At 37.5% G+C, this 52,210-nt stretch overlaps 5 protein-coding genes across 9 annotated transcripts; 1 reads left to right on the top strand and 4 right to left on the bottom strand.

Annotated features, from left to right (window-relative positions):
* The first annotated feature begins 9,181 nt into the window (after positions 1–9,181).
* On the top strand, positions 9,182–15,318 carry LOC141604972 (uncharacterized). 5 transcript variants are annotated; one of them, XM_074423569.1, is made up of 6 exons: positions 9,182–12,056; positions 12,455–13,053; positions 13,481–13,690; positions 13,809–14,023; positions 14,159–14,253; positions 14,743–15,311. In XM_074423569.1, the coding sequence occupies exons 1-5, from the start codon at positions 9,266–9,268 to the stop codon at positions 14,199–14,201; spliced, it is 3,858 nt and encodes a 1,285-aa protein (XP_074279670.1). In that variant the 5' UTR covers positions 9,182–9,265; the 3' UTR covers positions 14,202–14,253; positions 14,743–15,311. The 5 variants fall into 5 exon arrangements, with proteins under 5 accessions (XP_074279670.1, XP_074279672.1, XP_074279671.1 ...); XM_074423571.1 differs by having other exon boundaries at positions 9,186–12,056; positions 15,152–15,318; XM_074423570.1 differs by having other exon boundaries at positions 9,186–12,056; positions 14,751–15,318.
* An 89-nt stretch (positions 15,319–15,407) lies between these two features.
* LOC141604974 (UV-stimulated scaffold protein A homolog) lies at positions 15,408–18,456 on the bottom strand. Its single transcript, XM_074423574.1, has 2 exons — positions 18,090–18,456; positions 15,408–17,629 (listed from the first exon to the last, which is right to left on the bottom strand). Exons 1-2 carry the CDS (start codon positions 18,291–18,293, stop codon positions 15,896–15,898), a joined length of 1,938 nt encoding a protein of 645 aa, XP_074279675.1. The 5' UTR covers positions 18,294–18,456; the 3' UTR covers positions 15,408–15,895.
* A 10,513-nt stretch (positions 18,457–28,969) lies between these two features.
* LOC141604971 (aspartyl protease family protein 2) lies at positions 28,970–30,730 on the bottom strand. Its single transcript, XM_074423568.1, has one exon. It carries the CDS (start codon positions 30,624–30,626, stop codon positions 29,178–29,180), a length of 1,449 nt encoding a protein of 482 aa, XP_074279669.1. The 5' UTR covers positions 30,627–30,730; the 3' UTR covers positions 28,970–29,177.
* Positions 30,731–36,794: 6,064 nt separating this feature from the next.
* On the bottom strand, positions 36,795–43,083 carry LOC141607060 (cyclic pyranopterin monophosphate synthase, mitochondrial). The gene is made up of 4 exons (XM_074426427.1): positions 42,970–43,083; positions 42,478–42,591; positions 40,727–41,325; positions 36,795–37,031 (listed from the first exon to the last, which is right to left on the bottom strand). The coding sequence occupies exons 2-3, from the start codon at positions 42,577–42,579 to the stop codon at positions 40,741–40,743; spliced, it is 687 nt and encodes a 228-aa protein (XP_074282528.1). The 5' UTR covers positions 42,580–42,591; positions 42,970–43,083; the 3' UTR covers positions 36,795–37,031; positions 40,727–40,740.
* Positions 43,084–44,782: 1,699 nt separating this feature from the next.
* Positions 44,783–51,716, bottom strand: LOC141607059 (dehydrodolichyl diphosphate synthase 4-like). The gene is made up of 3 exons (XM_074426426.1): positions 51,324–51,716; positions 46,594–46,661; positions 44,783–45,409 (listed from the first exon to the last, which is right to left on the bottom strand). The coding sequence occupies exons 1-3, from the start codon at positions 51,702–51,704 to the stop codon at positions 44,962–44,964; spliced, it is 897 nt and encodes a 298-aa protein (XP_074282527.1). The 5' UTR covers positions 51,705–51,716; the 3' UTR covers positions 44,783–44,961.
* Between the last annotated feature and the right edge of the window lie 494 nt (positions 51,717–52,210).

Here is a 52,210-nt window from a genome sequence, read left to right as displayed (position 1 = left end):
TTCCCCATTTTTATGTATATAAAATTATTCATTTAATGTTAATAAATGATTTGTTTTTTTTATAATAAGACTGTCTCATATTGTTAACAAATGAGTTACATACCGTAAATTATTTAGTTACATGTCATACATTAATTTATGTACTTAAGCTAGATTGATGATCCTAATTATGATATGAAAACGAAGATCTATATTAACCATTCTATACTTTTGTAAGCAACACTAATTTTTGGGTTAAATGTACACTAATTTATTTTTAGTTGGACAAATATTTGGCCAGAAAAGTGAAGATGAAGAATAAAGAGATGAGGAAGAGGGTAATGTATAAATAGTTGATTATTTTATTTTATGTTTCACATTTTTAAAATTTTATCTCTAAAAAGTAAGATAATAATAATAATAATTAAGTTAAGTTCATATCTTATAGGTTTAGTTTATAAACGTTCAGCTCTCGTAAGTTAAGTTCAAGCCTTGAACTAAGTTTAGTTATGATCCTAAGTATAGCTGAAACCTGAAAATGTACCTGGAAACTGAAAAGCTAACTGAAACCTGAAAAGATAGCTAATAAGGTAACTGAAAATTAGGAGTTGATAAGGTGATTGATTATATTAAAAATTGTTTGACAAACTAATTGAAAATGTAGCTTATTTTGGTAAAATGACGTAAACGGATATAATAATTATTTAATATATTATAAATTGAAATGGTAAAAAGGTAATATTACCAAGAATCAGGTACCTGAAATGTGAAATGCTACTCTAGGTAACATTTCATTCGAGGTAGCTTATTTGTCAAACACTTTCAGAAAAATAAGCTACATGAAAGTTTAAGTATCAAAAAAGCTACTTCAGTCAAAATAGGTACCTGAAATATCTTGCCAAACAGAGCCTTAAGCTGTACTGTAAGACTTATAAATGTCATGTATACAACGTAAAATGTGTGATTTTTTAACGTTTAATTATTTGCATATGAAATACAACAAGTCTTACAGTCATAGACTCGCAAGGGTGTGACGACTCACAACTCCTTTTCTTTTAACAATATTTAAATTGGTTGTAAGATATCACAACTCACAAGCAAGTGAAAATTTGTAATTGGTAAATAAGCTCCGCAACTCTGTAGAATGTAAAAAACTTGGTCATGATGACCTTATGCCTGTAAATACGACAAACGTGCATTAAAATCTCCGTCAACATGCCTTTTTAACATTATTTAAATCAATCGTGACTTTTTTTTGTTCAACGAAGCGCGCACTTAGTCGTATTACAATAGAGGGGAGCGAGAATCGAACATGGGACCTATTGTCCACAATACCTCCGCCTTAACCACTAGGCTAAGACATCTTCGGTTCTATAACCACTTGTGAGACATCACAAATAAAAATAAGTAATTAGCGATTAAGCTCCACAATTTCATAGAATGTCAAACAAAACTTGGTTCTGTGACCTTATGGCGGTACGCGATAAACGAGTCTCGGTCGAAAATTAGCTACTCCTTAAAAATAGATGAATACTTCTTATTAAGAGCTCAAAATCGAATACGGTAACTCATGAATCGACCCTTGACACGTGGTCGAAAATTTGGTAGGAAAAGAAACATGCCTTCGTACGACCTTCCAAACGGCTCAGATTTAAGTGTATAATACACGGTTTTCGTGATTTCAGGGTCCCGGAACAAAAACTGTCCTTAAATCTTATACACGTTTCCTCGGGTCAGATACAACAGTCACACAAATTTTGAGAAGAAACAGAGGGCATTTGAGTGAGCCAGTATGCGAAAAATTAGTCTATGACGAAAATCGAGTTTTCCTTAAAAATAGATGATAACTTGTTAGTTATGGCTGAAATCGAATACGATAACTAATAAAGCGACCTCAGACACGCGGCGAAAAAACTGGGAGGAAAGAAACATGACCCGGTACGACCTCCTAAACGGCTCAAATTTAAGTGTATAATACACGGTTTTCGAAATTTCAAGATCCCGGGACAAAATTGTCTGTAAATCATACGGACGGTTCATCTGGTCAGATAAAGTAGCCACACAATTTTTGAGAAGGATAAGAGGACATTTGAGGGTGCCGGTACACGATAAACGAGCCTCGAACGAAAATCACGCTACTCCTTAAAAATAGATGAATACTTGTTAGTTAGGGCTGAAATCGATTACAGTAACTCATGAAACGACCCCCAGACACGTGGTGGAAAAACTGGGAGGAAAAGAAACATGACCCGGTACGACCTCCCACACAACACAAACTTAAGTATATAATACGCGGTTTTCGGTATTTCAGGGTCCCAGAACAAAAAATTATGTAAATCATACGTACGGTTCATCGGGTCAGAAAGTAGCCACACAAATTTTGAGAAGGAACATAGGACATTTGAGGGAGCCGGTACACGATAAACGAGTCTCGGACGAAAATAAGGCACTCCTTAATATAGATGAATACTTCTTAATTAGCGTTGAAAATCGAATACGATGACTCATGGAGCGACCCCTGACACGTGGTTGGAAATTTGGGAGGAAAAGTAACATGACTCGATGCGACCTCCTAAGAGAGCAAATTTAAATGTATATACACGGTTTTTGTGATTTCAGGGTCCCGTAACAACAATGTCCGTAAATCTTATAAACGATTCCTCGGGTCAGATAAAACAGTCACACGAATTTTGGGAAGAAACAAAGACATTTGAGTGACCCGTTATGCAATAAATTAGTTTAGGGGCGGAAAATGAGTACTCTTTAAAAATAGATGATAACTTGTTATTTAAAGCTGAAATCGAATACGGTAACTCATGAAGCGACTCCAGACACCTCGTGGAAAAACTGGGAGGAAAAGAAACATGACACGGTACGACCTCCCAAATGGCTCAAATTTAAATGTATAATACACGGTTTTCGGGATTTCAGGGTCCCAGGATAAAAATGTTTCTAAATCTTACGGACAGTTCATCGGGTCAGCTAAAGCAACCACACAAATTTTGAGAAAAAATAGAGGTCATTTGAGTATGCCGGTATGCGATAAACTAGTCTCGGACGAAAATCTAGTATTCCTTAAAAATAGATGATAACTTGTTATTTAGGGCTGAAATCGAATACGGTAACCCATGAAGCTAACCCAGACACGTGGTGAAAAAACTGGGAGGAAAAGAAATATGACCCGATACAAGCTCTCAAACGGCTCAAATTTACGTTTGTAATACACGATTTTCGGAATTTAGGGTCCCGGAACAACAATGTCTATAAATCATACCGACGGTTTCTCATATCAGATAAGTAGTAGCCACAAGAATTTTGATGAGCAACAGAGAACATTTGAGGGTGATGGTACCCGATAAACGAGTCTTGGACGGAAATCAGGTACGCCTTAAAAATAAGGGTTAATTGATGGGAATAATCCAAACTATAGGTCATCTTCTCGTAATAATCTAAACTTCAGTTTAACTCAAAATACACCAAACTATTGCATCTATTATCTGGTATCAATCTCGGTAACTGACTACCTATCTAGCAAGTCACCTCCCTTGTTTCTTCCAAAACTCACCCAGCCAGTGAGCCAACCCTTATTCTTCACCTTTATCAGAGTTATTACTAACACCACAACTACCGCCAACATCACAACCACGACCACCACTACAACCATCTTCATCCACTATAACGACAGCTCCTCATGAAGTCATGACCCCTCCAACTCCGAATTCATATTTACCTCAAAATTGATTTTGATGACTGACGAGGGTAACAATGACGAATTCAACAACGATGCAGCCGCGGAGCTGATATTGATGACGACTTCAATGGTGGCTAAAATGCACATCTCTCCAATTATTAATCAATCACACTAAAATTTGAGGGTGGTTGCGAGATCACCCATTTTAAACCCGATTTCTCGATCTGGGTTCCTTTGTTTCTCCGCTGCGGACCCTCCCAATCTCAGTACCACCACCAACACCACAACGAACTACATCACCTACCACTACCTCAAAAATACACCATTCACCGTCTCACACAACCGAATCACACTTCCTTGTCCTCTACCGTTAGCTGCAAAATTTGGATGTTATTCAGAAATTGGAACAATTCATGCTAAATATGGTGGTGGTTGCTGTAATTTTGGGAGAAAATCAAGGTTCGTCACGAAATTAAACTAACCCAATTAGGAAATGAGCTGAAATCGAGAATTAGGAGGGGATTATGAAGGTAAATTGAGGGCAAGTGGGGCGAATTAGGGTATAAGATAAGGGTTTTGGAGGGAGAAAATGGGGGTGAAATGAAGGGACATTTGAAGGAAATTATTGAGGAATTTGGAGAAATAAAGAGGAATTAAGGAAGGAGTTGACGATGGAATATAAAGATGTACTTGATGTAGGAGTTAGTGAGTAAGCATTCAAAATTACGGCTAGTGGAATGAGTACATTGAAAACGGAGCTAATTTTTTTTTTTTAGGTAAGAAAACTAGGTTGATCCTCTAGGGTAGGACCAACCTATCTCATCCTTTCGAATGAGGGAGGTAGGTTGAAGCCACCGGCTATCAAACCACCTCGAAAGAGTTGGACATGAATGTCCAATGAAGCCTACGAAGTCAAGAACCTTGTTGGCTTCATTTAAAAGAATGTTTAATTATCACTTCATCGAAAAAATGAAGGTCTAATTTCACATCCTTGATAATACTAGAAATTTCCCACGGAATTTGCCAAGTACCTCGAATCGAGTTAATAACACATAAGTTATCACCCTCCACAATTAACTTTGAGATTCCTAAGTATTTAGCTGCTAAAATACCTTCTTTTAAAGCAAGTATTGATATTCATTCTAAAATGTTTGATTTTGTGCATCTTTGGAAGTGGAAATGTCGTCCGCATCATCTTCGTCCATTGCGGTAGGTGATGAAGGTTGTTAATGGAAGAGGAGGAAGGAGGCTTGAACAAAAAAATTGAAATTTACCCGATGATTAGGTTTTTACGGGTTAATAATGAGCTAAGTGCAATATAGGTAGAATAGGGTAATAGTATAGATTAATTTAAGTTAAACTAAAGTTCGGATTAATACGAGAAGATGACCCATAGTTTGGATTATTCCTATCAATTAACCCTAAAAATAAATGAATACTTATTATTTAGGGTTGAAATAGAATACGGTACTTCATGAAGCGACCCCAAGCACGTGGTAGAAAAACTAGTAGGAAAAGAAACATGATCCCGATACGACCTCCAAAACGGCTCAAATTTAATTGGTATAATACACAGTTTTCGAGATCTTAGGGTCCCATAACAAAAATGTATGTAAATCATATGGACGTTTTCTCAGGTCAGATAAAGTAACCACACAAATTTTGAGAAGCAACTGATGACCGGGTTTTGCCGTCACTTCCGGTACCAAAAACTATTTATAAAGAACCAAATAAAAGTAGTATTTATTCGGGTGTCGAACACAAAGATGGCGGGGGTTAGGTACTTGGTTTGTTTAAGTCTTTAGTTTAGTCAAACAAAATAAGATGTTGATTTATCTAAAACTAAGATGCAATAAGGTATAAATTAAACTAAATGGGATTGTATTCAATTGATGGAAGGCTAGGGTCTTTGGGTTCACAAAGGGCAATTAGGGGGAGAAACAAGGTCTAACAAGAGTAGGGTAATAATAGTGGTCAAGGGTTTAAGACTAATTTCTTAGTCACCTTAAGCTCCTCAATAAGTTGTCACTTGATCGAGATGAACTAAATACAAATTAAGCATAGAGACTACCCAATAGCATGAGCACCAAGACGGATCGAATGCATCAAAGAGATGTTCTAACTTTCATTAAAACTCATCTATAAGCACTTCTAAAACTATCTAATAGCACAATGCACCAAGGTAAGCCAAACATGTTAATGAAATGTCCAATTTTCATTGAGGCATTTCCACAAACACTTCAAATGCATTAAGAGTAGAAACCACATAATCACCCAATTCAAAAGGTTAACAACCCAAATTCATCCCCTTAATTACCCAAATTCCCCCTATGACCTTAGATAAGACTACTCACTCATGTTCATGGGTGAGAAATTACCAACAATTTCCAACAATAAACAAGTAAACATTGTAAACATGATAAAGACTAATACTTTTGATGAATAACAATTAAACAACATAAGAAATGTAAACAAATGAAAATAATGTAAACAAAAGATGAGAATTGTACCAACAAAGAGGAAAGTAACAATCTTGGATAATAATGGAAGAATGAATTTCTTCTATTCTTCAAATACAACCCAAAATACTAATTGTATACTAATGAGGGATGAAGAACTTGCATAAACAAAGGAAGAATTAAACTAATAATTAAAGAAAGATTGCAAATTTTATTGAATGAAAATGAGAGAGTAAATATTAGGGTTCTACAATATTGAGAGAGAAGGATGGACTAATCTAATTTCTATTCTAATTGGTAAGGTGTAAGGTGGTAGTCTTAATAATGTGAGTGAGCTTTTTATACTAGTCTAATAATATTACTAATATAATAATATTAATAATAATACTACTAATAATAATAATAATCTCCAAAAATTGACACCAAGGCACGATACACAGCTCCACCCAAAACACAATCCCCAGCTTCCCTTTTCTTTGTCTTCTTCCACCAAAAGCAAAACGACTTCCTCAGAGATTGTACCCGACCGGGTAACATTACACCCGACCGGGCATCACTTTCACCCGACCGGGCGTAATTACGCCCCTCGGCAGCACGATTCACCCGGTAGAATTAATTGAATCCTCTACTTGATTGCTTATTCCTTCTTCCTTAAAACTTAAAAGCATCGACTGCAATTCAACTCGGGTTCGATTCAAAGGTAATGTCAGATCAATGATTGCTCAATTCCAGCGCAAGATCGAAAGTGGAGGTCTAATTGATGTTGCTCGTTGTTGTTTGAGGTTGAACGGATCAGCTGAGGTCGTGGGGTGGCAGTCGCGGTGGTTGTTGGATGTAGGAGGATTGAACGGAGATGGTGGTTTGATTGGCGGATCTGGGATGGTGGTGGGCCGAGAATCAAGAACGGTGATGACTGATGACGACTTGAATGGTGTCGGGTTTCTGGGTTGTTGCTGCTGAGATGTCGCAGGTGGAGGTGGATGGAATGACGAAGGTGGAGGGAGTTGTTAATGGTGGTAATTGGGTTTGTGGTTATGGAGTCGGGTTGCAGCTATGGTGGTGGTGTATGAAGGAGCAGATGCGTGATGAAGCTTGATTGATGGCGGGTTTGTTGTGGTTAATGGCGGAATGCAGCAATGGTGGTTGATTGGTTATGAAAGGGGACAACAATGGTGATGGTTAATGGCGAACGGAAAGAATGGTGATGTCGGGTTTGAATGGTCGGAATTGAAACGGAGCTGAGGACGATAAACATGGTTGTTTCTCGTGTTTAATTGAAACAAAGTGGTGATGAATTTTGATGAAGTCAATTATTGACTTTGTTACTTCTTACATGTTATATTGGACCCGTCTTAAATTCCGCCTTGCTTCACTTAATCTTTTTATTTACGAACCCGTTTCCTATAAAGATAAAACAAAACGAAGCGGTAATATAAACTCAACAAAAATCATTATTCATATAATATTTATAATTAAGCTATTAATACTAATTAACTAATAAAACTAATAAATGAGCTATTTAATCACTTAACGCACACAAAATCGAGTTGAATAAGAGTAAAAGCGTGGGTAAAAGCTACCAAAATACTACTCATCAGCAACTGAGGACATTTGAGGATGTCGGTACACGGTAAACGAGTCTCGGACGAAAATCAAGTACTCCTTAAAAATAGTTGGGATATTCTCTCGTGTACCCCTGAACTTTTTCGTTTTCTATTGTGTACCCCTCGTTTTTCATAAAAAATCTTTGACCGACAATAATTCTCTGTTACGAGTTCAGGAAATGGTAATTTTTTTTTCAAACCAATTATCTCGTCAAGGCTTTCAATTTGAAAAAAAAAATCACCGCTTTTTGAACTCGTAGCCGGTAGTTATGGTTGGTCAAACATTTTTTAACGAATAAACTTTGACCGACCATAATTCCCGACTATGAGTTGAAACGTCGGTGAATTTTTTTTTCACCCGGAAGACCTCTTAAAGACGGTCAATTTGAAAAAAAAGTTGATCGTATTCTGAACTTGTAACCAAGAGTTATTGACGGTCAAAGTTTTTTTGCATGAAAAGAGGGGTATATCATAGAAAATGAAAAAGTTGAGGGGTACACGAGATAATATCCCAAAATAGTTAGATACTTCTTAATTATGGTTGAAAATCGAATACGGTGACTCATGAAGCAACCCTAGACACGTGGTGGAAAAACAGTGAGGAAAAGAAACATGGCTCCGTACGAGCTCTCAAACGGCTCAAATTTAAGTTTATAATACACGGTTTTCGGGATTTCAGGGTCCCGAAACAAAAATGTATGTAAATCTTACGGATTGTTCTTCGGGTCAGATAAAACAATTACACAAATTTTGAGAAGTAACAGAGGACATTTGAGGGTGCCGGTACGTGCTTATGCCACAATTTGTATATACAACTATACAAATACAAGTATACAACCAGTTGTATAATTTCATTAACTGTACTAGTCACCATCCCTTCTTCTCATCCTCCTCATTCGTTGTTCATAAAGTAGACCGGACTAATAAACTGGACCGAGCGTTCCGGTCTGGTCTAGACCGAAAACAGTTCGGCCCGGTCTCTGGGTCCCAAAAAACATGGTGGCTGATTTCTGGTCCGGGCCACATAAAGAAAAAACCTCAAATTACCTTTAAAAATATAATTGCTCCGGTCCAATCCCGGAAAATCCAGACCTAAAGTGTTCCGGTCCGATTTGGGTCTCACCTAACCAACTTGGTCTCCGATTTTAGGATAAGGAATTGTCCGGTCCGCGAGGCGGTCCGATTCGGTTTGAACCGACAAACACCTCTAATTTTAACTCCGGGGCCTTAAACACAACTTGAATGTATACTTCAAAACTCCTCAAATCTACTATTGGTTCCTCTTCCTCCATTTTTAACTTTTTGGTTACCTTCAATTACCCTTCTTTGTTACCATCAATCACCCAAATTAAAGACCCGAGCATGACTCGTAAATCATAACTCGAAAATAACCCGACCCAAACCCAACTCGATTAACCTTCTTAGCAAATCTAAGCCAGAGGTGAGCGCGCCAGCCTTATTGCCTTCAGAGTTAAGCCTCATTGGCTGACAGAACAAAACCCCTCTTCCTCCTCCCCCTCTATCTTCCTCCCATGGAGGTTTTTACCTCCACATTCTTCTCTTCAACCCCTTCACTCAACACTCTCACTCAAAAAACCCGTCTCAAACTCTACAAAACCCACCTCAAATGCATCCCAACTACCAATTTTCCACTCTTAAACCCCAAAAAACCCCATATAACAGCTCGTTTTGGTGGACCCACAAAGCGTCGCAATTCACTGAGGAAAAAACTTACTGGTAGCAATAATGACACTCAGGTAACTCCTAAAGATCCTAACTTTATTGACCCAGTTCATCATTTTGCTGATAATCAATTTAATCATGTTCCTGTAGTTGATTTAGATAGTTTGAAAGTTGAAAGTTTAGAAAATTTTGAAAATGATGGTAAAATGTTAGGTGAATCTGTGTTATTTGATAAATTGGAGGGTTGGGTTGAGTTGTATAAGAAAGATACGGAGTTTTGGGGAATTGGGTCAAATCCTATATTCATTGTTCTTCAAGATTCTAGTAGTGGTAAGGTTGATAAAGTTTTGGTTGATGAAGATGAGATTTTGAGAAGGAATGGTGTTGATCCTTTGTATTTTAGGAAGGTGGGAGATTTAGATGAGGAGTTTAGTGAGGTGAAAGGTAAGATTTCTCATGCTAGATTGTTGGCTAAGGAGGTAGAGAGTGGGAAGGATGTGATTTCGAGGAATAGCTCGGTTGCGAGGTTTGTGGTTTCTGGTGTGGGTGAGGGTTTAGGGTTGGTTAGTAGGATTAGGAGTATATCGGTTCCGAAGAATGTAGTGAATAAGGTGTTTGGGATTGGGGTTGGTGTGGTTTGTGGTGTTTTGTTTGTTTGGATGTTGAAAAAGGTGTTGGGTTTAGTAGGGAAGGGAGGGGAGATGTCGAGGCGTGAGGAGGAGATGTTGAGGAGAAAGATGAAGGCTAGGGCGGAGAAGGAGAGGATGTTGAAGGGTAGTGTGGAAATTGTTGAAGAGGTGTCGGGGTTGCCGGGTGTTGTCCCTAAAAGGCCTCAATTTGATAAGGAGGCGGTTTTGGATGGAATTAGGAAAGCAAAAGGGTTGAGTAGTGATTTGACTTTAGTAAATGATGGTAGTGCTTCTAACGAAAAGGATTTTCGGATAAAGGAGATACAAATGATGGCAAGACGTGCACGAGAAATTGAGAGTGGTGAGCAGTCTGTAACTGAAGGGGATGATTTGGATAATGAGAACTTGATTAAGCTAAATGACAGGACTCCAGAAACTATTGATTCTGTTAAGGTTGACGACTTGGAGAAGCAATCTTCCATTGAATTGCCTGCCATGGAGATATCTTCTTCTGAAGAAGTTGTGGAAGGGTATTCAAGTGAAAACTTAATCCATGATGGGGCTATTAATGGCATTTCAGAAACTAAATTGTCGGAAAGTCTAGAAACTACAAGTGGTGATTGCAAATCTCCCTGTGAAGAGGATTCTGAGGTGCTGGAGAACGCGGAACCTCTCAAGGATTCAAGTGAAAGAACTACAATCGATAAGAAAAGCCAAAGGAGTGATGTCAATCACTTGCATGATAGTTCCAACCCATCAGAACAAACTAAAAGGGCAATGCCTGACGTTTCAAGCAGGAAAGTGAGGCCACCCATGAAAACACCTGTGAGAAGGATGCCGAAGATCATTCGTTCAGTGAAAGAAGCTAGGGAATATCTCTCCTTGAAAAGTGAGAATGGCGGAGTTGGTGATGTCAGTACCTATGTCAATGAGAGATTAGGGAAGGACGACAAGGCTGTAGAGTCTTCCGAGGTTGACAGAATATTGGATCCTGATCCCGCTGTAAACGTGTGTGAACAAGAGGAAGCTGAAGAAATGGAAAATGACATTATTAGATCACGCGAAGAGCGCCAGGTGGAATTGACACCTCTTAAAAGCCGTGAAACGGATAAAATTTCCACTGTAGATATTGACCTGAGTTTTGGAAGAATACAGGATGCTGATGAGATGCTTAATCCTAGCGATTCTAGTGAAATACCAGAAGCTCTTTCTGGTGGAACTGCTAGTCTTGATGACGCTCCAGATGTAAATGGCGATCTATCATCTTCAGCATGGCTGGACAAGGTGGATGATAGAACACCTAGGCCTACTGATTTAAGTGAAATATCAAATTTTGTTGTTGCAGACCAAGTTTCTTCACATGATGTGGCTAATTCAGGAGGAGTGTCAAACACCGATGGTAAGAGTGCTCCTCGTTACTCCAATCTACATGAAAGGGTGAATGGACTAAATGGAACACCCAATCTTGATACCTCAAGTGGGAAACCTGAAGAGACCGAACTTATCCGAAATGAGACAAATGACCATGAAAATTTCAGTAACAATTATGTCGAAAGTGAGCTTCCATCAGCTGATACCTGCCTAGACTCCGAAAGTAGTAAAGAAGATAGAGTAGGAGGTTCTATTCCTGATAAAGAGAGCTGGCTGGAGAAGAACTTTCATGAGATGGATCCCATAGTGAATAAAATAGGTGCAGGCTTTAGGGGTAGTTACATGGTTGCTAGAGAGAAAGTAAAGCAAGATGTGGGTCCTACATTGGACTTTATGGACCTTAGCTCTGTGAACGATGATACAGAGCTTGAGTGGATGAAGGATGATAAACTTAGAGATATTGTTTTTAAGGTTAGAGATAATGAATTGGCTGGGCGAGATCCTTTCCATTCAATGGATCTAGATGATAAAGCTGCCTTCTTTGAAGGACTTGAACGTAAAGTTGAAAAGCAGAACGAGAAATTAGCAACGCTTCATCAATGGCTTCATTCAAACATTGAAAATATCGATTATGGAGCAGGTACTGTTCCTTACCTTAGTCCTAAGTAAATTTTTGATATTCTTAGTCAATATTTATAGCTGATCAGGTCCAAACATAGATAAGTTTTCTCTCGTTATCCTATGTTGCTAAGATTACATCCTGACGGAAGTATATTTATGATACTCGTGTGAGCTGTGTTTCTCATACTTGTTTAGTACTTTAGTAGTAACCGATACAGATGCGTGTCCAAGTATCATACTCGGCTATTTTTATGAAAAATTCCACATTTTTGGCTTGAAATGAAGTGTCGAATATAGGACACGGGTATGAGAGGTAATATGAAGAGTTGAGTAACATAGTATTAGTGTACCATAGTGATGATTTTTTTTTTTGCTGAGATTAGATTCATAAAAGCTGGCAATCTGCATTTCCTGCAGATGGTATCAGCATATATGATCCACCTGAGAAAGTGGTACCCAAATGGAAAGGTCCGCCTATTGATGAATTTCCTGAATTTCTCACCAACAGTGAAGATCAACAACAAGAAGCATCTTCTCTTCAAAAGAGTACTCAATCTACTGAACATAACTACCCTGGGACATCCCAAGAAGCCTCTCTTACAAAGCCAAGACCCGAGAAAAAGGTCGCTAAATCTCCAAAGACGGTTATAGAGGCAAGTGATGGCTCCATCAAACCCGGCAAAAAATCTGGAAAAGAATACTGGCAACACACAAAAAAATGGTCCCGTGGATTTGTCGAATCCTATAATGCAGAGAGTGATCCAGAAATGAAATCCACCATGAAGGATATAGGGAAGGATTTGGACAGGTGGATTACAGAAAAGGAAATACAGGACTCAGCTGATTTGATGGATAAAATTCCTCAGAGGGGCAAGGAATTCATAGAGAAGAAGATAAACAAGCTTAAGAGAGAAATGGAACTTTTTGGACCGCAAGCTGTTGTAAGTAAGTACCATGAATATGCCGACGATAAGGAAGAAGATTACTTGTGGTGGTTAGATCTTCCTCATGTACTGGTATGCGGCTCTATTCCTCTGTTGTGCTCGTAGTTTTTAGGTTACGTAGATATGTTTTTCTCTTATCTAAGATCAGATGCTGTTTTTTCATACTCAATACTTATAGTTTAGATCTTTTGGGTGGACATGAAGAGCTAAGTTAGTTTGCTTTTTTTGTCACTGCATGCTATGACTTATGTCCTCGAACATCCAAAATTATTGGAAGATAATTTCCGATGCTTTAGAATATCCAGTTAGTCTCCGGAGAGACCTATTGGATTCGATGTATTGATGGGCGGGTCAATGAAGTGGTCTCACTAAGAACATTGTGAAACTTCTCTTTTTGAGAATTTGCGAAGAATGCCGGAGCTTCTAATTTTTGACATTATAATGGATGGGTCCCTTACCCTTGAAAATTTCGAATTTTTGATCATTTCTCTGCCTGCAGTGCATTGAAATGTATACATATGAAGGTGAAGATCATGAAGTTGGATTTTATACATTGGAAATGGCTGAAGATCTCGAGATTGAACCAAAGCCACAACATGTTATCGCGTTTCAGGACCCTGGTGATTGCAAGAACTTCTGCTACATTATACAGGCTCATTTAGAAATGCTTGGCAAGGGAAAAGCGTTTATCGTTCCACAGCATCCCAAAGTATGATTTTTTCTTTCTTCTTACATTTTTCTAGCCATTGAGCTTTGTGTTGCATGTGAAATGTAATGGAGCTGTCAATCTAGGCTTTCTTTCTCACCTCGAGGAATTGTTCTCGTAGGATGTCTTTCGAGAAGCAAAAGCAAATGGTTTTGGTGTAACCGTCATTAGGAAAGGGGAAGTACAGCTCAATGTGGATCAACCACTCGAAGAGGTAGAAGAACTGATCTCTGAGATCGGAAGTAAGATCTACCATGACAAGATCATGAAAGATCGTTCGGTTGACATAAGCTCCTTGATGAAGGGCGTATTCGGTTTCAACAAGCCCATTAAGAGGTAGTACTCTCATGTAACAAAAAAGTTTTTGTCCTCAGTAATTTTTATTCACTAAAAATGTTCAAATATTTGGTAACTATTGTTCATTTCGTATGCCTCCTCTTCTCCACTAATCACGGAATTTTGACGCATCAGGAGAAGAAAGAAGCGATCACGTAAAAGACCCACCAAACCATGAACAAGCATGCCTGGAGATGTATATTCATTCTCATATTTAGTTGCTTTCTCAGGTACCACCATTTCTACCTTCGTGTATGTCCACATTTGTGCAACTTCAGTCAATCACAGAATCGGTTACCATGACATAATCTCACTTGCCTAAATATGTTGTCTTGCAATTTCCCAAAAACCTTTACAAAGCGAACATTATATTTCCATTGTGACATTGTGAGCTTGATTAATACCGTGTCTATCAGTAAGTTAGATTTTGTATTACCGAGAAGCCTAACGACAAGTACCTGATTGCTGTGTCACTTTTCATGCTTTTTTGGTGACGTAATAAAGATTTTATCGTTAGGAGTGCATTCTCTTTTCACTTATTATTGAGTCTTTAAAACCGCCTTACCTACAATATAATTTTAAACAATTCAGACGACATAACAATTAATTTTCAAATCTAAAATTCAAAGAGAGAAAAGTATCCATGCAGTCTTGCATTAATATTAGAGTAAGACGGTTTTAAGTAACTGTTATGTTATATACAGAGTATATGATTGCAGTATTTCAGACAGGGTTGAAGCAGCTGCCCAAATGTCTCCAGAAAGGCTAGGATGCAGATCCTCAAATTTCGTAGTTAGCAAGAAAGCACCTACATTTTTTTGGGCTCAAATGGTGACCTTGTTTAACATCATATGTTCACATTAATCACATATGATATGAGCATAAGATTCCCTGCGTCATCCCCAACGCCACACCACGTTTGTATATAATTATTCATAAGAAGGCAGTGGGCATTGGCCGATGTTGCATAACTGTGTTATTTGAGTTCTCGTCTAAACAAAATTGATATTAGCATACTTAACATCAGCGGGATGAATGCTAACCCCAGACACGGTAGCCTTCTCCCCATGATGGTTAAGTAATTGCCTGATCTTGACAGTTGACACTCCCTGTCCCTTCCAATTCCAGCTTTGTACCAGCTCCACCATTGACCCCGAAGGAAGCTGCCGAGCGGGGTAAGAGAATGCACTGATTGACCAATAAATATAGCACAAATTGTTTCACACCTTAGGAAAAACAGTGAAACTTATGTAAGACGGAATATTATTCGAATTCCAGGAGACTTTTACAGGTGATTGAATTCAGATTGGAGTATGAAGGCGCCTTTACTCCGGCTGAGAATATTGTTGCACACCGAGGCATAAACGAATCAAAAGCAGACTTCTTTTAATGATTGATCATTCTAAACTAAAACTCTGTTTCATACATGGCAGGAAAGGAAAAAAGAGAAACACAGTAAGCTAAATTTTTACAGTTTCACTGTTGTGACTTGTTACATTATACCTGTTCGAAAAACGTATTTACAAACACCAGCGAAATAAAAAACTATCCAAGCCCCTCTACTTCAAATTTCATCAGATAATACAATCACCTGAAATTGCACTGTCAAGCGTCAAGTGTGGAACGATTTCGCTTTCATCAGCACATTCATCCTGTGTAACCCAACAAATAAGTTTGTATGAGACGTTCTCGTATGAGCCACCAACCCAAGCCCTTTTACATTCTTCACAAGGTTTATGATTTGGACTCGCAAGACCTTCTCAGATAAGTTTTTGTGGTAACCCTAATTAGATTTAGGAAAGTGTGCCATAATTACTCGAGGAGATTCTCCGGTCCCATTGATTTGGAAATGACTCCCGGTACTTGGTAACCTTACATTGGATGTTTCATAGTTGTCTTTCTTGCTCGCCCACTCAACAGCTTCTGAGCTAACCTATCTTTCGCCGTCACTTTCTTTTTCAACATAGATGCAAGAGTTACCTTTTTAGTTTTGGTAGAACCCCTCTCTCCGATGATAGCCCCACCTTCATGTTCTCCAAAACCCGCATACATTGACGTTGAGGCCTCTCGAAGAACAGCGTCATTGTGATCCCGAACTACAGCAAGTTTTGCTTTTTTAAGAGCTCGCTTATCAACTTCTCTCTTTTTTGCCTCTTCATTATCCTTCTTTCTAACATTCTTCACAGCCTGCTTGGCCAATTTTTCCATCGAAATATCCTCTTCATCAATATTCATCTCTTCTATATCGTCCGGACTCAACTGGCTCGCGGAAGGTCCTTCATCTCTACTACAAATAGGTGTTCCTTGATCATCACGGGGTATAATGGGTCCATGAAAAGGGCATACCCGCAAGTCTCTCCTGTCACAGAGCCCGCCCTTGCGCAAACGAGCACGACACGGTTGTATTTCAGCTTGCTCTTCTTCGTAAACACTTGCATGAAAATTTAGTTCTGCAATCTTTTCAGCAGGTATAGCAGCGTCATGATCTACCCTACCCCAATGACTATCTAGCTCCAAGCCTCTTTGGTTAGCCAAAGCATCCCTCTTCTCGCCCCAGTTATCCAAAGCCGAAGCCCAATTGACAACCGGGGCTTCAGCTAGAAGCTTTCCCTTCAACGAATTTGAATCAACATTAGCAGCAGCAACTTTAGCTTTGTATTTACCCGTTTCAACTTCTCTAGTCTCTTTCTTAATTACCCTCCTCGTGCTACTTTCAGGAGCATCAATTTTTAACGCTTTGTTTATTTGAGTAGTTTCCACATAGTCGGTCTTTCCCTCCTCCCAAATGTCCTCTTCCTCGTCATCCCCAACATTAAGCATAGTGCAACCCGACTCCTCACATTTCTTCTTCACTGCCAAGATTCGATTGCGAAAATCAATGAACTCCTTTAATGTAGAATCCCTAAACCTCGTATCATCAACCTCAACCCTAATAACAACCGAAATCCATTGTTGAACAGAAGCCAAATGTTTGGTCACCAAAAGCTTGTACGATTCCCTCAAGGCATCAAAAACCACTTTATTTTCCGTGTTCTCGTGAATTTTCTCTGCCTCCTTCAATGCATTAAGCCTGATTTGCCGCAACTCAGGGTTCCTAATCTCAAACTCCTCCTCATCACTATCATTGTCCAACGGTATTCCCATCACATTCTCATCATTTGCCTTGGCAATCTTCAAACACTCCCCAATCTCATCAACCGTCGTCCTAATCCCTTCCCTAATAGAAGGCAAATTCTCCCTCAACGACTCAAACTTGTTCTTCAAAATCTCTTGTGTCCTCAACTCTCTCTCTTTTCTCTCTTGCTCAACCCTAGCCGCATTCGCCTGTAAATTAGGAAACTGATACCTAAGCGTGTTCTTCAAATAATGATACCCTAACCTAATCTGTCTATAATGAATTCCAAACGAATTATTCCATTTCTCTAAGAACTCAATCGCTTTCAACCGCAAAACGGTTGCAACTGAAGGAGGATCAGGAAGCGGCTGATTCCTCCGAAAACCAACAGATAAACTTAACAATTGATCCAAATTCTCAGTAATTAGGGTTCTAAACAACTTCGATCGCATAAACAGCTCGTCAATTATCAACAACGCAAGATACCTGATCTGCATTGCATATCATAAACAAAAACATCACAATTTGAACCACAAATCGCATTCCAGAATCAAAAACATAAGAAATTGATCAAAACCTAAACATTAAAATCTCGTCAATTATCAACAAACTCAAGATACCTAATTAGCATCATATAATTAACAAAAACCTCTAAATTTGAACCACAGATTGCGTTCCGAGTCAAAAACATAATTAATTGATCAAAATCAAAACATAAAAAGCTCGTCAATCATCAACAACGCAAGAAACCTAATCTGCATAGCATATCATCACCAAAAACCTAAATTTGCATAAAAAATCAACATAAAAAGTTCGTCAATTATCAATGCCGCAAGATACCTAATCTTTATCGCAATTCATCAACAAAAACAACAAAATTTCAATCACAATTGAAATAAATTGATCAAAAATTCAAAATCAAACATAAAATTATACAAATTGCAAAGTGACCTGAGAGTGAGGGCGTTTCATGAGTTGAATTAGGGTTTGTGCGGCGAGTTTAAGCTCGAAATCGGAGTATCGTACCACCATTTTAATGGCTTTAAGAAGACGATGATCAACTTCTCGTTCAATTGAATTAGTAGCTTTGTCGATTAAATCAATGACTTTTCCTCTTTCTCTCTGCTCTTCATCTTCGTGATGTTGTTCCGCCATTGTTGTCCGTGCCCTAAATTTCCTCTACGTTCAATTGATTCCTAGGTATACTCTTCGATTGTTCGCTATCGACATTCGGCAACTATATGTTGTTGCTTTTCGACACTTCTTTGTTCATTGACGGGAATTCTCGACATTTTGGGCGCATAGAATAGAAAAGGATAAAATGTTCAATTATTCTTACTATAGACGGATATATCCGTTTAAAGTGAAAGACATGTTAAATATGATTAAATTGGTGATATTTTTAGGCTCCACCATACAACTTGTTGTTTGTCTTATGTTTAAAGTGGGTGGATATTTGACACATCTATAACTATAGACGGATATCTTCCGTCTATAATGAGAATTTGTTTAAAATGTGTTCGGATGGCGCAATTTAAACCGACTTTTGCTTACACCTGGAAACAGATCAATTGGGCCGGGTTTGTGTCAATTTCAGGTCGGGTCGTTTTGGATTTGTAGATTTTGGGTCGGGTCGGGTCGCGTCATTTCGAGTTCAGATCATTTTTGGGTTAGCTATTATGAAGTTATTTGCGAATAATCAGTTTGAAACAATAAATCTCGAAAACCGTGTATTATACACTTCAGTTTGAGCTGTTCGGGAGGTCGTATCGGACCACGTTTCTTATTCTCTCGGTTTTCTACCACATGCCCGAGGTTGTTGCAGGAGTAAGCCTATTCGATTTCAGCCCTAAATAACGAGTATTACTATTTTTTTCACAATTATCCGAGGTTCAACGAATGCTCGTTTATCGCATACCGGTACCCTCAAATGTCATCAGTTGATCCTCAAATTTTGCGTGACTACTTTACCTGATCCGAGGAACCTTCTATGTGATTTCAGGAGAATTTTGTTCCGGGACCCTGGAATATCGAAAACCGTGTATTATACATTTAATTTTGAGCCGTACGGAAGGTCTTACTGGACCACGTTTCTTTTTCTACCGGTTTTTCAACCACGTGTCCAAGGTCATTTAAGGAGTTAACCAATTCCATTTCAGGGCACGAGTATTAATCCATTTTTCACGATTATCCAAGGTTCGATGAATGTTGGTTTATTGCATGCCGGCACCTCCCAAATGTCCTCAGCTGTTCGTCAAATTTTATGTGGCCGCTTTACCTGATCCAAGTGACCTTCTGCGTGGTTTCCGGAAAAATTTGTTTCGGAGGCCTGTACTCTCGAAAACCATGTATTATACACTTCAATTTGAACCGTTTGGGAGATCATACCAGACCACGTTTCTTTTTCTCTTGGTTTTCTGCCGCATGTTCGAGGTCATTGCAGGATCAAACATATTCAATTTCAGCCCGAAATAACGATTATTATTTTATTTTTCACGATTATACGAGGTTCAACGAATGCTCATTTATGGCATACCGACATTCCCCAAATATCCTCCGTTGCTCCTCAAATTTTATATGGCCGCTTTCCTTGATCCGAGGAATCTTCTGTGTGATTTGCGGAGAATTTTGTTCTGGGACTCTGTATTCTCGAAAACCGTGTATTATACATTTCAATTTGAGCCGTTTGAGAGGTCGTACCGGACCACATCTTTTTTTCTCTTGGTTTTCAACCACGTGTCCTAGGTTATTTCAAGATTTAACCAATTCGATTTCAAGCCAAAATAATGAGTATTAATCCATTTTTCTCGATTATCCGAGGTTCGACGAATGTTGGTTTATCGCGTACCGGCACCTCGAAATGTCCTCCGTTGCTCATCAAATTTTGTGTGGCCGCTTTTCCTTATCTGAGGAACCTTCTGTGTGATTTGCGAACAATTTTGTTCCGGGATCCTGTAATCCCGAGAACCGTGTATTTATACACTTCAATTTGAGCCGTTCTGGAGGTCGTACCGAACCACGTTTCTTTTTCTCCCAGTTTTTCTACCACGTGTCCGAGGTCATTGTATGAGTAAACCTATTCGATTTCAGCCCAAATAACGAGTGTTAATCCATTTTTCACGATTATCCAAGGTTCGACGAATGCTGGTTTATCGCATAACGACACCCACAAATGTCCTTGTTGTTCCTCAAATTTTGTGTGGCCATTTTACCTTATCTGAGGAACCTTTTATGTGATTTTCGGAAAATTTTGTTTCCGGACCTTGGAATCTCGAAGCCATGTATTATACATTTAATTTTGAGTACTTCAGGAGGTCGTACCGGACCACGTTTCTTTTTCTCCTGGTTTTTCAACCACGGGTCTGAGGTCATTTCAGGAGTTAACCAATTCGATTTGAGGGCCAAATAACGAGTATTAATATATTTTTCACGATTATTCGAGGTTCGACGAATGCTGGTTTATCGCATGCCGACACCTCTCATATGTCCGTTGTTGCTCTTCAAATTTTGTGTGACCGCTTTGATCCGAGAAATGTTCTGTGTTATTTACAGAGAATTTTGTTTCGGGACCCTGAAATCTCGAAAACTGTGTATTACACTTTGGTTTGAGCCGTTCGGGAGATCGTGTCGGACCACCATTCTTTTTCTCCCGGTTTTTCAATCACGTGTCTGAGGTCATTGAAGGAGTAAACTTATTCGGTTTCCGCCCAAATAACGAGCATAACGGCACCCCTAAATGTCCTCCGTTGCTCCTCCATTTTTGTGTGGCTGCTTTACCTAATCTGAGGAACCTTTTGTGTGATTTCCGGAGAACTTTGTTCCGGGACCCTGTAATCTCGAAAACTGTGTATTGTACATTTCAATTTGAGCCGTTCGGGAGGACGTACTGGACCACGTTTCTTTTTTTGCCGCTTTTTCTACCACGTGTCCCAGGACATTTCAGGGGTTAACCAATTCGATTCTAGGCCCAAATAACAGTATTATTCCATTTTTCACGATTATCCGAGATTCGACGAATGCTGGTTTTTCGCTTACCGGCACCCCCCAAATGTCCTCCGTTTCTCCTCAAACTTTATGTGCTCGATTTACCTGATCCGAAAAACCTTGTGTGTGATTTCCGGAGAATTTTTTTCCGGGACCCTGTAATCTCCAAAACCGTGTATTATCACTTCAATTTGAGCCGTTCGGGAGGTCGTAGCGAACCACGTTTCTTTTTCTCCCGGTTTTTCTACCACATGTCCGAGGTCATTAAGGGAGTAAACCTATTCGATTTCAGCCCCAAATAAAGATTATTAATTTATTTTTCACGATTACTTAGGGGTCAAAGAATGCTGGTTTATCGCATATCGGCACCCCCAAATCTCCTCCGTTGCTCCTCAAATTTTGTGTGGCCGCTTTACTTGATCTGAGCAACCTTCTGTGTGATTTCCGGAGAATTTTGTTCCGGGACCCTGGAATCTCGAAAACCGTGTATTATTCATTTCAATTTGCCGTTCGGGAGGTCGTACCGGACCACGTTCCGTTTCCTGCCGCTTTTTCTACCACGCGGCTTAGATCATTTCGGGAGTTGACCAATTCGATTTCAGGCCCAAATAACGATTATTATTCAATTTTTCACGATTATCCGATATTCGACGAATGCTGATTTATGGCATTCCGGCACCTCAAATGTCCTATGTTGCTCCTCAATTTTTGTGTGGCCGCTTTACCTGATCCGTGGAACATTCTATGTGATTTCCGGAGAATTTTGTTCCGAGTCCCTGTAATCTCAAAAACTGTGTATTTAAACACTTCAATTTGAGTCGTTCAGGAGATCGTACTCGATCACGTTTTATTTACTCCTGGTTTTTCTACCACGTGTCCGAGGTCATTTGAAAAGTTAACCTGTTCGATTTCAGCCCCAAATAATGAGTATTATTCCTTTTTTTCACGATTATCCGAGATTCGACGAATGCTGGTTTATCGCATACCGGCAACCCCCCCCCCCCTCCTCAAATGTCTTTGGTTGCTTCTATAACTTTATGTGGCCGATTTACCTGACCCGAATAACCTTGTGTGTGATTTCCGGAGAATTTTGTTGCGGGACCTTGTAATCTCAAAAACCGTGTATTATAATCCACTTCAATTTTAGCCGTTCGGGAGGTCGTACCAGACCACGTTTCTGGTTCTCCCAGTTTTTTATACCACGTGTCCGAAGATATTGCAGGAGTTAATCTAATCGATTTCAGCTTCAAATAACGAGTATTAATCCATTTTCACGAGTATCACAAGTTCAACGAATGCTGGTTTATCGCATACCGTCACCCACAAATGTCTTCCGTTGCTCCTCTAATCTTGTGTGGCCGCTTTACCTGATCCGAGGAGCCTTCTGTGTGATTTCCGGTGAATTTTCTTGAGGGACCCAGTAATCTTGAAAACCGTGTATTATACACTTCAATTTGAGCCATTCGGGACGTCGTAGCGAACCACGCTTATTTTTCTCCCGGTTTTCTACCATGTGTCTAAGGTCATTAGTCATTACAGGAGTAAACCTATTCGATAACCGTGTATAATACACTTCAAATTAAGCCGTTCGTGAGGTCGCAACGAACCACGTTTCTTTTCCTTCCGATTTTTCTGCCACGTGTCCGAGATCAATGCAGGAGTAAACCTATTCGATTTCAGCCCAAATAACGATTATTAATTTATTTTTCACGATTATCCGAGTTTCGACGAATGCTGATTTATCGGCTTATCGCATACCAGCACCCTTAAATGTCCTCCGTTGCTCCTCAAATTTTGTATCGCCACTTTACTTGAACCGAGGAACCTTCTGTGTGATTTCCGGAGAATTTTGCTCTGGGACCTGGAATCTCGAAAACCATGTATTATACCTTTCAATCTGAACCGTTCAAGAGGTCATATCGGTCCACGTTTCTTTTTCTGCCGCTTTTTCTACCACGTGGCTTAGATCATTTCAAAAGTTAACCAATTCGATTTCAGGCCCAAATAACGATTATTATTCAATTGTTCACGATTATTCAAGATTCGACGAATGCTGGTTTATTGCATTCCGGATCCCCCCAAATGTCCCCTATTGCTCCTTAAATTTTGTGTGGCCGCTTTACCTGATCCGTGGAACCTTCTGTGTGATTTCCAAAGAATTTTGTTCCGGGACACTTTAATCTCGAAACCGTGTATTATACACTTCAATTTAAGCCGTTCAGGAGGTCGTACCAGACCACGTTTCCTTTTCTTTCGGTTTTTTTACCACATGTGCGAGGTCAATTCAGGAGTTAACCTATTCGATTCCAGCCTCAAATAACGAGTATTATTCCCTTTTTCACGAGTATCAAAGGTTCGACGAATGCTGGTTTATCGCATACCGGCACCCCCAAATGTCCTCCATTGCTCCTCAAATTTTGCGTGCCCGATTTACCTGATCCGAGGACTCTTCTGTGTGATTTCCTGATAGTTTTGTTCTAGGACCCCGTAATCTCGATAACCGTGTATAATACACATTAATTTGAGCCGTTCGTGAGGTCGTACCGGACCACGTTTCTTTTTTTGCCGCTTTTTCTACCACGTGCCCGAGGTCATTTCAGGAGTTAACCAATTTGATTTCAGACCCAAATAACTAGTAGTAGTATTTCATTTTTCACGAGTATCCGAGATTCGACGAATGTTAGTTTATGACATACATACTGGCACCCTCCAAATGTCCTCTGTTGCTTCTCAAATTTTGTGTGGCCACTTTACATGCCGAGAAATTTACTGTGTGATTTCCGGAGAATTTTGTTCCAGGACCCTGTAATTTCGATAATCGTGTATAATACACTTCAATTTGAGCCGTTGGGAAGTCGTAGCGAACCACGTTTCTTTTTCTTTCTGTTTTTCTTCCACGTGTCCGAGGTCATTGGAAGAGTAAACCTATTCGATTTCTGGCCCAAATAACGCGTATTAATCCATTTTTCACCTGTATCAAAGGTTCGACGAATGCTGGTTTATTGCGTACCGGCACCCCCAAATGTCTTCCGTTGCTCCTCTAATTTTCTGTGGCCGCTTTACCTGATCCGAGGAACCCTCAGTGTGATTTCCAGAGAATTTTGTTAAGGGACCCTGTAATCTTGAAAACCCTATATTAGACTTCAATTTGAGCCATTCTGGATGTCGTAACGAACCGCGTTTCTTTTTCTCCCGGTTTTTCTACCGCGTATCTGAGGTCATTACAGGAGTAAACCTATTCGATTTCAGCCCCAAATAACGATTATTAATTTATTTTTCACGATTATCCGAGGTTCGACGAATGCTCGTTTATTGCATACCGACACCCCCCAAATGACTCCGTTGCTCCTCAAATTTTGCGTGCCCGATTTACCTAATCCGAGGAATCTTCTGTGTGATTTCCGGAAAATTTTGTTCGGAGACCCTGTAATCTCGATAACCATGTATAATACACTTCAATTTGAGCCGTCGGGAAGTCGTAGCAAACTACGTGGTATATTTTTTTACTACCTCCGGCATTGATTTATAACGATTTCTCGCGTGGTATATAATAATCCCCGAATCCCAAACCAAATGAGACCCCCAAACTAACAAAAATTCAAGAAACTAAGGTTGTTATATTAATAGCCACATTTGTTATTTTTGAATTCTAAATCGGAACTATTATTATCTAATAATTTATGCAATAATAAATCTATCAAAGAACACCATAAAAAGTAACAATAAAGAATAATCCATAATCAAGACAACTATATAGATTTAAATAATTACATTAGCAATCAATAAGCATAATATGCTTACATGGATAATATTACCGAGAAAGTTTTCTGTAAAACCGTCTCATATTAAGAAAAATGAAAAAATAACCGAGAGGCCTTATGAAGTATCCTGAACCCGCCTCTGGTATAATCTTTAATACATACTCGAGCCAGAATTTGCATGGTGAAATAAGTTTCAAGCAATAAGATTTTTCGCCTTGAGCACTTGTTCGAGCTTGGATTCGGAAAATGTACTACTACTTTGTGTACATGTTTCATTGCAAGGTTCTTCACAATCTGCTCTTGTCATACTGCTAATACTCAAACATGATTGCATGCAACTTTCAAAACAAGGCACTCCATGAATTGTGGGTGCAACCAACATGATGACCATAGAGATCAATACTAATGCAACAATTTTGTTGGATGCCATTATTTTATTTTTATTATTATCACCACTTATTTATTTATTTATTTACTGTGGGATTGTTGGATTTTAGTTTGGTTATTTCTTCTCTTTTATAGTTTTCATGTTGGCTATTATTAGAATATGACTATTTATATGTAGTCGTTAAAATGTGAGTATTTTTGGTTAGGAGAAATTAAGGGATCTCGGAAAGCATATATAACATTCAATTATTAGTCACAAATTCTCATTATAAACGGGAGATATCCGTTTATAATTATAGATGGACCAAATATTTGTTTACTATTAGAATGTGACTATTTTCTTTGCGTAGAAAATTTATTTCAATATGCTAATTATATCTTTCACGTGTTTAATTAGTAATTGCAGCTGGGTGCACGCGTTGGAGTGTTTATGATCTTCAGAGTAAGTGAATTGTTAAAACATTCTTTGAAAAAGTTCGCTTACAAAACATATCGTTTAATTTTTAACTCTCATTATTGTAAATAATTAACTTTCATTTACAGTGCCAAAATAAAATAAAATATGGCAATATCAATAAATTTTAGCATTAATTAAGTTAGTAATAAAGCTAATCAAATGACCCAGAAAATCTCTCGCCTGGTTCATAAAAGACCTGATGGTTCGCTTGCTAACCCATCTAACACGAACCTAAACTCGATTTATACAACCCGTTTGACAGCTTTTACCACGTACTTTCAAGATCCCAAATCAAGACCCGATACCGACTCAAACCCATTTCTTGAGCCCACTTTCTTACACAATAAACGTAAAGTAGAAAAGAGCACGCTAGATGCGGATATCATCATGTGCATAAAAGCTACTTTCGTCTTGCCTAAATATGCTGATGATAAAAAGCATTAACCCTTTACTTCATTCATCTCTTGTTAACGAAGTAATCTTAAGCAAACTTTAGTCCTTATTTCTTCAATTTAATTTGAGCTTAATTGCAATACATGAGACGATTTAAAATAATACAGTATATAAAATGAACGTCCCATACCGTAAGATGATTTTTATACAATAATTGATGAAATTGCAAACACTGGGCATATTTCTGACCTGTGAATTGTGAATTTGTGAATTGAATATATAATGGCCTTATTTTCATAGTCGACTATTAAAGGTATAAAATTTGTCATAATTATAAGGGAGGCAAATACAAAAACATGACCGACTACATAAACCAACCTCTCCTTATCACGATCGACATAAATACTCATTATGGAGTTATCATGGATGGTCCACTATTATGAGAACGATATCCAAAGCATAACATCACTCCATATTTTGTTTTTATTACTCCCTCCACTTTTTTTTGTTCACCCCATTTCTTTTAACACACATATTAAGAAAAAATAATACTCCGTAAAAGAGTTGTAAGTGGGTTGAAAAGAATGATTAAAGAATGAAAAAATAATAAAAAAGATGTAAGTGGGGTGAAAAGAATGATTATAGAATGAAAAAGGTAGTCCAAATAAGGAAATAAGATAAATGGGTGAAAATAGATAATTTGCCAAAAAGGGAAATGGGGTGAAAATAGGAAAGTGGAGGGAGTACAAAAAAATATGCATCTATTGATCTATTAATTTGTATAATTAACAGATTGTAGGAATTAAGTTTCTTAACGTTTCTACATTGAGATATAAGTCGACCAAAACAAATAAAGGCGAAAAGCTCGAATTTTTATTATTCCCTTTCTATTGCGTAATTTATTTTGAGCATCTATCATTGAAATTAAAACAAAAAAAAAACACGTGAACAGAAATAAGTTTTTGAAAAATATAAAGACAGGAGCTAAAGAGTTTGGATTTGAATTTAATGGGGGTGAACGGATAATACACTAGTTTAACATAAACTCGGAAAAAGTTTGCAAGTTTAGATTACATTCCTATTCTTTTGGGCATAATTTCAGATTATGTTGCATTGTCGCTTCACTTCCACTTCAGTTAGTTGAGACAATTTTAGTGTAAGAAAAGATACAAAATAATAAAATCACAATTTTAACACAAAACACACCGTTATCCATATAGAAAATCTCTTTTAATGCCCCAAGTAAAAAACAAGTTCTACAACATATTCTAACCTTATTAATGCTCAATACGAACTGGATACATGAGACATTATAGAATATAAATGTGTTTCACTAAAGTTGGACATAAGTGCGGGCTAGCCACGCTAACCTCTACAATCTCCTTCACATGACCCGCTTACCAGGTCTGTTAGCCCGCCCAAGCCGGGCCGGACCCAGGCTCACTCCTCCCCGGTTCACATTGCCAGCCCGCTAGCCCTATCTCCCTTTTGGCCCAATCGGGCCGCCCAGGGCCACACTCCCCTAACCTGCACACCCCTAACCCATGGTTGTACGCTCAAGCTCACTCCTCACTCCTCAGTTGAGTCCCCACCAACCCGACCCCAACCCGACCCCTTCCCCCCCCCCCACCAACCCGGCCCACCGCTACGTTTCACCTTATAACCGTCTTAAATAAGACTAGGTAATCAAGGTCAAAAACACATTTATATCAACAGCTCATCTTGCTTGTGACGGGTTAACCTCTCACAAAAAGGGAGAGGGGACAAGGTGGGACACCCCCCATGTGCTTCTCACTCACCTCTCAATGGGCATTTTGTGAGAGGAAACAGTATCCGTCACAAGCTTGTGACGGATATCGCCCATCTTCAATGAGATTTTGTGTTATATCAATGGTTCTTTGGTAAGTCCATCAAACCCAGAAAACCTAAACATTAAGAGCATCCACAATGGTAAGCTAGTTGGTACTAGCTTACCTTTGCCACATCATTTTTTTTTAGCAACAACAATTTCAAGCTACAAGTTATTCCAATGGTGAAGCCAATTTAGTATTAGCTTGATGAGACCTAACTAACACATTTTTCTATTAATTTATTTAATTCTTAATTTATAAATAAAAAATAAAAACTTTATAAATGAGACAACTTTTTTCTATTGGTTATATTTTTCTTGTGGGTCCATTTAAGCAAGTAGTTCCATGGAACTACTAGTTTGAAATTATTTGAGCAAAGCTAATCTATGTGTACAACTCCAATGGTTGAGCTACTAGCTTACAATTTCTAAAATCAGCAACAAGTCTTTTTCCCAACCATTGGAATCTTTCAAGAAAGATCTTTAATGGTAAACTACATTGTATTGTAGCTTGACATGCCACATAGTTATTTTCAGCAATATTGCTCTCAAACTACATGTTCTCCCAATGGTAAGCTACTATACCTTCAGCTTGAATAACTCCACTTCACATTAATCAACCAATAAAAACCAAGCAAAAAAATCAAGCATGTAAAGCTTGGTAGAGCGAGTGTAGGCTTTTTCAAGCGGGTTCATGATTTTCCATCTCCGATGGTGAAGAACCTGCTTGAAATTTTTACAAAATGCAAGTTGCGGTCCTTTTTATGAATCGTTGGAGATCTTTCTAAGTGAGCTACATCTACTAGTCAAATGTCACACAAAATGACACTAGAGCACAATAGCACACAACACCCGACCAAGAAGAGTGGGGAAAACTGCAGTAGATATGGGATTTTCACATGACAAATGCCCACATGTGGGTCTTATTAACTAAAATTGCATATTTCCCTTAGCTGTAGGACACATATTCTCCGTCATTTGCTCCTAATTTTGCAGGAAATTTTGACTAATTGTAGGGACATTCATCCTCTTTTTTTCCTTCACATTTTAATACAACTATTACACTAATTAATTAATTAAACTCAAAATACATTTAATTAAATAACATTTAAACTCTGTCTCCCACCCACCCATTCCATTACTACTAATTAAAGACAACCTCTACTACGATCTCTAAAATAACCCGACTCGACCTGATCTGATCTGAATTAAGCACATGACCCGGGAGCAAACCCGACACGACGTTGCGCCATGTCGAAAACCACTCGAAACCCTTGTTGTTGAATGTTACCGATAATCGACAATCCGCTCATTGTACCCGCGAATGCGAAGCAAAACCGACTCGAGGTGTCGACCGGGATTAGGTAATTATTAGCCGGTAGCGAAACGTCGGCTCCTCGGAAATGCATGACCACGGTCGGGACTCGAACCTCGGTTTTACCCGATAGATCGAAGCAAGTATCGAATAATGAGAAACCCGGGGCGGACTTTAATGAGGCCGCCCCAACACGGAACGCGTCTCGTAAGGCAACGTAAGCGGGTCGGGTTAAACGTGTCACGGATGTACCCGAATCGACAATGACTCCACCATTACCCGTACGGTCAATCTTGAAAAGCTCACCCGTGATTCCAGGAACGCGGGTCCCACCAACACTAATTCCCATCAATTCCACGTAGTAAAAAGTGTCAAGCTTCGGGTTACTGAGTAACGGAGTAAAAACCGCGGACCGAGAAACCGATGAACCGCCAAAAACAACAGATGACGGTTTACTTGAAGCAGACCGGTCTACTAAACAATAAGAAAATTTCTGACCGAACTGGTTTCCGGCTTGGGTTGGAAATGATAATTTACCCCTTCCTAAACCTAATAAACCGGCTGCACCGATAAATAAACCTTCATTATCATGCCCACAACCTAACGCAACGTTTGGGACCTTAACTCCTCGAAACGTCATCGTTTCGGAAGCGAACTCACCCATAGTGAAAGAACCGTCACCGTACGACACTTGGTACGCGCATTTATTCCCACGTCGGATACACCCGGCTTGGTCCAGCTGTTTACATACTCTAGACCGGCAAGGAATAGACCGGAACGAACCGGATTGAGCTGGATTAAAGATCCGGTCGGTCTGATCATAACATTTCTTGCATGGCAAACACTGGATCCAAACAACATCACTCCCAGTATCCAACACCATGTACATGTACCTCGGCGGCGTCCCGACGCCGAGACGAGTGAAATACTCACCGCTCCCCTGCGCTAACCCGGACACCACCGAGCTACTGAAATCCCTGCTCGAGCTCGAGTTCTTCCCCCCCGCCGCTCTTAAACTCGGCTCGAAGGAAGAACTCGAGCTCGAGGCGAGCTCGACTCGAGCAAATATGGAATTTGCTCGAGCCGAGTCGCGTTTGAGGCGGAGGGCGAATAAGTCCTCCGGACTCAAATGTGACGCGAGGGCGTCAATATGGTGTAAATCTAATGACAACCCGGAATCGGATTCGGATTTGGATGTGTCTTGGGGTTGGGGAGTTGGGCCGAGGTGGGCCGGGTTAGGGAGGGAGTGGAGGGTTAGGGTTTGGGTATGGAGGTGCAAGGAGTTAGAGAGAGAAAGGGAGATGAGGAAGAGGAAGGAAAAGAGAAGTGTTGCTTCTTTCATGGTGTTTTTTTTAGAGAGAGAAAGGGGAAGAAAGGAGGGTTCTTCACATGGAGGAGGAGAGTGAGTTGAGAGAGTGAAGGGTTTAAATAAAGTTTGAGGAGTGGAGTGTGAAAGTAAATAAAGTTGGCGGTTTGTGATGGTTGAGGGGAGGTACAATTTTTTTTTTTTTTTTTTTTTTTTAAAAAGAAAATAATGTTTTGATCGGTGGATTTTGTTTTTGTTTTTGGTTTTGGTTTTGCTTTTGGTTTGTTACTTTGTTATTTTATGTTTTGTTTCTTGTTTTGTTGGGTTGTGTTTTGTTGTGTTTACTGTTTAGGATTTGTGATGTTTTGAATTGGTTTATTAAGTTTGGATAAAAGGTGGTCATTTTAGCGGATTGCGTTGGTCATGAGGCTAGGTTGCCGGTAGATCTGGTAAACGGGTTAATCGGGTTGGGGTTGGGTCAGACCAATTTGGGTCGGGTCAAATCGGATTTCTCATTGATTTCGGGATAATTCGGGTCAGATTGGATCATTTCGGGTTTCGGGTCTGTTTTGGATTTGTTGATGGGGCCTGTTTCGGGTCAACCGGGACGGGTTAATTCGGGTCGGGTCATTTTTAGATCAATGAATAAGAGAGAAAAAGTTATTTCAAGTCTTTTTGGTTCAATTAAAGTTATGTTTTGTCAGATCATTTTCGGGTTAGGTGGTTTCGTATCGGGTCGAGTCAAATCGGGTTTCGGGTGACATTCCGATGACATAGTTTCGGTCAATTTCGAGTCTCAGGTCAGCCTTTTCGGATCGAGTCAAACGGGTCGAGTTGCTTTTGCCAGGTCTAGTTGATGATTGGCTTGACCTGATCCGTCGTGAATTAAGTTTGTTTAGAGTTGGCTTTTCCCAACCCGGTCTGCCAGAACCCACTAAAAAAAAAAAAAAAAAGAAAAAAAAAGAAGGAATGGATCTATTTTGGCTCGATCCGATCTAATAACATGCAGGTTTTGGATTAGGATTGATCCAGCCTGGCTAACTCACCCTTCCCACAGGCTGATTCAGGGTTATGAGAGCCAACACCGGTATGTTCGACCCAAATCCGCCACCTCTAGTTTACAGAGTATTTATCCGGGAGAAATATAGATATTACCTAGTTTAACTCGTTAGTTTAATTCATTAACATACAACTAGACAAGTGACTTATTTATGGATTTCATATTTTCAGATCCTTGGTGTTGTAGGTGTGTTGAGAACGTGACTCACTACTGTAAAACTAAATCAATTTGACTATAATTCAATACAAACACTTCTACAAAACCGTAAAATTGCTTATTATAAGAAATGGTGACCTAGTACGGAGTGTTAAAGATTACGACTGAGAGTGAAATATTGTATGTTCTCTTATCCACCAGATACGGTATTTATACAACATAATACAGTGTATGTATACATTAAATGTACTGAAGACAATATGGATTTTTGGGGAGGACGGCGGAGTGAATTCCGAAGGTGAGATTTTCACCTTAATTCTTGTGTTTACAAGACGGAGTACATTTTTAGAGAATATTGTACAGCTCTATTATAATAAGACTTTTATGATCAATTAAGATCCCATGTCAAGCGACCTAAATACATAGATTAATGCAAGGTAGACACATACACAAATTGGTGGTATTGGTGTTATGTTTGGTGGAAGTTGAGTCAATTGAATGCTATCACTTATCAGGTTAGGTTGGGGACAAACCTTACATATATAGGGCACGTACTATTCTATACAGTCAACATACTAACCGTACTAATTTCGGGGTGCGAACTCTTTGCTTCGATATTATATAATCATCTCGAAGTTCTGAACTAAGGTCATTTTCTTTTTTGGCTAGTCATCCTCAAGCAAAATCAATTACTGGTCATACATAAATTCTTATTTGTGACGGCGATATCCGTCACAAACTTGTGACGGGTACCGTTTCCTCTCACAAAATGTCCATTGAGAGATGAGTGGGAAGCACATGGGGGTGCCCCACCTTGTCCCCTCTCCCTTTTTTTGTGAGAGGTCACAAGCTTGTGACAGGATTAGCCCGTCACAAGCAAGACTAGCTGCTGGTCATAATCTTGCTTGGTCATGGTTAGTGATTTAATTAAACTATTTAATTGGTGACTAAACTTGCTAATTTGTGACCAAAGGTCAATTTGTGACCTTTGAAGGTCAATTTGTGACCTTTGCTTCATTTGGTGACCTCTTCCATGACCCAATAAGTGTCATTTTCTGGTTTGTTGGACAAAAAAAAAGGAACAATGAATATATTTATAAAATTAGAAAAAGTAAGAGAGAAATATATAATATGATAGTGGGAATGTTGTAAAGTGGATAATGATTGGGTTGATGACGTAGGTCACGACCTTCTGCTTAGGAGGGTGAAAATAGGTCAAGGTTAATAAGGTGAAATTAAGAGTAAAATCGGTTCGTGACCTAATTAGCGTGACCTTTGCTTGGGGATGGTCTAACCCACTGATCAACTAAAGTAATAATGGGGTGGCACTCAAGTTTGTGGAAGATTTTTACTTGAGTTGCCTGAGAAATGCAATGTGTTAGTAGAATAGTAGGTGCCCATATTACCATTTTACCTTTTATGAGGTATTTCTGTGTTACCGACATACAACCAACAATTTATATTTACTTTATCTTTCTCCTAGAAAGTAAAACAATGTAAATTATTGACCGAGACTGAAAGAGTCGTAAATGCAGTTCAAATGTTCGAGCGTTCTTGCAATACAGAAATTGTACTTGCACTACTTATCGCTCCAATGACTTCACCGAAATAAAATGAGGTGGGTTTTGACGGGGTGCAAACACTTGTGCCGGTTAAAGTGTTCACTAAAACCAGCCGCGAAATTGTCTTTTATTTCAGTTCAATTCATCCTCTAAAAAGAAACATACTACATAGCTTCCATGAAATTGTCATTAACAAAGCTCATGAAATGAGCATGATATCTAAACGGTGAATGTAGGTGTTGTTTTTGTAGGCTAAAAACGAGTGAAGTCATTGAATCACAAAAGAAGAAGATAAAAAAGGTTGAGCACATTGATTAAAGCTGCGAGGGTACTTACAACTAAAAGAACAAAAGGTAAATAAAGAAGGAAGTGTGCTAAATCTCGTGCCACTTTTTAAAAGAAATCATTTAATACTCAAATGCACAATTACATTTGTGAATTGTGATCAATTCCTTTATGTTTTGTCTTCTCATTAACTAAGTTTACCGTACAACCGTATTATACATGTTTTTGCGTATATTATTATAATTTATTTATTTTTTAATTACAATATTGTCATATTAATGACTCCCGCAAATTGCGAGATATAGGAAATCAAATGTATATAACCTTACCTTTATTAGTAACTAGGTCATCAAATAAATTTGAGAGAAGCAGTTTTAAAAGACCATTTGAGGCTCTATATAATAGAAAAACTTAGTTTTTTGTCCTTTTTCCTCACAGTCATTTGTTTACCTTTGATTTTGGTACAAAGACCGGGAAAAGAGGAGAAGACCATTTGTGAACATTCTTATTGAGTGACAAGTAGACAAGAGATTATGTGGATTATCAAATTACCCTCCGAAAATATTTCTAATATAGAAAGGTAAACAAATGACTGAGACACTTATAAATGGAATAGCTAAACAAATGACCAGGATGGAGGAAGTAATAGTCAGTACTCAGACATTTAACTAGCAAATTAGATTCTAAAAAGTTCGCCCCACCCGTCTATACCAAGACCTATTGTTATATCAATGGACTTCATATGTGGTGCATAAACTTATTTATCACCAATCTTGACTAGTTTAACTTCAATTGTGAGACGATCTTAACCCTTTTTCTACAATGTGAACGTGAGGAAAAATGTTAAGAACAATAGAACATGAATGATTGATGTTCCTACATAAGGCCAAATTCGTTATTAGTCTAAATACATCAAATCTATGATTGATGTTCCTACATAAATCAAGACCAACTTCAAAGGAAATTGGTACGACCTTGCATTAAGGAGAATGTCTCCTTAATTGTCTAAGCTATTTAAGAAATAAATACAACCAACATTTCATCCACGCGGTACAACCATACGGGGTCATGATCTAGATCTAACGGCTGTGGGAGTGGCGCAAGGGGTAGGGGTCTTACGAGCTGGAAAATGAGATGGCAGCACCAGATAGTGTACCGAGTCTCTCACATCTACCATGTATAGATCATTAAAATGGTAGATTCTACATAAAGTATGTGAGAGGATGATAACGAGACTTGATATCACCCGGTGGCATTATATCACTCTCCGAAAGCACTAATTCAGCTAACAAAATTCCAAGATAACCACCGTGAATGGCTGAGCTAAGATGATCCCCATACTAAACAATTGGGACCACTCTTAGTCCTTAAGGGGCTGATTTATATCGACGACGTTTTAGTAAATATCGACGACGTTTTTCATAAAAAAGACGATGACTGCCCTTTTGACTTTCTCTCTCTAAAAAAATTTCTCTCAAACTCAACTAAATTAAAAACAAAAAACAACAACAACAATTAACAATATGTCAGCCTAATTAGTTCATGACATTAATTTTGTAAATAACATATTGTTAATTGTTTGCGTAAATCTGAAATTTTTACCCCCAAGATTGAACCATGGACCAAACGTTGGAAATCAACGTTTGTCGTGGTCCAAACGTGGGAAACCAACGGCGTTAGCGTGGTCCAAACGTTGGAATCCCACGTTGGCCACGGAAAATTTTTTTTTTTTTTTTTTTAAAAAAAAAAAAAAAAAAAAAAAAAAAAATCTCCGTGGCCAAACAACCAATTCCCACGTTCACCACGGATGAGCGTTGCATTCCAACGTTACACCCACGCCAACAACCATTTCCAACGTTTGGCGCGGTTTCGCCTAAAAACCGTACAAATTCACTCCCAATTCAATTAACAACAACAAATTTCGACTCAAAAATCAATCCCAATCAACTATATTTCGCAAACAACATATAACAATACCAAAATTTACATAATAACAACTAATTAACATGAATTTTAATCGAAAAACTAACAAATTCTACACTTACTTGGTTTCAATTTCTAAACTAATTTAACAAAAAAAAAAAAAAAAAAAAAAAAAAAAAAAACACACTTACTTGGCAACGTGGGAGGGAGGCGGCGTGTGTGGTGGCGGTGGAGGCGGCAAGGTCGGCGTGGTGGTGGCAGCAGTGTGGTGGCGGTGTGGTTGTGGTGGCAGTGTGGTGGTGGTGTTGAGTGTTGGTGGAAGTTGGAGGTTGAGTAGAGAGAATAGGGAGAATGGCTAGTGAGAGATGAGGGGCAGTGAGCGTCTTTTTTATGAAAAACGTCGTCGACGTTTACTAAAACGTCGTCGATATTAACGAATCCGGGTCCTTAATCATAGAGGATGATAATGCACATTATTGGCAACTTCACTAAGGCCTTGGGAAGATTCAACAACATGAAAAACTGTTGAGTTAAACACCAGCGCGTTCCAACTCGGTTGTAAGTGTTGAGCATGGGTGTGTATTGAAGTGTCGTAACTAGGGATGTCATTGGGGCGGGGCGGTAGTGGATATAGGCTTCCCCGTACCCGTACCCGTACCCGCCAAGCAATTCTCAAACCCGTACCCGTCCCACCACCCATGGCGGGTACAAGTTCCATACCCGTCCCCACCCCGCCGGGTGAAAATCTAGACCCGTACACGCCCCATTTACCCACCAACCAACTATGTCATAATTTTTTCGATACTTTTTTGGATAAAATGTAGTTTAATCACTACGAATTTCCTCAAAATTTCATTATTATATTTCTAGTTTAATATTTTCTATAAAATTTAATAAAGAACATTATAAAGTCATAATAAAATAAATATTTTTTAATAATTGGCGGGTAGGCGGGTATTAGGTGGGTATGGCGTAAAACCCATCTCCGCCCCACCACCCATTGCGGGTGGAATTTTTTTTCCCATACCCGCCCCACTACCCGTGAAAGCTCTACCCATACCCGCCCCAACTGGGGCGGGTGTGGAGTGGTACCCGTTTTTACTCGCCCCGCTGACATCCCTAGTCGTAACGTGACTAGTTTCACAAAAATGTCATCTTCAGTACTCTGTATCAAAGTACCGTGTTGTATAAGGAGGGCCAAGGAGTATAGTTTCGATGTGTGACATGCATCCAAGGTGACGAAGTAGGGTCCTTATTATTAATAAAGGTACCGGTTTTACTCGAGTGGGTAAAATTGTGCAAGCCATTAAATAAGAGGATTCACATTTATAAGTAACACAAGATAAGAAACTTTGGACAAGTAACTCACGGTAGTAAATTCAGAAGCCATAACTGCAGCAAGGACCAGCGCCATCAACGTGAACAAATTTGTAGCCTCCAAATGTTGGTAAGAAACTGCAAAAATCACAGTTAACTGGTCTTTAGTTACAGTTTCATAAGACAGACAGTTCATGTAGCCTCACCTTACAAAAACAAAAGATCGTAGCAACAGTAACACTATATATGCAGGCAGACTTGCTTCGCACCTAGCGGCGATATAGAGTATCAAAAAAGTGAACAATTCATGGACAATTTAGTGTCAGGCTAGCCGGGACGACAAGTGCAAAGATCGACATAAATTATAGTGTGGATTATCCGAAGATGAGAAGCTTACAATTGTTGCATAATCAAAATCGGTTGTCCAATTTTTAATGGTTCTGAAGTTAACAGCTACTCGAGTAAAAAAAATATATATCTTCGCCTAATGGAAGCAACTGAGGACCTAGCAGGCTAGCAACCAATAGTCGAAAGTTCAAACCCCTCTCCCTTCGTAACAATTTAGCCTTGGCAGCTCCGTTCACGCTAAAAAATACTCCCTACAACTCATTTATATTGTATCAGTAGGACTATAATGCTAAAATGGTCAACTTTAACCAATATTTTTCTCATAATACAAAATAGCTATGATTTCTAAAACATAAGATGAACACAATTGTTTTAGTAAAACAAATGACAATTTTTTCATTCTACTGCAATAAATGTTCGGAGAAATTGATACTCCGTAATAAAATTAGGCAAAGTTGACAACCAAGGTCAAATGGATCGCTAAACTTGGAATAAAGGCAGATCATCCATCCGCAATTATCTTCTTACATTTGAAAATATGTGAAACGAGTTTTAAAAAATAAGAAGGTTATGATAGGATAAAAGTAGAAACTTAAGACCCGTTTTCTATACCCTTGCTACTATATGTATCATCTACTCCCTCCCGTCCAATCATTTGTTTATCAAAGGTAAACTAATAATTGGGATCGACGGAGGAAAACTCACCGTCTCTGGTGATCTCAATGCGTGGCCGTAAATCATAAACCCATACCTCTAGGCATCTATACCAAGGTCAACTTCTGAGTCCTAAGTAGGACCAAAAGAATTCTACATTTAGGTTTCAGATATGAATGCAACATGAAGAAACATGCATACCAATAACCATGGTCCCCATTGAAGCATTAAAAGCACTGTATGGGTGGAAACTGCAAAGTATTCCATAATAATATCAACATATCAACAAGTAGAAAAACCAGGGTAAAGGAAGAACATGCTAGTTAGATATTGGGGGTAGGAAGGTAGGCTAAATTATCATTATATAACTATAGAAGTTTTTATGTTTCTCCATTGTGGTCTACATAGCTTTCTGCATAATGAAAAATGACACCCGCTAATAAAGGCAACATCAGAACAGCATATTTCCACTATCAATAATTGATTGATCATAGCATCTTCCTAAGGCAGTAAAAACCATGAAAAAGCAGTAATTATTTTGTAAAACTAACATCTCATTTAGTAACGGCAACAAATGAATGGCTTTCTTACTCAAAAGGACCGTCTTACATGTAAGACAAAAAAAATACGGAGTATAATGTACTGTTTTGGTTTTATGTTTAATGTCAATAAAACATGAACTTTGGTATGATCAACTGCACTTGCCATGATCTTGTTTCTTCGATCATGTGCACTCAACGTAAACTTGATGTTTGATTTTTTTTCTTCTTTCAATACGAGAAAGTACAAGTATAGTATAAAAAAAAAAAAAAAAAAAGAGAAATAACTTAGCTTGTGCTTTAACTTTTAAAGGAAAAAATAATCTTTTTGTAGCGAACTTTATTCCCTTTGACCCAGCGAATAGCTTACGATTTCCATATTATTTTGTCCTCGCGAATTGTTTATGCTTCCTATCAGGGGCGTCTAATACCATGGGCGACCACGGGCGGCGGAATCGGGCCTCCAGTTTTGGCCACTAAATTTATACTCCCTCCAATTTCCTATTATCTTCCCTCTTTCCTTTTTCACACAAATTTAATTATCTTCCCTCTTTCTTTTTTTGGTAAGTTTCATTCATTTTTTATTAATTTCTCTCTCCTAAAAAATCAACAACTCCCATTACTTTATCTATTCTTTATTCATTATTCATTCTTTATTATTTTCTCTCCCCTAAAAATTTCACAACTTACAATACTTTATTCTTCTTTCTTCCCCTTTCTTAATTTTTGTGCCCAAAAGAAAGGGGGAGATAAAAGAAAATTGGAGGGAGTAAGTTTTACTGATAAAATTGAATACAAACCTCGACGTGTAGTACACATATATTCAAATTTAGGGCCTCATTTTTTTTATGGTGCACTGGGCCTCCATTTACTTTAAGACGCCCCTGCTTCCTACGGAGTATTTAGTAAGATGGTCTTATTGACATTAGGAAAAGAGTGAGGAATCTTCAAGAAACTTAAGAGAAATCAGAAATGTAGTGCAGGTGCATTAAGTGAACTCAAAAAGACAACATCATTAGCAAAAGGTAAAGATGATTAGAGAAAAGATGCCAAAATAATATGAATGGTAGTATGGTACCTTTCACCTTGCCTACTTTTGTCCTGAAGTTTTCACCCAACTCATAATTAACCAGTAATTATTGTGTAAAACCGTTGTACATTGTACAACGGTTCTTTGTACTCCGTATATTAAGTACATCATTGATAGATAGTAACAAGCGAGTGTTTTATTACTAATCAAATGGTCCCGTCTTATACTATGAAGAGGTTCAATAGTTTGTGTGCAATTGACATTTCAAAAATCTATAAATTCGAGTACTTTCATTTACTGAGACACTGACTGTACTTTTCTTCGCGACGTGTTATGAAACTCTTCTAACCCTTCTCAAGTGATTAGGGGATTTTTCAGTAACCTTGTGATTCCTTTATCCATCACAAAATATAGCGAAGAGTCGAAGACCCATAAAAGATTCAAAGCTGCGTGATCTTCAATTTTACCGAGATCTTAGAGCACTGATTTAGTCTACAAGCTCGTCGAGAGCATTGATAGAGTAACTGTTTGGAATTGGAATCCAACAAAGATTTTAAGAATCGTCGAACTAGAACCTCAAAGCTAACTAGGGACTTGATATATGATGAGAATTACATCTCCAATGATATGGAAGTCCTCGGTTAACTACCTCTGGTTCAACCTAGCTAGCCGAGCTATAGCTTACCCTACATTACTATATTTAAATGTCCGGGTCATAGTCGGTCTGTTCATTAGCTATAAAGGAAAAATCATGCACCTAATAGTCTTTGCTATCTACATGGGAACTTCAGGCTACCATGCACTGATGCACATTAACAAACTTGAATTCGAACAGATTCACTGCTCCAAATTCGACAGATTTTCTATTTTGACCGGAAAAAAAAATCGCCATGAAGTGTTGGGGTCTCTAAGAAAACATTTAATGACATTGTTCTTGCAAAATAGCCTCCCATTAGATTTATTTGGAGAGCATTAGAGCAAAATAAAACAATTCTTCCTCTGCAGCTTAGCTTAGAACTGCTGGCAGATTTGACTATTTGAGTATGTCTATCTTATTTAACAAATTCTTTATTGCAGCAAGACATGCAATCATTTATCATTTGAAAATAACAATAAGCTGTTCATCAGGAGCTAAGAACGACGAAGGTTTGATAAAGTTTCCATCAGCTATGTTTATAATTTACCTACGATAAACTCGATCTCTTCTAGAAAGTTCATAAACAGTAATAAGTGATCTAGTGAGTCGAGTTAGTATCACATACCTAGTTATAGAACATTACTCCTTCCTGGTCCACTCCCCACTTTTTCCTCCAGTTTTACGCTCGAGCCTCACATTTGTCATTTCAATATTCTTTGAAGCAGCCTTGCACATGTCATAGACTGTCAAACCAGCAACGGTGACCGCAGTCATGGCTTCCATCTCAACCCCAGTCTTTGCTGTAGTAGAGGCTTCACCCTGAATGTCGACACTGTAGTCACTGGGATTCAAAGCTAAATCGACATGCACATGAGATAGGCATATATTGTGGCAAAGTGGAATGAGGTTGCCAGCATGTTTAGCCCCCATTATACCAGCTATCTTTGCTACGCTAAGAACGTCTCCTTTCGCCAATTGGTTTGCCGACACCAAATCAAACACCTTTTTTCCCAAGATTACTTTGCAGCTTGCTATGGCTGTTCTCTTAGTGTCTTCTTTAGGAGAGACGTCCACCATTTGTGCCTTCCCATGGCTACCAACATGAGTCAATTTGCCAGGAACATCAGATAACTCGGTGACTAGATTTTCTGGACTTACAGAGCAACTGACACTCGAATCTGAGGGGCCTGATGCGGGAGGTCCTCCAAAAATGTCTTCCAACTCCTAAAATATAAAAACAAAGAGTTTCAAATATGGTCGAACTTGCAGTGGTTCACAATTCACATACTAAGTCAAATCAACCAATCATGCGCTGATACAATTTTCAAAAAGAGTCTGTAACGGGATAAAAAAAAGGGACTACAGCGGAATACAAATCTATAGTACTTAATGGCCAAATGGACGCGGAACAACCACTTATAAATCTCCCGAGTATTAGACTCATGAGCCCTAGTGGCTAGTAAGGATCAAGGTACAAAATCACCCCTTTAGCAAGGAATCATTTGTAGACAGCTTAAGCATGTTCCGAAGTAGCCAACATTAAGCACTCAACAACATGCACAAATTGCATATACTCCCTTCGTCCCGGTCAATTGTTGTCCTTTGGTTTTGGCACAAAGACCAAAGAAAGAGGAATGGGCCAATTACTAAATGACAAGTGGAACAAATTAAGTGTGAATGATCAAATTGTTGATCAAGTTCATTCTTAAAATAGAAAGGACAACAATTGACTGAGACACCCCAAAATGGAAAAGGACAACAAATGACCGGGACAGAGGGAGTACATGTTAATATGTCAAGATTCTTACAACCCTAATATTGGAAAAATTTGACGGACAAAATTCCATCAACATTCTACTCTATTCTTTTAATAGCATTGATAATAAGCAATACCTACGAGAAATAACGTTTTACAAAAGTATACAAGAATTATAACTGCATAAACTTGGGTTATAAAATCTCCTGTAAATACCATTGATCATGCTTGTCAGCTAGAATGTTATTGTTTATTCTCTCATTTCAAAAATACTACACTAGCAAATCACTGAGGAATCATGAACAATCTCATAGAACGTTTGCCGAACTATATTCACAAACTCGTCTACCCTTGTTATATCATCTCCTTAGTAACTGTGAAGTAATGACATCAGCTAATCGAAATTCACTATCAAATACGGAATACCACTAAATTTCCAAATTTCAATCTACTCCAATTCCCCAACCACCAAATTATTATTATCGCCGATATAGCTTCCTTTAAACTACAAATTGATGCTTTCCCTAAACACAAATTATCCTGTCAGACTGTTGATGCTAATGCACCTCGTTTATTCGTATCGCTCTAGGAAAAAAAAAAGTTAATAATTCAGGCTATACCTTGTTAAACTCTGCAATGGAAGAAGAAAAATCAGGAGTATTCTTGCTTGAAAAGAATCTTCTAGAAAGCGAAAATGCAGTAGGCAGCCGTCTGATAATCATTACGTCAAAATCCTACGCAAAGCGGAAAAATACTATCGAAATAAAGCGATAATTAATGTGATTTCATTCAGGCATTTCAACAAACACTTGGTGAGTTCACGCGAATGCAAGCGTATGAACCAATCAATTAGTCTCGTGTAAAACCGTTTCGTCGTAAAACACGCCCTGTGTAACATAAAATTGTTCCAAACTACAGACACTGTCTCAGTCAGTTGTTTAACTCTACTTCAAATCCATTGAAAAAATTACTCTTTCCGTCTCAGTCATTTATTTCATTTATTTACCTTTTGTATTTATTGCTAGAGGTATTTTGATTTAAGATAAACAAATAATCGGGACGGAATGAGTACATATAGTGGATAGTAAATCAAGATACAGTATAGAATGTACCTGTTGCAGAGAGATGGAAAGGGAGGAAATCGCAGATCAGAGAACGTTACGTGGGCTCGTCGATTTTTGGCGCCTATGAATTTGAACGACGTCGTTACGGTATATTTGGGCCAAAAAAAAAAAATCCATTTTATTTGATGGGCTGATTTTATAATGGGCTTTGAGGTCCTTTGGTCATGGTAAGCACTAGAGCAATCAAAATCAGCCCGATCTGAAAAGGCTGACCCGAGATCCGGAAATAATCCGAATTACAATACCTAAATGCAGGAGTTGAGAGGTCAATTTTTAAGCGAACTAGATAATAATATAAATTACTGATAACTCGACCCGTATTTTACTCGAAATCCAAAATAAACGAACTCATAACACGCTTGACCGCCTATTTGACATATATATCTACACCCGGCCATATACATAATTACATATGACTTGGAATCCGATATAACCCGACTAAAACTAAAATTTATTTTGGTTCGAGAAAATATATATTTATGACAAATTGTTGGTGTTGATGATGTAACATAATTCACTTTATTCACTTCTAAAATTATACAAATAAAAAGGAAATTCGAATAACTAAGTAGTAGCCAAATTATCATTAGAGCATCTCCAATGGTAAGCTAGTTGCTACTAGCTTACCTTTGCCACGTCAATTTTTTAAATTACAACAATTTCAAGCTACAATTTACTCCAATGGTTAAGCTAATTTACTAGTAGTTTAATTGGACCCATTTAACACACCCACTATTTTTCTATTCTTTACATTCTTCTTGTAGGACCATTTGAAATTTCTTATTTCAATTTAAATTAGTTGATGTGGAGTCTTGATAGTTAAGCGAATAAGCTTAAATCTTTTTTATTTTAAATGAAAATCTTTTAGGTAGAACTAATTGGAATCTTTCTTATGAGTTGTCTATGTCAGATGGTTGAATAATCAATAACTTAACTAATTAAAAAACAAAGAAAAGCTCTAAGGCATATGTGGCACCGATAAAATGGATCGATAGACGCATAATTTTCAACGAATTATCTTGTAAAATCATTATTATAGCGAGTCTAATATCCCGATTTCTTACTAATTATTAACTATCATGGCATAACTAACCTACCTAATAAGTTATAAGTCATATTCTAATGGCTAGAATAATATCCAATAATAAACAATCCGAATCACCTAATTTGCAAATTTGTCTCACTCCTTATCCCATAAAAAAAACTGACATGTGGCAAAAAAATAAAATAAAAATAAAATAAGTCACATGCATTCCTCCTCTGCACTCCATCTTCTTCTCCCTTCTCACTCTCACATTAATAAGCATTGATAAGCTCCTCCTCTACCATACCATCTTCTGTTTTCACTTAAATCTGGAACATTGAAAAACCCAAATAAGCTCCTCATTCTCTCAACCGAATTTAACTCCCTGCATCTTTAATGGTCTAAGTTTTATAACTTTCTCAAAATATTTTTTTTACTTAAATGTAAAACATTGTAAGTTACTCACTTTAATCATCTCTACATACAAAATATTTAAATAAATATAATCAAAATTATACTCAATTGAAAGAATTTTTCACAATGAACGTAATTATTTACATTTTAAAATTTTTATCAAAATATTTTTTTAATAAATTTAGAAACAAATCACCGTAATTATTTAATATAATTAAATAATAAAATTTATTAAATTATAATTAATAATTTCCTGAGATTTATACAACATTTATTATGTTCATAATAAATAATTAGCTGAAATTAATATCTGTCATTAAGGTTATCTATGACACATGTCACATCTACAACATTCGAATAAACTAATTGTAAATGTCAAATGTTCGAATATATGTGATGCAAATGTCGTGCATTACAATTCCCTACCAGATCGGATAAATATAGATTATTTTTTATCTAATTAACTAATTTATTCCATAGTTATAATAAACTTACAAATATCCGAAGTTGAATTACATGACCTTGGCATAAAAACGCCTCAATTATTTATCAAATGCCTTTTCTCTCCTTTGAAAATTGCGCAATGCTTCAAGGAATTCAGCTTCATTAAACTCAGGCCCGTAAATGGTAGTAAAGTATAGCTCGGTTTGTGCAAGTTCCCACATCATGAAGTTGCTGAGGTAGAGATCACCTCCGGTTCGAATAAGCAAGTCAGGGTTTGGGTTTGGGTTCGTGTCTGAGGCACTGGACGAAAGATGTCGTTGAATCATGGACTCATCAATAGCTTCAAGCTCAATTTCACCAGCCATAGCCTTCTTGCAAATGATTTTAGTAGCTTTGACTATATCATTTCTTCCTTCATAACATACCGCCAATACTAGTTCTCGGGTTGAATTTGTAGTTGTTGCTTCTTCCACTTGTTTTATTGTGTCTTGCACTGATTTAGGCAGCCAAAACCTTTCTCCAATCACTCTCACTCGTACTCTTTTCCTATACATTAAACAACACACGATTAGTGATGTAATCAAGATTTGAAGTTATTAGGGGCCAAAAAAATCTCAAAAGGGCAAATTAATAATATCAGATATTCCGTAGTAAGATACTAAATATTCCTATTACGCTCCCTCACTCAAATGCCCATTGGACTTGAAGAGTGGTTGATTGTGCACCGGCTCCCCCGTACCGTGTGCTGGGTTTCCACTTCGAGTGGTTGAGGAGTCTTGAGGTTGCCAGGATTTGAACCCGTGACCTTCGGTCACACTAGCTATGATACCATGATAGATGAACCATCTCAACCAAAACCTTAAGGTGATGGTTGAAGCCCAACTATTATAAATATTCCTATTACTTCATCCCTGCCATTTGTTTACTTTTTTTCATTTTAGGTTATATCACATTCATTTGTTTACCTTTTTATATTTAGAATATTTTTTATCAGTAAATTGATCATCGTCCAATTGCTCTATTTTCCACTTGTTATCCATTAACTATACTCAGAAGTTATGAATGGTCCCCTCCTCTTTCATGATCTTTATGAAAATCAAATGTAAAAAAATGATCGATGCATAGGGAGGAGAAATGTTTTTATTTTGTAAATAATGAGTTTTTATTCTAATTTTTTAAGCAATTCTTAAAAACGGTAAATAAAAAGTCGGAAAAAAATGTACATATGCCAAAACTTGAAAAACCCTAGTAATATAATTTATTTTGGCTAATAGAAATTCTTCTTTTTTAGTTCAAAATATTTTGGCGAAAAATAATGATCTTTTTATAAAAAAAATTGATACTGAGGAACATAGATAGCATGCAAAAAAAAATATATATTTTTTTGTATGTTTTGAAATTTTTCTTTTCTAAATTTTTATTTATTTTCCCAATTATAATTTTCTTCTAAAAAAAATATTCTAATTTTATTAATGCTACATTTTTTATATGAGATATTCAATGTCTCATGAGATTTTGAGTAAGGGGTCAATTTTCACTTTTTATCTAAGGGATTTAATCACTTTAATTAAAATTTAAAGGACTTACTTAATCTCACAATTAGACAAAATAATGAGGTTCGATTACTACTTTTTATTTTAAAAAACTTCTTTCACAATAAAATACTCCGTATTAAATATTCCGAGAGGGTGATGCATGCTTTGAAAATAAACTAGTAAATAAGCAATGACCTTATGAAGACCTCTAACATGTCCTGTAACCACTCTTGGAGTTGCCGAAACAGTAAATCATTGGCTTCCTGGAATTGGGCATAGAGAAAAAAAAAAGTTATTTTCCACACTTTCTTCATTACATCAATTAGGGCAGAGCACGAATCGGGTATCCGATTCAAAGTGCTAGTTCGGATCGGATATCCATATTAAAAATCCTGAAGTTAGATATTTAATATCCAACCCAAATGTTTTGGATATCCAAAATAATCGGATCGGATGCGGATATCCATACTTTTGAATTTATTTTAAAATTAAGTTTGAAACACGATTATATTTAGTCTTACATGATGATTTTCTTTAGTATTTTTATTCCAATGTTCTCGACATAAAATTTAAGCACCTTTTAGATATTTCTCTAATATTTTATACATTAATTAACTTGTATCAAATAAAATTTTATTTTATCAAAATTATACTATAAAACTATAGTTTCGGATTGGATATCCAAATGTTTTAATTCTAATATCCATATCCAAACCAAAACCAAAGATTTCGGACCACATATCCAAACCAAACTTAACTTTCGGATCTCGGATCGAATATCGGATCGATTTGGATAATCGGATTTTTTGCTCGGCCCTAACATCGGCTTATCCTTTCTATTTACATATTTAAAAATTGCCATAAAAAATCATTCAAAACCCCTTTGTTTGCAAGAAATTAACTACTCCCTATGGTTTGGTTTTCAGGACCAGTCTGAGCAAGTTAATACTCCCTCCTATTTACAATGATCTTCCATACTTATTTTGGGTAAAATTTAGTGGTATGATTATATGTGGACGTAAATGAAAGTAAGAGAGAGAATATGAGGTCACAAGTTATTATAACCACGAATGATAGACAAATAAGGAAATTGGAAGATCTTTGTGAATTTGCCGTTTTAGAAAATGTGAAAGATGTTAGAGAATGGGAGGGACTACTAGCTTTCCCAATTATTATTTTTTATCGTTTTATTTATTATGATTAATAATATTTTAATTAAAACAAAACAAAACAAAATATGAGAAAAGGAAGTAACATGTTAAATAATGGGTGAATCCCTTATATATTGATTTACACATTTCCAAATTCTCACGCTTAAATTTCCCGCCTAAGTAATATTCTAGTGGACACTTTATTTCCTAATTAATTACTGTTCACTATCTTTTTTTTAACAATTAAACAATATTTATCTCCTAATTTATTTTATATCATCAATCGTTATTTAACTTTTACATAAATAAGTCTAATAAAATCTCCTTTGAATTCTATATCCAAATTTTCTACCCTTTTTTAAAATAGAGGTAAACTACATTAGTTTAATTAATTGTCAAATTCTCTAATATTTGTATCTAAAATACCGTGCAGTTACACGGGAGCTACACTTATATCATACACTTCTAATTACTAATTTATTATTGGAGGGAAACACAGGTGAAAATATTAAGTTGCCTTAAATTAGGAAAAGAAAAATGTATGTGCACTTGGTATCTTTATTTTCCGCGTTTTCCGCGAAAGTGGTAAACAACCTTCTTAAATTTTACTTCAACGTGAGATTAACCTCCTTAAATTTGATTTGGAGTAAACAACCCCCTTAACTTTGCTATAAAGTGAAATCAATCCCCTTTTATTTCTCGGGTCAAAATCTCACCAATTTCTCATATCGGTGTACATATTAGGTATAAATATCTCTCGGATACTTTTAGTTTTCATTTGTCTGCTCATGTCATCAAGTAAGGGCGGTGATGGTGATCCTCAAAAATTGTCGAGTTGTTTGCCCAATAATCTAAGATCAAATCCATGGTTTGCCGAATTGACCTTCCCCTCCAAAATTACAAATTAAATTGGTCAAGATGCAACTATTATCAGGGGTGTTGGAAGGAGCAAATATGTTGTACGACCATTGAGTCTGCGTAATTACTGGAATTCATAATTATTCTTCATTCAAGCATTTTAGTCAGCATTATGATTGTTAATATCAAGAGTATGATCATGTGATAAAATAAGACGCTAGAAATATTGCGGTACATCTACATGTATAAAGTATAATAAGGATTGAAATTTATACATAATATGTACACCGATATGGGAAATTGGGGAGAAATTGAAAAATCCGGTGAGATATAGACCGGAAAAATAAAAGAAGCTTGATTTCACTTTAGAGCAAAGTTAAGGGGATTGTTTACTCCAAAACAAATTTAAGGGGATTAATCTCACGTTGAAATAAACTTAAGGGGACTGTTTACCACTTTCGCGCTTTATTTTCTAATATAGCACGTGACATTTGAAACTTGAAGAAAGGAAAATATTGGCAATAAATCTTCTTCTATTTATAAAAGGAAAATATTTAAAGGGCTTTTATTGACTCCTTAATTTTATGATTAAAAACACTCTCATATCCCACCATGATATCCTACCCATTTGCATTTCATTTTAAAGATGTGTGTGCGACATCAAATCTCAATAGCAACTAGTTTTGCTACCGTGCAATTCACGGGACTTTAATACTTTTATCATTATGCGTTTTATTTCAAAGACTTCTTATTAAACTACCATAATAGAAAAACTATTGACTAAAGCTGCTGGAAAAAGAAGTCTATATGAAATGGTAAGTTTTCGCGCAATTTTTTATTTTGGTTGCTTTTAAAAAATTAGGATAATCTTGTCACGTGTATAAGATGGTTTTACATTACAAAAAAAACTGTAAAGCAAATCTAAACATAAAAAAGATAATGAATAAAGACAATTATTAAAATGACTTATTTTATAATAATCTTGTTCAGGTTCGTCTTACACAAGTAAATGGGTGAATACTCAAGACTTGTTGCTTGATGGCTTTTTCCTTATAAAATAGATAATGAATATGAGAGATGTTGAAAAGTTGTTGCTTGGTGATGTTTTGGGTGTCTAGACGTTGGGACTGTAGAGTGAGAGAGTTCTCCATAGAGATCAAGGTCCGAGTTAAGATGATGATCCTTGGTTTGAGGAGAGGATTGTGAGGGTGCAAACTCTTGTCCCATATTGGTAGAATAAAGATGGAAGATCATTTTTATAAGTGTCTACATAATATAATAGTACGAGGCCTTTTGGAAAGAAATTTAAGAGTAAATCCATGAGGGTTTGACCCAAAGCGGACAATATCGTGCTATTATTGGTTATAGACACCTACACAGCCGAGGTCCAACACAAAGTATTCAAACTTCCGCACAACAGGAAATGTGAAACATCTTGTAGAACACAAATTCTAATTGCTTATAGAAATAGAGGGAGTATATAATGTTTTTTTTTTTTTTTTTTTTTTTTTTTTTTGACGAGAGTTTTTATCCCCTGGACACATGCAATACCCTGCAAACCACGTGTGCCAAGTAAGACATTCCTTAGGATGACAGGTAACCACAGCACTCCATGTACGGAGTCGAACTCGGAACCTCTCAATTTGTTGTCAATTTACAACGCTTTGAGGCACTCCTATGCTCCACTACACTCAAGCCACTTTGGTTAGTTGGTCTAGTAGTTGGGGGCTTGGTATAGTTAACAATTTTTGTTAAATGTTATTTTACATACATTTTTTAGTCCTTATCAAAGAAGAAAAGTGTGTGCTTTGACTCAATTTTTCATAGTAAAAAATTTACACTCCGGTCGACTGAATCCTTAAATAATCCCTGCCTTACACTTAACACCTACAAGTTTAGGGTGGTGCTCAATTAATAATTTACTCCTCTTTTCATTTGAGTTTGCCTTGGTGCACGCATATTTTAAAATCTCCTTCACATACTTTTAAAAAAATTCTATAATAAATAGAGAACGCACTTGTCATAGTACTCACAAACTTGGCGGAAGTGACCGGAAAAAATGACCAAACCTCTGACTAATACTCGACCCGACATCCGAACTGAGAACTCGAGATTGAAATGTAACCTGAATTGATGTGATGAAGTATGACCTGACTCAAATGTTTATTGTATAACTTGATAATAACATAATTGAAAATAACTCAAACTCGAAATAACTCGACCCAACCCAATCTAACCGAATTCTGTCAAACCCGAAAATGCCTCGACCGAGCTGACTCCACCTATAACCGTTCCGATTAACCCAATTAACAAGATGCATGTGTCTCAGTGGTAATAGCAAATGCATTTCAATCAAGAGGTCATGAGTTCATTCCTCATCAACAACATTTTTAACGTGAACTTGTTGTTGTTAAAGTATTAAGGTGTCTAGATACCCCCCCTCCCCCTTTTCCCGAGTTCGAGACTCAAGTGTTATACTCACTCTCATCCACTCTTTTCTTCCCTATTCCCTAAAACGGATTATTCAGGTTTTCTTTCCCTTTCCTTTTTAGAAAAGTTTTTATTAATATTATACTCATACCTATCTCCACTCATCAAACCCCACCATATCATTTATTAATACTTAATTCTAATTATTCCTACCTCTCCCCAATAACCAAACTCCACCCATCTCTTTTATTAATATTTAATCCTAATTATTCATACCTCTCTCCAATTACCAAACCTCACTCATATCTTTATCAATATTATACTCTCACCCTTAATCCCCGTTCCCAATTCAAAGAGGAAAAAAAGAGTGGATGGATGGGAGTATATTTTACCCATCTTCCATAAGTGGATAACATTATAACTCAAACCAACCAGGCCTAATAGTAGAAAATAAAAACCAAGAGAAAATAAAACGATATGGGTTACCTTGGAACGTCCAAGGGTTCGCAGTCCATATATAAAGCTAGTGACTGTAGGAATCCCCCATTTAAGACAAAGATCAACAACAAGCATGTTGGCTTTATAGAAAGGCCTATAATCAAGTTCCTTGCCATGGGATTTTAGCCACCTACGGTTTCCATCCAAGATAACGGCCACGTGTCTTGGCATTAAATCTCGCCGGAGACCCACCTTTGCGTACTCATGATCGCCGGCTGGTGTCAATGCCGAGCAGCTTATGACCTTATGGCTAGTGAAATTGACGTAATTTCTTATGTTTTGGACACCACTTTCTTTCGAGTAGAAATTTTTGGAAACAGACGAAGAGAGAACGGAATTGGCACAACATCTTACCAAGGAAAGCATCATCTTTTTTTTTTTTTTTTTTGCCCCTTTCTTTATCGTCTTGAACATTTTGTTGGCCATTTAAGGAATGGTGTGGCTTTTAATTTTTTTTTTTTTTTTTTTTTGTTGACAGAAGGTTGAATAACTTACATTATTGTAAACAATAAAGAGTAAGCTACTCGACTAGGTAGCACCAGACACTTAACAACTAAGTCTAGCACTACAAAGCCATACATCGATAATACATAACATTGATATAAAATAACAGATACGATACTACGATAAGCAAGACAAACGATGGTAGAAAGGCAAGAGTGTGGCTTTTAAATTGATGACCGGAAGAGTAAAAAATATCATTCTTCTCATAATTAAAACATTAATTTCGTGAAATAAATAAGGTTGCTAATTTTATATCTTCTGTTGAATATTTTTGTCCAACTCTTTCCAGATGGTTTGAAAGCCGGTAGTTTCAATAACTTACCTCACTCATTCGAAAGGATAAGATAAGTTGATCCTGCCTAAGAGGATCA

The sequence above is a fragment of the Silene latifolia genome, chromosome 10, assembly GCF_048544455.1.
Source record: "Silene latifolia isolate original U9 population chromosome 10, ASM4854445v1, whole genome shotgun sequence".
NCBI classification, from domain to species: domain Eukaryota; kingdom Viridiplantae; phylum Streptophyta; class Magnoliopsida; order Caryophyllales; family Caryophyllaceae; genus Silene; species Silene latifolia.
Note: the sequence above shows the minus strand (reverse complement) of the source record. Positions and strands in the feature narration are given on the sequence as shown.

Bases quoted from the DNA above. Each gene is read 5' to 3' on its own strand.
- LOC141604971 (XM_074423568.1), bottom strand. From the start codon at position 30,626: ATGAAAGAAGCAACACTTCTCTTTTCCTTCCTCTTCCTCATCTCCCTT.
- LOC141607059 (XM_074426426.1), bottom strand. From the start codon at position 51,704: ATGATGCTTTCCTTGGTAAGATGTTGTGCCAATTCCGTTCTCTCTTCG. The intron at 46,662-51,323 runs GTAACCCATATC...GCCCAATTCCAG, and splicing joins GAACCCTTGGACGTTCCAAG to GAAGCCAATGATTTACTGTT. The intron at 45,410-46,593 runs GTCATTGCTTAT...TTTAATGTATAG, and splicing joins ATGTTAGAGGTCTTCATAAG to GAAAAGAGTACGAGTGAGAG.
- LOC141607060 (XM_074426427.1), bottom strand. From the start codon at position 42,579: ATGATTATCAGACGGCTGCCTACTGCATTTTCGCTTTCTAGAAGATTC. The intron at 41,326-42,477 runs GTATAGCCTGAA...TTTATATTTTAG, and splicing joins CCATTGCAGAGTTTAACAAG to GAGTTGGAAGACATTTTTGG.
- LOC141604972 (XM_074423571.1), top strand. From the start codon at position 9,266: ATGGAGGTTTTTACCTCCACATTCTTCTCTTCAACCCCTTCACTCAAC. The intron at 12,057-12,454 runs GTACTGTTCCTT...CATTTCCTGCAG, and splicing joins AAATATCGATTATGGAGCAG to ATGGTATCAGCATATATGAT. The intron at 13,054-13,480 runs GTATGCGGCTCT...CTCTGCCTGCAG, and splicing joins TAGATCTTCCTCATGTACTG to TGCATTGAAATGTATACATA.
- LOC141604974 (XM_074423574.1), bottom strand. From the start codon at position 18,293: ATGGCGGAACAACATCACGAAGATGAAGAGCAGAGAGAAAGAGGAAAA. The intron at 17,630-18,089 runs GTCACTTTGCAA...TATGCAATGCAG, and splicing joins TGAAACGCCCTCACTCTCAG to ATCAGGTATCTTGCGTTGTT.